This window comes from Carassius auratus, chromosome 39 (genome assembly GCF_003368295.1).
Source record: "Carassius auratus strain Wakin chromosome 39, ASM336829v1, whole genome shotgun sequence".
NCBI lineage: Eukaryota > Metazoa > Chordata > Actinopteri > Cypriniformes > Cyprinidae > Carassius > Carassius auratus.
In genome coordinates, this window is record NC_039281.1 from 1,233,947 (window position 1) to 1,306,035 (window position 72,089).

Below are 72,089 nucleotides of genomic sequence, written 5' to 3' on the forward strand. Positions count from 1 at the left end.
ACTGCCCGCATATAGAAGTATTTGTTTTATTAAAATGATAATAATAAAAAAAATTGTGGGTATAGGGTTTGATATAATTACTTGTCAGTTGAAGTCCATCATTTGTTTTGTGGTGACATTAAGGATTATGAATTTGGTAAGGTTTTGGTTTTATTATTAGCCATGTTAGCACACATGCTTATTAGTCAAAACACAGAGCTGTGGTGCTCATGCGGAGAATGCAGTTCCAGTCCAGCTTGTGACTTTTTCCTGATCCCATTTCATCGATCTCTAATTTCCTTTCCTATCTCGGTTATCTTTTTATTAAACATACAGACCAAAGTTTTTTTTTTTTTTTTTTTTGCCAATTTGCAGTTTTACTGTTGTGCAAGGGAACTGGTAGTGCATCATTGATTTAATCACCTCTCTTTCATCCTTATTTAAAACCATGTCATTATTATAAATGGTTTCCAACTGCTTTGGAGTCCCAACTGTACCAGCATTGATTAAGCGTAAGCATAAGCCGAAATAGCTTTGAATTAAATGATGGCAAAATGGTTAGAATTGTCAAACTGCCCTGGCACCTTCAGCAGTGGCATTTCATTGGGTTTGCTCTTAATCCTCCTGCAGTTCCCTTGATACCTGGAGAAATTAAATGCACTTAATTTGCCTGTTAGGTGCAGATGTAGACTACAGCTGTTGGCATGAGGGTCTGGCAGAATACTTAATTTGAAACCTTTGCTCACAGGACCTTAATAGTAAGTGCTGTGAAAAGCATGAACTGAGATACAAGCACTGAAAAACAGTATTACTAAAATTATTATTATTATTATTATTATTATTATTATTATTTATATTATGTATTATTTGTAAATTAGCATAAAAGGATGTAAATATAAAGTACTTATTTATTTATTAGGAAACAGGAATTATTTTATCACATTATATGACATTTAATTCATACAGGTGTTTATTTCTTTTAATTTTGATGATTATAACTAACAACTAAGGAAAATCCCAAATTCAGTATCTCAGACAATTAGAATATTACTTAAGACCAATACAAAAGAGAGGATTTTTAGAAATCTTGAAAATCTTGAAAAGTATGAACATAAAAAGTATGAGCGTGCACAGCACTCAATCCTTAGTTGGGGCTCCTTTTGCCTGAATTACTGCAGCAACGCGGCGTGGCATGGAGTCGATCAGTCTGTGGCACTGCTCAGGTGTAATGAGAGCCCAGGTTGCTCTGATAATGGCCTTCAGCTCTTCTGCATTCTTGGGTCTGGCATATCGCATCTTCCTCTTCACAATACATCATAGATTTTCTATGGAGTTAAGGTCAGGCGAGTTTGCTGGCCAATTAAGAACAGGGATACCATGGTCCTTAAACCAGGTACTGGTAGCTTTGGCACTGTGTGCAGGTGCCAAGTACTGTTGAAAAATGAAATCTGCATCTCGGTAAAGTTGGTCAGCAGCAAGAAGGATGAAGTGCTCTAAAACTTCCTGGTATTCTTCCTGAGTCTTAAAGACAGTTCCATGTTGGCACCTTCTGGCATATCCAAACAAAACCACACCAGAAAATAAAATGTTATTAGTATTGGTATTAGTATAAATTAGTATTGCATTTGAAGCAGTCTAATCAGCAATGAATAACAATATGCTATTTAGCATAGCCTCAGAGATTGTTTATCTCCGGGTTATCTCCAGGGGAGCACTTTAAGAATGCTCAGTAATTTCATATTTAAAAACCTGTTAGAAACCTGCTTGATGCTCACAACAGGCAGCCCGCACAAAGATGATGCATCTAAATAAGGGCTGTCCTATAAAACAGTCATTATTGAATCTAGGCTCCATTAGTAAAAAAAATAAATAAAATAAAATAAATAACCTAGTAATAATTTTAAAAAATAATGCCAAATAACATGTTTTAAAGTCCCATTTTGTTGAGCAGAGCAAACCTGATGTTACGCAAGAAGAAAATAAAAGAGCACAGACTGTAGAGCAAGATAATATACAAAGCTCTCTAAGTTTCAAATAAAGTTTTTTTGTTTGATCGGGGCACAATGTTTACGCATTGATTTGCATCCAAGTTGCACTGACATGACACATGTGCATGTTTTCTGATGGTAGATGAAAGTTTGGTTGGAAATAGGTGTGTAGGACACCCAGTCGTTTACAGTCTGTGTGCTTCATTAATATGCATCCACTCTGTTCACAAACAAACTCTTCCTTTTTTCCTACGTACTTTTCCCTTCTTTCCCAGCCTAACAAGGTAGTTATTTTATCACACTTTCAGCTTTCAAATGTAGTTACCACCACTGAAAGATGAAGTGCCAAATGCGCCAGAGAAGGCAATTCTGAGGATGAGTCTGTCAGTGTCTAGGGGATCAAAGCAATTTGCAAAAAGCACACACATCAAACATCCCGGTACAATGTGTTACCTAGCAACCCCAGACCGGGAGTCTTAAAGCAGATGGGTGGAAAAAAAATTAATCCATGTAGTCTTTTCTTCAGTTACCTAACTTTATAAAAATCAATAATCAAGTGGAATACACATCAAATGAAGGCAGACCTTGCCCTCCCCAATGCTGTTCTTCAGGCAATCCTTCATGCAGATTGCCAGGTTGCTTCTCACCTACACACACTCGGATTCTCACTGGAAATGAAGCCACGCTGGGAATGAAGCAGTTGTCAGTGCCTCGAGTGGCCCGTTTCCAGCAGATGGCTCTGTCAAGGCTAAGTTAGCCAATGGAGTGTGATGCGACTCAAAAGTGGGTCCTTTTTGTCACTAAGGGGGTGATTCCAGTGGGGTACCAGCCCTGTCATATTGCAGGCAATTAGTCGTGTACTTTCCTGCCCAGAGAAGAGCCCCGTGTTTGTCCTCATGTTCAGACAGGCAAACTGGGGTAATCCACTTAACATTTTCTCCGTTTCAGCGAGATCAGTATCGTCAGTAACAGCGGGGCCTCATTTGGGGCAATGTGGTTTATTTTCAGGGAAGACCCTGCTGGAGGGAGGAAAGGAGAGGAGATGTTCCTCTGGCTCACAGGGACACTTAAGTCAGCCAGCAGGAAGATTGATGTGTCACTGTGTTTCTTGGCTGTCTGTCTTACGCAGCAGAAACAGGTGTAAATTAAGAGGCTGATGAATGCTTGCTCTAATGTCTTGGACTGCTCCACTCCTCGACTCCCGACAGCTCGTCTCAAACAATTCTAATACAAGGCCACCGGATATCAGCACTTGCAAAGAGAAGAATTTAAGACTAACGCTTTTAAAATCAATGAAAGTAAGAGATCTGGCTATCCAAAGGCATAAAACATTGAGCTAGTGGTGCGGTTCAAAAGACCTAAATCGGCAAAGATGAATAATTACTCGCATCTGGGTAAAAGAAATGGGTTTCACTAACACAAACAGAATAAAGCAGATGTGTATTTGGACCTTAAACACTCAAAGGAAAAAGTTTCATCGGAAAATAGAAAGTGATTTGGGGGTAAATAAGGCTCACAAATAAAAACGTATAATCTTTGCATATTACAGCATTTCAAATAATAAATAAATAATAACAATAATGAGAACAAGGCTGAGGAAAATTTGGTTAGTTATGAAAGTAATGTTACAAAACACAAAATCAGTAGTCCTATATGGAAGTTAATTTTTCCTCTTTTTTTATGAGTTTTCTTGAAACACAACTTCATTCTCGAAATGTAATGATTTAATTCTCAGCATTTTATTTTGACATTTTTTCTTCAAATTTAATGAGTTTAATCTTGCATTATAATTACTTTAATCTCTAGATGGTTTTATTTTTTTTTATTGTTTGGCCCTGATCCTCTTCTGTAGTCCTAAAAATAGACACTAAAATAAATAATTTTGCTCTTATTTTTATTTTTTCACTTGTATTATTATTATTATTATTATTATTTTTGTGCAATGTTTCCTTTGCAGGTTTTATTCACCCTGCAAATTTTCTTAATGGAGGGACTAATAAATAATAATAATAATAATAATAATAATAATAATAATAATAATAATAATAATAATAATAATAATAATAATAATAATAGTATAGTATTGCAATATTATAAATTGTGTGGCAGTATTAACTGTGTGGGGTACCTTAACTTAATTTTCATAATGTAAGAAAACACAAAATAAAAAAAGCCAAATAAAAAAAATTCTACTTTTTTTCCCCCCTCTGATGGCTCAATATATGACCTAGGGATGCTTGTGAATATTTTCTAAATAGCATAATATTATCTGAACAGAATGCTAGACATAATAAAGTTACCTATACAGAATATCTAGACATAATACAATTGTGCATTAAGGCTACAGATTCAAAGAAATAACATTTCTGTGTGTGTATGCACGCTAATTAAGGCCTTGCAAAGCACTGACATGAATCCACATCGCAAAAATATGGGGGGGGGGGGGTGGCTGGACAATAAAAACCGAATGCGTCAGTGAGGGAAATATTACGTAGATGTAAAACAGAGGGAGACCTTACAATATACAGAAGGCAAACAGGGCAATTTTAGGAAAGGAAAAAAAAAGTTTTTTCAAGATGTAAAGATTAGGAAAATCTTTCTTTTCCATTGGAAATAAGAGTCAACACCCTGAACTGAGCTGAAATGGGACCTGAGAACCAATGTTTGAGAGACAGATGAGCTTATAAGAACACTCTGAAGCATTCTTACAATGGCAGCTGTTATTTTGAATACAGAGAGCAAAAAGGAATACTTCAACAATCTGTCATCAGCTAGACTGATGAGGGTATCTCTCCAAAGGCTTGTTAGTGGAAAAAAAAACATTGAGGGGCAGGAATCTGGCTGCAGTCTTCCCTTTGAAACCAATTATTTTCTCCATCCTGGGCAGCACTTAAAGCTTACAATATGTCACCTTTTATTCAAAGTGTTGAATGAAGTGTCAGTGCCTGAGGTCAACCCCTCGTCCACTCGGATCAAGCTCACTTCAAAAGCTCATGAAATCGGCACTCGACCATTTAATACCAGATTAACAGGAACTGGTTGCGAGCAAATTCACCTCCCAAATGTTTTGAAGGTTAAAAACCTTATTAATGTACAGTTAATGGCTGCTTTAACTTGTTTTGTTATAGTGCTTGTCAATCCTACTGATTGTTACATAGAGAGGAAACTTTTCAGAATGGAGTCATGCAAGGTGAAACTGCATAATAATGTCCTGTTTCGAAGCAAAACACGACTCTGTTGAAGTCCTCAGTCACGTTTAGAGAAGGAGGTAAACAAGCTAACATTCTCTTTAAAGTTCCTGAACTGAATATCACAAAGTCTCCTCAAAAGGCCTCTATGTCTTTGTGTTTTATTGGCAGGTCAACTAAAACAATACTCATCTGTTCCGCACGACTGTCTACTGCCAGATCAAAGCAAAATGTGTCTTCTGCAAGACCACAAACAAATGAGAAATGGCTCTTTGTGGAAACATGCAGGACTATCATGTGAGGCTAACTGTCATACATGCATTATTCAACGGCAAGTAAACAAGAGAAAGGAGAGCGAGTCGTGTTTTGGCTCTCTACCAACTGTCTCATTAGCCTCACTCTGTCCTGGAAAAACAAACACTTCACTAGGCTCACTGAAACACAGCCAAGTCTCACGTGGATCTGTTACATTCAGTCGCAAAGACAGCTCCTCCAGTCAAACAACAGAAATCTCGTACTTGCCTCACACAAGATTCACCGCAGAGGCCTACACCTCGAGCACCAGGGGCCAGTGATCTTCTCCGCATGGAGTGACAGCATATTCAGATTTACTGAGTGCCCCGTCTGACACCAACCCGCCTGAGTCTGCTAATGAAGGCTCGGAGAAGTGTCTGGTAAGTAGACTCAGGTGTGTTGGCACTAAATTGTGCCAGAGAAACAAGAGCATGCTTGACTGCTTCAGTTGAATCTAAAAGATCTGCACTAAGTAAAACCTGCAAGCGCTCGGTCATCTGTAAAGTATGTGCAATAATTGTATAATATCATCTAGGTTAGGGTTGAATGAATTTGTCCTAAGCAGTAAATTGAAAGAAGTCAAAACATTAATAAATAAATGATAAATAATAATAATAATATAACAAAAATAGATATAGGAGAGACTGCTGCCGAACACTGCTAAGAGACGCACAGACTAGTGATTCACGCATGCTTAATCTCTCTCTCTCTCTCTCTCTCTCTCTCATTACTGCATTATTAACTACAGTATGCTATCAATGGCTCAAGCTTCTGTTACTAGGTCTAAAATGACATTTTGGAATTAGCAACGGAGGCGTGGTGCGAGATGAGTAAGAAATTAATCCTACATGCAAGAAATTATTCATGGCCGCATCATCACCTCGGGTGTGCATTATTTTCTAATAATTTAATGGCCCGTCATCAAATTATTCCATACATAAATATTACAGCTGTAGATTTTGCAATCAGTATATTCCTCTCTCTCTCTCTCTCTCTCTCTCTCACATACACACACACACACACACACACACACACACACACACACACACAGACACACTATCTATTGAATCTATATTGAATCTATTGAATTTTGCTTTATGATTGAATTTTGCTTCATGATTTGATTTATTGATTTATGCTGCATTTATTTAATCAAAAAACAGTAAAAATAATAATACTGTGAAAAATTTGTACTTACTTTAAATATCTTTCATTTAAAGGCCGACATTATTCAAAGATCATTCAGTCCTCATCAGTAGTGACATTAAAACACATTTCAGGCTTAAAATTAAGAGATAAGTAATAAAGTTGAATTATGGATTATAATTTCATTCAATTTAAAGTCATTAAATCTTGAGCGAAATTTCAGTAAAAATGTTAATAAATTTGTACTATACTTAGTACAAAATAAATATATTTTAAATATATTACTTTTTCCCTAGGGAGTCTGTAGGGATTTTTCAATGCGCTTTTTTGTATGCCAGGTGAAAATGTCTGTCTGATCACTTACAAAAGTAATATCACACCTCTCAACAAAGCTGCATGATTTACAGTATTATTTATGTCCATATAATAAACAGTGTACTGTACACATTTGAGCTGAAGTTATAGTTTTATACGTTTGTCAAATCCCTAACCTTAATTAGTAATTGTGATTTTTAAAAATTGGTTTTCATTATTATTATTATTTACAGTCTATTTCTCCTTTTAATGAAAGTGGAGGGTAATTGGACATCCACATGACACGATTCCCAGTGTTCAACAGCTCTGATGGCAGGTGAATGCGTAAAGGTTCATAATCAGTTTTGACATAGAAGATTCTGGACACATCCGCTCTCATGGTGCCTTCAAGTAGCTGCACAGATGCACATTATAAAAGCAGATCAGGCAGTACTGAACAGGGTGAGATTAGGTGAATTCTGCTGCGTGACACCCTGACACCAATCACAAACATCTCTTCTGAGGTTAATAATCAATGAACCTCATACAACTGTGATGTATCCACCACACATGGTTATTTCGGAGTCTAGAAAGAAATAGTATGGCCGAACAGAATTGATTCAATCTTTGAATTGCTTTGCATTATTATTATTTTTTTTTTCTTGGATTCATAGCATCTGGCTACACAGTAGAAGTTCAGTGTTTTTATTGTTACTAAAAAGTGCATGTTAAAAATTATTGGTGTAAAAATATTGAGTTGATTAAAAGGTGAAGAGCGCAGTCATTACAATATTAAAACAACCTACAACCTTCTCAAGTTTAAAAATGTCATGGCCCAGTTTATGACAGGACCCCTTTCTGACCAAGACAGTTGACAAAGGTATGCTACATTTTTATTGCATCCTGGTGGACTAACATAAGCAAACTTTCCAATGCCATCAGATAAAAGATGCAATGACAGCAACCAGACATCTCTTAGAGAGCAAAAAGATGATCTCTGGTACCAATACTGGGAAGGATAGGACGTCTCAATAGTCAAAATGCAGGTTTTGCCCTTCTTCACCCACCTAGAGACTTAAGGTTTTGGCTTGTGACCGCCAATAAATTCCTTAGGACCTCCAGGGCCAAATCTGCATATAGGAACCTTTGGTGCTCCAGGAGATCAGCATCTTACAGCGCTTAGAGTTCACAGCTGTTGAAACGGATTCCTGCTTCTTTCTCCACTGCATTGCTACCAGCACAACCGGTCAAACAAGTCTCCGCCACCAGACTGCTCACTTGACCACAGAGAATGTAAATATTCTGCATCCAAACATCTTCTGTTTTTATATTATGACTATATGATTTTGAAAAATAATATCTTGATTTATTTGTTTGATGCATAATAGGGTTCTTCACCTTATTAGTTTCAGTTTCAGCAACTCTACCATAGAAACACCCAATTGAATCACATCACTTTTTATGCATCTTATGCACTTAATTTCTTATTTATTTATGGTATTCATTTGGTAGTTGTTGATCTTTTGTTAAAACAATGTATTTTAGTACACTTCTGTCATCCTTGTGTTGATAATACAGTAAGAGGTTCTACAAGTTATATCGTACTCATAACCGGACCTTAAGTGACACGTGATCCAAAAAACATAACGTCATTGGTGACGGGAGTACCCATCACTATATTATTTCATGAGGTTGGCGAATGCAAATTCGCTACATATTCTACCCCCCTTTCTGCTAATTTCTTAAGTGTTTCTGTACTAATGCTGATCGACACTGCTGTGTAATTATTTGAATGAGTTTGTCACTGATCTGTTATTATAGTGTCAGTTACTTCAGATAAACACACCCCTCAACTACACATAAAAGCAAAACAAACTCTGATTCATTGCTTTACATATTCTCTTCCTGATTGTCTATTCCTGTATAAGTAGATGATTCATGGCAAAAATTAGCTGTGGATCAGACTTTATGCAGTTAGTAAGAAATATGGCTATGCAAGACTGAGTCTGCGATGAATCATTGCTGATTATGAAAGTCTGCAGCCATCACTCACCTGTACCCCCTGTGGTAAAAATGAAACTCTTGATAAAGTCTGACAGTGTGTTTTCATTTCCTCTAACGTAAACAATGAGCATGCTTCTGATTGCTCAGTATGTGGGACTTGTAGATGTGTGTTTGTTTGTTCACAGAAGCATTTCCCTCACTTATCCTACTCAGTTTGTGCAATGAAAGGTCTGTGTGTTGACACTACACATATGACATATATGACATAGTTTTGAAGTGATGATGCCTGACAGCAGTGTTGATCAGATCCAGAAAGAGGAAATAATATTCCATCCAATGATCTATATCTGCATTGTGCTTTAATAAAGTCATGACCTTGCTGAGAGGGAGCCTGAGATTAGCTGATTTGTTCTTTCTTATTTAAAGATGATGTTTTTTGTTGTTGTTGTTTTATGTAAGCATTAATCCATCCCTTTAGTATCTTCTACTTTTCTAGAAAGGCTATTCAGTGGATGTTGGAATGAGGCTGCAGGCAGAGGTATAAGCTACTTGAGTAATTGTACTTCATTACTATACTTTTCTCCTAATAATTTCCTTTAAACCTTCAAAATACAAAGCACATTTTTCACAGGTCATCATGACTTCAGTCAAGTCAATAAAATTACATTCATGACTGAACTTGTATAGATTTAGTTGGCATGCATTTATACAGTGTAAAACATTTGTAGGTTGATTTAATTTCTAGGTTTAAGCATTCTGACACTATGAAAACATGCTTGTTTTGACTGAGTAATCTTTAACAAATCTCAAAGTGAATATTCAGATTCTTAGAAATAATGTGTTGGCTCAACAACAACAACAACATAAATAAATAACTGTTTGCATCAATGTTTTTGCATTATGACAACCTTTAATTAAATTATGTTCAACCAAAAAACCATATTGAGCTAGAGGAACAATTTAGGTTGATAGCATAATAGTAACCACAAAAAAGTAAACACTTAAATTGAGTTGTATATATATATATATATATATATATATATATATATATATATATATATATATATATATATATATATATATATTCTTCTCCAGTCATATGTAAAATACTGGGGACTAGTTATTAGATGTTATAGAAGTTATTACTAAGTTATAACAACACAATACGTTTAATATTAAGTTAATGCAGTTATCAACATTATTGTCAACAGAACTCATCAAAACTTAAAATGTAATAAATTCACATTTTTAACTTGCAACCATGCAAGTATTAAAGTTGATTTAGGGTTAAATTTTGTGATACCAAAATTCCGTTGTAGCATTTAAATCCATCTTTGCAATGTTTTGTTTATTCTCTTTGTTTGTTTTATTAGTAATGTATTTATTTGTCCATCCATCTGTTGCCCAAATCGATTCTACTATAAAAGGTTGGTTGAAAAATATTATAATATTATGAAATAGCAATGTAATATATGCTGCTTATGATATTGTTCATCAGAATACAGAATCAGAAGTTTGAATGGCCATCGATGGAGAAAACCGAACAGAGACTTTAGAAGTGGGAGTCATTGGAATTTCATCTGATGGCTCTAAAGACAGAAATTTACCTCTTCACATTTAAATATGAACAAGAATGATCTGATCTGAAAGGAGAATAATATATTTGAAAGTTGAGGAAGAAAGAGACCAAGGGAGAGAGATTATCTGTGAGTGTTTCTCTGATGTGAATTGACCTCTTAAGATGGGGAGATCGAGTCAGCGAGAACGGATGCAACAATAACATCCCAGTTCTTCCTCTCTCAGCATGCAAACAAGATTTGACTTTTGTAAGCCAAAAAACAAACCAAGATTGATCGATTTGATTCTAGGAAATGCGCAGAAGGATGATGTGCCTGCTGGAAGGCCGAGATCAAACCCAGATGGACCCGTGCGGCCTGTATAAGGGTATCAGTCCCAGCTGCACGCTGCACACTTCTTCACTCCACAGGCAGCATGATGGGGACTTATCTCTCTCCCCCCCTGCCTGCGCTGTTTACGGGCATGCCAGAGCTGTGTGTCCTGCTCTAATAGTGCTGCCCACTCTCTCACAATTAGCCATGATCATCACCATGCTGCTCAAAGGAGATTAACTCAGCCTTCACTTGTTTGGGGTTAACAGTGCTGCCATCTCACTCCGAGGCGAGTCATGGCAGGAGGAGACACAATATTGCCATCTGTTGGACGCATGCCGGAGCTCCTGGAGTAGTGTTGGGGAAAGAGGTAGAAAGATAAAAGGAAGGAATATGGAAAACGATTTGTGCACATCGGCTACACTTGACACTCGATCAAATCTCGACTAATTTCATGTTGTGTTGTAAACCCAGTGTAGATCGCTGATTTGGGAGAAATTGCGCTAAATTCACAAGAAGTAATAGATCAAGACATAATGCCATTATGCGGGCTTATTAATTGGGTTGTACAGACATTACTTGGTTATCTTCCAAGAGCATGTTCTCAGTATTCGTGAGCAAAGCTTTCATTTTAGGATGACATGTAAATTATTGCATACATATTGTGACGAGTCCGCTGCCTCCTCCCTGATTGTCACCGGCACCCCGTCCTAAATCGCCGCCCTTCACCAGGCTCCCGACTGGAGTGGGTGTGTGAGGAGGGGCGCTCGACGAGTCAGGGCTGGCGGCGTGTGATGGGGCACACCTGAAGGGAATGGAGCCTCATCACCTCCGCTGTTTAAAAGCCCAACGCGTCTCTCCTCGAGAGACCGGTCTCTTCCCCGTGCATGCACGCTGGTGTCCTCGTGGGTCCAGGAAGAGTGCGTTGAGGGACTCCCGCGCCACAAGAGACGTGAGCTGCCGGACCCGCGATCCGGAGGAAAACCGCACCCGTTTACACGGCCGACGGGCCAGGATGCCGGGCCGGCCATCCCCTACCAGCGCCGCGGCCAACGAGAGAGATGCGGCCGCTAGAGGAAGCCGCCGCCCCTCGCGCCCCGGACCGAGGAGGGGAGCGCGTGCGGCCGCCGGACTCCGCCCCTTACCTGGGCCCTTCCTCCATGAACACTGCCCGACCCACACGAACCCTGCAGCACGACGAGGACACCAGAATTCCTGTTGTTTTGGACACTTTCCCCCTTTGGCCACGTTTATTCCCTGTGTTATTTTATGATTTCTGTTAATAAAAGCCTCTCCGAGGCCTGACGCCAGGCCCACTGTGTCTGTCTTGTGCTCCTCCCGTGACAATATATACTATAATATGTGAGATGTAGTGTCATAAATGCATAAGGCTAATGATAATTAACAAATAAGGCGTTTTCAAACCCCTAGAGGAATTCAATGAAATAATATTTGTATATATATTACTAAGTGGAAATAGAAAATAATAAATGAAAAATGTCAAAATTAACAGAATTCTACACTTTAAACTCCAAAATCATTAATTCAATGTGTCGCTTAGTTGTTCAAAGTAAATCCTACACCAATATTTTCCTTTTATTTATTGTATTTTTTAAATGTTATTATTAGTAGTATAATATTTATAATTTAATGCTGGTTAGGAAAAAAATGCTTTAAAAAGGTATAGAAAAAATAAATAATTTCCAGATTATATTTTACACATATTTCAAATATTTTTATTATAATACACTTTATTTGAAGGTGTCCTTGCTACAGTATGGTTATCGAAGTACTGAATAATATTAATTGACAACAATATTAATTACTTATTTAATTTACTTAAAGAAATACATGTAACAAGGACACTAAAATAAAATGTATATATTTTATTTTACACATTATAATTGTGTCTTTATAAATGTGTTTGTCACAAGATGGTTGTCATACTGTATTTCATGGTATGTGGAATGTTTGAAAGCCTCTTAACCAAGTATAAGTAAAGTAATCCATTTGTCTTATACACTCAATGTTATGATGACATTCTATTACATTATACCTGTTTTTTTTTGTCATTCCTATTCATATGCAATGAACGTCGCAACAGACATTGGAGCGTAAATGCATTTGGAATGCATAAATCATCAGCTTGACATTTGAATGCTTCTGAGCAAGCCATATTAATGGAATAACTTCAGAATACAAATTACTTCGATGCTTTATGATGTATTGAAGAGCAAAATTGGGCGTTTTAGCTAAGGACAGGCACAAAAATAAAACAAATCTGATAGATGTTTCTGTATTTCTTATAGAGCGTTTCTTTGTTCAAGTAACCTGCACATTTCTGGTACCATTAATCGGGAGATTGCACTAAATCTGGGAGGTTCTGTGCAGTCCTTCAGGTTTGGGAAGGACCATGGTGCCACATTTCTCTCTCTGTGAGTACATGCAGCCACTCTGCTGTAAATAACACATTCATCGCTCTGCTGCTCCCTCCTCCTGCCAACCCTCTGCAGATATACTGTGACGTTCTGTGTGATTAGGAGCTCTTAAGGCAGACCGACCTGCCGTGACTTCAAAATTAGTGAGTCGGATTCTAGAAGCTTCATTTGGATTTCCATCCACTTAACATTTCTGCTCCTCAGTCCTCACATTCACAAAATTCGCAATTCAGAAAGCATCTGTTACTACTCTGCACCAAAAGCATCTGTGTGTGTATTTTCCATGCAGTTACATTGAATGGGGACTGAGGCTTTCAAGCTTCAAAAAGGAATTCAAAGCACCATTAAATTCTTGTAACAGTGGTCCACAGGACTTGTGGGCTGTATAATAGTCATATAATAGCTTTCTGACAAACAAACTGAAATCGACTCATTGTCTACTGAAAGATGAACATCAGACCAGTTTTGTAAACCCAATCAACTGATCAATCTTTTCAATGAATTGCTTGATCTGGTTCACACAACCAGCTTGAATGATTCATTCAGGAATAAGACTCAAACTGTTCTCAGGTTCAGCTCATCAATTCAGTAATCAAGTGGCAACAGCACAAAAATGAAAATTTGCTGAAAATGTAGGCGTACTCAATCATCAATGATGTAGATGTGTTTGTTTCTTTATCTGAACAGATTTTGAGAAATTTAGCATTACATCACTTGCTCTCCAATGACTCCTCTGCAGTGAATGAGTGCTTGCAGAATGTGAGACCAAAAAGCTGATTCTTTGATAATAAAATCTTTATGTTTAATTTTACATTTTGTGAAAATCCATTGCATTTTTTTTTTTTTTTTTTTACTTCAACCAATTGCTTCTAAAAAGTCCTTTATCCACAATATTGTTTACAAGCAAAAACAATCCAAATCAGTTCTAATTATGAATTATGGACTTGTATATTTGGCCAGAAGTGATGTTAAAGTACACAAGATGTTATTTGATGGAATGAAGTCTCGTGGATTATTGTGATGCTTTAATCAGCTGTCTCATTCTTACGGCACCCATATTTATATGCACACACTGCATATATATTTGTGCTTGGAAAACCACTGGATTTCAGCAAAGCGAAGCTAAGATTATTTAGCATTAGCAGTGAATTGGTCCTAGAGAAAGAGAGATACCAAAGCATACTTCCAGTTCTAGTTGATTAGATTTATGATAACCAGATCTTAAGTGTTCTGATGCTTATTGCTTTTCTGTAGTAAGTTATTAAATTCAAAACAAGATGTGAAATGCATTATTTATTTGATTTAATATGGCTTATGCCAGGGAGAGAGGTTGTTATTATGCTTACCCATGCCCTTACACATCAAAGCCCTTCAAGCTGATAGTTTTCATGCACCGCTCTAAATGATGCATTGGAAATGATCATCAGGGGGAAATGAAATAGACTGATAAGCTGGATGTATTGGGTTAGTCGCATTAACCTGTGAGGGTTATATTACCCTCGGCTCCATGGTACGTCTAGCTTATGCTATTGTGATGCTATCACCTACGAGGATTAAATGTTGAAGAAATTCCAAGTGATAAACACAAGGCTTCATTTCCTTAAAATTAGATGTAATACATTTATCAATGCAGCACATATTTAAAAACGTCCACACCATTTCCCTCCAAGTGTTGCTTTATTTGGAGCTGTAATACCCTGCCCCGAGGAACAAGATTGAGTAAAACTTGTTTTACAGTTAGAGAGAGAGAAAAAAAGAGTGTGAAATTTGTTTTTCTTCATAACCGTGCTGCAGTTTCCCTTATGCTCTGTTAGTCTGACACCTTGAAGCAGTGCAGGTGCTTTAGACTTCCACAGAAACACTTGCTGCTCTTACTTTCCATGTAACTACAAACAAGTGTTTAATATTGTGAAGGCTGTGGTTCCACAGGAGAAGAACGCTTGCTCTTCAGGTCCGCCTGGGACCACCATGGGTGAGGAGATGTTAGGTGAGCGTGATTTCACCAAGTACAACATGTCAATACTGCCATCAATATCCAATCAACCAATCAGAATTGAGAGACAACTTTTCAGGAAATGTCAATTTTAGGCTTACAATCAGGATTAGGTGCTTATACACCCTTGTTAATCAACTATCATTTCCCTCTGATTTTAGGAAAAAAATTATGGGTAATGTTGGGTTTAGGGGTAGGGATTGGGTTAAGTCTATATTTTTGGACAGTAATGTTGATCCAGTTTCATCAGAAGATGTTGATCCAGATACATGTATTACTTGGCAAAATCATGGCGTTTCTTGAGCTGTAGAAATATCAGCTTGAATTGTTGTTTTTAGAAACTTCAGGGCAAATATTTTTGTATCTATAAGCTTATGTATAACCATCTTTTGCAGGGCGGCAGTGGCTCAGTGGTTCATGTAGGTTGTCTACAAACCGGAAGGTTGGTGGTTCGAGCCCCAGCTCCACCTGACCAAGTGTCGAGGTGTCCTTGAGCAAGACACCTAACCCCAGCTGCTCCCGACGAGCTGGATGGCGCCTTGAATGGCAGACACCGCAGTCGGTGTGTGAATGAGTGAATGGATGGGTGAATGTGAGGCAAATTGTAAAGCGCTTTGGATGGCCATGTGGTCTGTTGAAAGCGCTATATAAATGCAGTCCATTTACCATTTAAAAAAAAAAAAAAAAAAAAAAAACACGGGAAGTCGTGGCCTAATGGTTAGAGGGTTGGACTCCCAATCGAAGGGTTGTGAGTTCTAGTCTCGGGCCGGACGGAATTGTGGGTGGGGGTAGTGCATGAACAGCTCTCTCTCCACCTTCAATACCACGACTTAGGTGCCCTTGAGCAAGGCATCGAACCCCCAACTGCTCCCCGGGCGCCGCAGCATAAATGGCTGCCCACTGCTCCGGGTGTGTGCTCACAGTGTGTGTGTGTGTGTGTTCACTGCTCTGTGTGTGTGCATTTCGGATGGGTTAAATGCAGAGCACAAATTCTGAGTATGGGTCACCATACTTGGCTGAATGTCACTTCACACTTCACACTTTTGCTTGAAGGTCTAATATGCTGAGTAAGAGTTTGAATCATATATTTGTTTACATGCATTACATGACATTGTCTGTGTATATACTGTGCTAAAATCAGTCTATATAAAATCAAACGGAAGATTTCTTACATTTCATAATCTCAAACTTAACTTGAATTTATTTTTCCTTCTGGCTAAAACCTCCTAATTTTCTGTTGCAGATCACATATCATACTCTTAGGACTTGTCCAAGATGACCGACGATTTGTGCTTATTTTTCAGAAATACACCTTTACACCTTTGGTTTTCAAATCTGTTTATCTGTTGGCTGTACCTGCTCAAAACCAATTGAAGTTGCTTTTTCTGGTCTGTAATATTTCTAAAAGCCTTGATCCAGCCCCCAAACACAGGTAGACCTGATAAATCACTCTCAATTTTCAGCCCAGGCTTATTTTATTTGCAAAATAAAATGTGTGTCATTTTGAAATATGCCTCTGATTCCCTTAACCTCAGTTCTAGCCTTGCTGACTAACTAAACTCTTGCTGATAACTGAATTGACAAGAAACAGTTGATTTGTATCTTTTCTTGATGCACTTATCGTCACAACCCAATATATGCAGTCCTGCTGTTTTAATTAGAACTCCAGCCATGAAACATTATATATATAAAAAAAAAGAATTACAGTGTCTTTCTATCTAGCTTTCCATACACAATCTGGGTTTAAAAAGTATAATAAACTCTTTCTCTTAGCCTCACGGAAGGTTGTAAATATGTGCCATTAACTTGAATGATAAATAGCCAGAAGGAGTGAAAACTGTACTCCCTAATTCCAGATGAGTAGCTCAGGTCCTAAAATCACTGTAGGCAATTTGCTTCTTAGTTTTTGCAAAGGTTGTAAGAGGATTGTTTGATTCAGATAGGATTTAAATGGCAAAATACTTCTCTGAAACATGAATTTCCCTGACCCTTTTCAGGGCAAACTATTCTCATTCTTTGCTTTTCCTTTGTACACTGAGCCATCATTCTTGAAAGACCCAGCCAGGGTCTGATCAGAGAATGAAGCACAGGTCAGAGGAGAAGTCATGCGAGGTGACACCGCACTTCCACTGGGAGCCCGTCACAGTAATGCTGATGGTAATTATGCGCATATTCCACCTGTCAATCATGCCTCGACAGAAAAGTAAAGGTTGAAAGCGATGCTGTCCAGCCGGCTGAAATTTACCGCAGGTCAACAGAGGAGATCAACTTCAAACCACACGCTTGTTTGCGCTCACTCGTTAGACGGCGATAACAACAATTCACAACTGCTATAGCAACAACCAAAACAAGAAAGCAAATAAGACAGATGAATACAGCTTTGTGTCTCCTTAGAGACCTTCTCATTTACCGTGTCATGTGTAATGTGCGCTACAAAGACTGTGGTTTCAACAAGTTTCCAACTGAAATGTGGCTTCTTTTATCATGGCAGAATACAGTGAGATTGAGATGCTTCAGAACATCACAAGGACAGGGTTTGAGAAGTGTCTTGTAGAAGCGCACAGCATGAACGATAGACTCCCATGATAGTGTTTAACAAAAGAGTGTCAATTCCCTCATCACTAAGAGGATGTTGAGCTCAGGCACAGAGAGACAAGGCCACTTAACAGATTGTTATCATGATGCTGAAACTAGCAGCTACTTGCAGATGCATCATGCCAATTCACACTTAGATTTCAGAACCAAAGGGGCTTTTTAATGGTACATGCAGCAAAAATTGCTGTTGCATCATTATAGTACATTGAGATTTCAACTCAGGTTCACTTCACTGTTAAACAAACTCTAAATTGACCTTTTCAACTGATGTCACAAAGGCTAATGGTAATGTTAACAGTAACCAAATAGCAATTTAGGCTCATGGTCTCGCTTCATTCTGTGTGTAATTGCACCACTTTTCATTAGCCAATCAACTGAATAAAATCAAGTTCCACCATTTTTTTTTTCTCATTGAATGTCCTGTTTCACTTTGCCTCGCATTTTATGTCACATTACACAGTAAAAGGGTTTGTGAACAGGAAATTCACATTAATTAAGATAAATGAGTTTTAAACTATTAAATCATTAAAATTGGGAAAAGATTTCATGAGGAGCAGCATAGTGTTCTAGAAGCAATGGGACCTCAAACCAAAGAAGGCACAGTCTCCCTTAGATTTTAAACAGAACCTGGGAACAAACAGAAATAGGCTATTTGATAACTGTACACAAGCATCAGAAATGTAATGTGGTGCCAAGCTTGGCTCAAGTAGGAAGCTTTGCAGAGGCATTTCAAATAACAAATCACACAAATCATGTCTGGATTAAATAAAGGAATAAATTTGTCTTACACACACTTAACATTCAGTTATAATCTCCTTATTTTTATTGATGTCATGTCTCTATTCATAATTTTGTTTTATTAATAATGTTTGAAGTTGAAGGGCCCTATTTTAATGATCTAAATGCAAAGTGTAAAGTGCAGGCCGCAGGTGCACTCAGGACATGTCCAAATCCACTTTTGATATTTCAGCTCCGCACAAAAAAAAAAAAAAGTCTGATTCACTCAGCTTTATTTGATTTATTCCCCCACCATCTCAGTTACAGTTAAATACAAATTAATTTTGTCCAGGTGTGTTATAGGCACTAAAAAACTTTAGTTTTAGCAAACTGAGTTTTGTGTTGAAAAAAATTAAGAGTGCTGTGCCACCTGTTTGTTGACCTTGCCTGACCACCCCTATGAAAATATCCTGGATCCAGCACTGAATAAATAAATATTAAAATAATACTAATATCAATAGAGAAATATGAAATTCGTTTACAAAATATGAATGTATAAATTAATGTTCAGTGTGTGCTACACATCACACTCACAAATGTTAAATATATGATAGACTGTTGTCTTGTGTTAATGATATTTTTCTTCTTTTTTGTATTAAAATTGTTACAAACACTTCAAAAAAAATATGATTCTAAAGTATTACTGTTATTGTTTTACCTGCTGCTAGACATTTTCTCAAAACAAACAAAGCTATTAGACTTTTTGTTCTGGCAGCCGCTTGTTGATTGTGGCACACAGCCGAGTGAGCAGACAGGAAATAAAGCGGCACTGATTGTCATGACAACAGCAAAGTTTACTGCAGAGCATTTCGTTTCGGAGGGTCAGAGCAGCATGTTTTAGTACTGCTTTTATGCACCATTTCATTTTAACACAGAATCTGGAGCCCCTCAGAGCAGCCATGGAACAGCTATGTAAAACTGCCTTGTAAAATGCTTTTAGAATAGGTAATTTCATTTATTATTTGACAGGGATGACTAATACCAATTAGCTTTACTTTACAATTACCATGTAGCTAGAGAAAGTCATCCAACTTTAAATGTGCCTCAGGCGCTCAAACAAAGCTTGTAAGGCAGAATTGTGACTTGATTTTGGTGGAAAATGGAGCTGGAGCAAAGCACGGTGATAAAATTGTAAAATGTTTTTGCTGTTTTTTAGTTATTGGCTGTCAAGTTTAACACTGCATACAAAAGTATTTGGTTCGAAATTATAGTGAGTGTTTACATGTTTACAACTAAATGTTACATTTGTGCCACATTGCAATCATATTCAGACTTGAATCTTTAAAGATTTGAAGCTTTAGGGCATTATATACCACAAAATGCACCCTAATAACATAATTATTAGGTTGACAGCGAAGCATTATAAAATTACTGACTCCTTCAGCTGTCTGAAGCCCCGTTGCTTTTCACAGAGCTCCTTGCTCTTTAGATGTGCAAATTGATTTTATGATCATCTGTGAGGGAAGATAGTAAGAGTTTAATGAATTGCTCGTTATTCTGTGCTTTTCCAAGAGTCGCGCGGCTCTGAATGCAACTCAGGCTGAAAGGAAAATGCTAATGCATGTTTCTTGTAGCAGCACCTTATAAATATTCTGTAAATAAAGCATCTCCACAAAAAAAAAAAAAAAAAGCTTGCAGCTTCAATTGCGCCAACACTGCTTGTGGTTTTGGTTGACATACAGCAGACATCAGAGAAGCTTCAGTCATCAGCTGCAGCCATCCTGCCAGATTCGGAGGCAGAGTGCCGGGGGTGTTCTTCAAGAACGTATTCCTGGATCTCTGCCTGAGCTGAAGACACCAGGATAGTCAGTGTGTGACTTTCCTGCAGTCCAACTTCTCAGGGACTGCCAGAGATCTGATAGAAATGAATGTGCATGGCACTGGAGCTCTCCTCATCTTTATGCAAAGCCAAGTTTAGGACAGGATTATTATTAAACCAAGTTTGCAGTGTTGGGCAAGTCACTCAAAAGCAGGCGGTCGGTGTGTGTGTGTGTGTGTGTGTGTGTGTGTGTGTGTTGTGGTCAGAGGGTGAATCGAACAACCCAGCAGCATAAGGTCCCTGTGGAAGACAACTCGCTGGTTAAAGCAGACTCACATATAAGATGCATCATAAAGGATAATGCTAATGCATTTCTATATTCATGAGCATTTTCCAAAAAAAAAAAACTAAAACTAATTGCAACTCAGCTACAAACTAATTAATTAAAGATGAACATATGTAAGATAAGGTAAGGTACATTACATTAATAGAAGTCGGATGATTAATTAAGTAACAATTATCAACACCGTGTCCAATACAGTATAAAAATACTGCAGATTAAGCCAAGAACATCACAGGCTATTATGATTAAAGGCTGTTATACACCACACGACTTTGTCACAGATTTTTGCTCTGATTTACAGTCATGTCGACATTAGTTTCATGAAATTCAGAGTCAGTCTGCAAATTTTGGACAGTCGGGGATTCAACAGTTTTGCAGAAAATCACATAGTATATGATGAACAAAGGAGAGATGATGAACATAGAGACCCTAAAGGGATAGTTCAATCAAACATGAAAATTACCCCATGATTTACTTACCCTCAATAATTTCTATGTGCATATTACTTTCTTCTTTCAAACAAATGTAATCAGTTATAATCAAAATCTCCAGGCTTTTCTTCCAAGTGTTATAATGGCAGTGAGAGGTGATTGAGATTTTGAAGCTCAAAAAAGTGCATCCATCCACTATAAAAAGTGCTCCCCACAGTTCCACTGTGGCCTTCTGTAGTGAATCAATGCATCTGTGTAAGAAAAATATCCATATTTAAAACTTTACAAAACATAATCTCTAGCTTCCCCCAACTGTCGTAAAATGATATATTGAATTTAACATGGGTAAAAATGCAGCTGTGAGTAGCACAGTTAACAGAAAAATTTAATAAATAATAAAAACACCTAGGGTTCTGCATTCTGCATAAACAATTATTATGACAACATAAGTGAAAGAGAAAATTATATTTCTTAATTGCAAAAATCCCTCATTAGAATATTGAAAAAAACACACTTAAGAGAATCCAGTTAACTATTGCAATTACAGCAGAAAACACACTTTTTAAGGTGCACAATCTCTACTTCCAACATTGCCAACACGAGTTTCACAATTTGAGTTGAATTACTGAAATAAATGAACTTTTCCGCGAAATTCTAATTTATTGAAATGCACCTGTAAATATTCACAACAGAGTAAAAAAAATAAATAATAGTTTTTACAAAATCCTTGTCTGTTCCTGAAAGTGCTAATGAACTTATAAATGGAGATTATACATATTATTACCTCAAGAAATAATGGTTAATATCATTACTGTCTGCAGACAATTAAACCTATCATTAAATAGTGTCAACTGTAAAACGTGTTAACTATTTGTCTTTTTTGTTACCAAAGTCATTATTAACACTAAATATATGCTCAACTAAACAACATTAATATTTGAATCACAGAGAGGGCTCATTAGCCAATATTCAGTGGGTTTTTGGAAGATCACTGAAAAAAACAATAAATATTTCAACATAGGTCACTGATCCTCCAGAGGCCAGCTCTGGCAAAAGAAATAAGCAATCTTTGTCAAATCTTCCTCCGTATCATTGATGAGAACGGGGGCATGATATTGCATCTCTTTAAAGAAGTGGAGATGGTGTGATTAAGAGCCAAGAGCAAAGTCTAGGGGGGCATTTGGGTTGTGCTACAGCTGGATTTTATCAGAAGACAAGGAATATCGATAAGGATAAATGGGCACATGGCAATGTAGTACCAGAATGTTTGAGCTATAATCAAAGTGAAGGTGAGTATAATGGCTCATTGCCATGTTTCCAATTGCCTTTCAAGTGCAGAGGAAGGTCGCCTAGAATAATCCCCCCAACATTGTTGCATTCAGTCTTGATAATCTCCTATCGGTCTAATGGATCCTAGGTATGTTTACCAAGTGGTAAAACCTCACAAAGTCATTTTACACTCTTTCTCTCCTCTGTCACAATAATAGAACTGGAATTGGCTTTTTGATCAATGACATCAGTGGTTAACTTGATATGTTTGATAAGGACGGCCACCTTGAGCCTTGATTGCATATGTAATGTGGTGTGTGTATCAGTGTGTTTGTGTCACTAGGTCATAAGCTCCTGTCTGGATAAAGAGCATATACTTTCCTATTCAACTACAGTGACCCTAAAATGCTTGAATTAAATAATTCATCTGTAAGACATCTAATATTAGACTTCGACCATAGTATGGCATAAAAAAACACTACACTAGTGGCAACGAAAGTAAAAGTAGTCTCAAGAGCCTTTAAAGTGTCAGTGATACATGAGCTAAAGTAGAGGGAAACAAGCTAATTTGTTTTTTGAGGGTCTGACCGCAGGACAGTCGAGGTTGTGCAAAAGCGGCAGATCAGTGCAGCAAAGAGATGCAAGGAGTCCCACTGCTGCGATGCGGTGAGAAGTGTTTATTTTATTTCCCTGTGGTCTTTTCCAGGGCATTGATGGTTGAATAAATAGGAATGGACAAGGCTGTAGTCTTAACCAGAATGCAGCCCCAAGCGTAACGTGGGAGACGGCTTCGCTGATATTGGCTGGCTCTGCTTTTGCTGATGCACAGTAGTAAAAGCTTTGTTACAGCTGCAAGTGTGATGCTCTCACAGACTCATCAAATGAGCCTACTGCATAAGAAGGGAAACATGCCTCATATTGAATATATACAGTATGCCTACACAAACTGCTATGCACATTCAATAGTGAAGACGCTTCTTTTTTAAACAGTTTGACAAAAAATAACTATTTGAGTAAAATATTGATTTACAGATTAATTTCAGAATGGCTTAGTATATGGTTTGTCCACATTTTGCTTTAATAATGGAAGCACTCAAGTCACATGAACTCCACAGGCTTGTGTAAAACTTGATTAACTTGAGAATAATTCAAAAAGCATTTTGTCCTAGTGGAAGCAAACACTTGTAAACGTTCAGATAATTGATGTCACAGATTTACTAACTCCAGTCCATCAATTAAAGCTGCAATATGCGATTTTTGTAATTGACCACAACAGGGCGCATTTCCAACAATAACAAAGGCACAGCTTGATGACGCTATGAAGCAGGTGACGATGGGAGATGTCGTTTTTAATGCGTTTTCACCATAGCAATGTATCTAAATTGGATAAACGAATCATGATCACGGATGACATAATTTATTCGTTTTTGTATTACCTGTATATCTGATTGCGCTATTTTATGTAATACCCCTCTCTACCGGGTCCTCTCTGACGCTCCTTGCACTCGCTCCGAGTGGAGCTCGAACCCGGGTCTTCAACATGGGAGGCGGACGCACTTACAAGGAGGCTAAATGGCTATGTGTTTATGGTTAATGCCGTGTTGTTTAACGTGCTCAAACCAATTGTTCTAAAAGTAAATTTGAACGAACATTTGCAAGTAATGACTAAATATATTTTTAACAACACATATCCGATTGTATTTAATTGTACTGCCATAATATCGGTCACCACACGTGATAAAAATCCTTACCTTAGTACAAAGAGCAATATAACTTTGTTTATAAGTGCTATTATTGAAAATGAAACAGTCCATTTGCCACGTTATGTTATTTTCTCACAGGTAACGTTATTGCTAAAAAAAATGCTACAGTGACAGAATGTACAGGCATGTGGTGTAATTCATATCATATCTTCAATTTATCCTGGTTTTATTCCTCCGTTTGTCACACAGTCTGTGTGTATCCGAATATAGACGCTTACGTTTTACTGGCACTTCAATACTCGCCAAAGAGTAATCGTGATCCATAACAACGACAATCAAACAATACGCGCGGCTATAACATAACCACCACTTCCGCATTTGACCATGTGATATTCCGGTGTGGTGGAACAAAGTATAGAGCGTACATTGCGTCACTGAGAGGCGACATTTCTTTTCCAGGACGGCCAGTTATTTAAAATCGGAATTTCTCTGAAATAAAAAATCTTTGGAGACTTTTGAGATATTGTAAGTACACAACTGGAGGAAATATATCACACTGTTCAAGTTATTTTCGGAAATTTTATTACAAAATTCCTCCATATTGGAGCTTTAACATCTTGTGAAGTGAAAAGCTGTGAAAAAAAGGTCATGTTGTCTGTATCAGGAGAGAAATATGCACAGATCAAGCACAGTTTATGAGAAAACATTCCAAATCAAATCTTTCTATAAACAAATATGCTGGTGGATTTTAATGTGAGAGGACCATCAGGGATTCTTTTTTTCACTGGAGGAAATGTTATGTATCACTCGTAAAAAATGGTTTGAAAGTTAAAACATTGTAATGATCTGTTAAGTTCCTTACAAATATTAAGCTTTGCACTTGAAATTAATTGATGGGCTGGAGTCATGTCAGTTAAGTGAGGATTATTGTGATGATTTTAAAATCAGTTGTTTGGACACACATTCTGACGGCACCCATTCACTGCATAGGATCCAGTACTGAGCAAGTAATGTAATGCTAAATTTACCCAAAGTCATTCTGTAAAAAACAAACCCATGATCATTTTGGATGTCCTGAGGGTGAGTACATTTTCAGCAAATTTTTGTTTTGGTGTAAAATATTCCTTTAAATCTTGCTATGTAAAAAAATGTGTTCCTGTTTTTTTTTTTTTTTTTTTTTTTTTTTTTTTTTTTTTTTTTATGTGATCTCCTATAAACAGGCACAAACGTGAACATGCATTAAGGGAGATAGCCGTGCTCTCCTATAGAGAAAAACACACTTCATTTCTCATTTGTGAAAGCTGAATCAATGTTACCATTGTGCCTAAAGGCGCAAGCTGCCAGAAGATCTCCTCTTGAGTACTTCAACATTCTGTGATCCCCTCTCTAAATCCATCCACTTCAAGCTGTTTTTGTGTATCTGATCACATTAAATGGTTCTAAGTCCACTGCTTCAGCAAAGGAGCTTTGAAAAAAGCTGCTGTCTCCTGGATTATGAAGTGCAGAATTCCAGTCTTGATGGTCAGGGATATAGGGAAAGGCACAATAACATCATAAAAAAAGCTCAGAATAAGGCGAGGAAGAGGTTTTGTGTGTGCAACAGCAAATGAGGAAGTGGGGATAACTCTTAAAATTTGTGAATATGTGTAATATTTTAGACGGAGACTTATATTCAGTTTCAAGAAGCATTTAAACCCCTAAGAACAGAATAGCTTCTGCAAAAAAACACACCACCTGGACGAGTCCTGACCCATTGAGATGTTTTGGCATGATCTCAAGAGAACTATTCACACCAGACATCCCAAAATGATTGCTTAACTGAATCAATTTTGCAAAGAACGATGGTGCAAAAAATGGTTCCTTCTGACCATTGTGTAAGTCTGAACCTGCAGTTGTAAGAAATGTTCAGGGCAGGTTATTACTGCCAAAAGTGTCACATTCAACCAATTATTAAATCCAAATTTCAAATGTATTGTGATGCTTATGTAGTGTATAAAAACATGATATTTAAGCATTTTGTGTATGTCTGTTATTTTGACACAGTACTTTTGTGTCAAGATCAGACCAGTCTCTGCAGAAATTCCACAAACCTTTTCCTGCAATTATATCCCTTGGGAATTCTTTCTTTAAATATGAATTTCGTTGTATTTTTTCCTCTTTAAATTATAGGACAGTATATATTTAGAGTGAAGGGAGAGAGAAAGAGAATGGGACTGCGATACATCTGAGTACAGACTTAAATCTGGTCTCCTTGTAGAGTTCCCAAGTATGTACTGTATGTTACCCATTGTGTGTATTTTTAACACTGTTTCCTCATTGTGTGCAGCATTACATGTTATTCTCTACTTTCTAGGGCCTTACTGTCTTTTCCATGTGAAAATGTTTGCATCAGGATTCCCTAAATTCTAGAAGAAATGGAGATTGAGGCAGTAACAATGGGAACAGTATAACAATGCCTGACACTAGATCCTCAAAGGCCTGGACACAAAAGCAGGAACAAAACCTAAGAAGATAGACGAGCAAACTCATTAGCTTAGCAGTCCCCAGTCGAAGAACATAATATGGTGAGCAATTCTCTGCTCGCCAGTTGCCTGATAGCACTTATTTGTCGTACTTCAAAGCCACAGCTGTCTCCAGAAGTCGATTTCAGTGCCCTGCTGGCTGTGTGGGGAATGAGTTGAGAAATAGGTTGTTTAACATACTCCTTCTACTGCAAATCATGAATTGTGGCTCAACTCGTCTAAACAAGTGCTGGAGCGCATTGCCCCGCTCAATTGTGAGGAAAGGCTGAAATGAAAGATTATGCATGGATAGGTGTGTAGGTTTCTATGCTCTCCAGGGGTTTTTTTTGTTTGTTTGTTTGTTTTGTTTTGCCTGGAAGGGGATGAATACTGACTGGGAATTCTATATACGGCATCCTGAACCCTAGAGAGCGATGGGTGAAAGATCTGTTCATCATCTTTTCAGAATGACAAATGACAGCAAGACATGAAACTTTATCATCTCACTTGTTTCAAAATTGGCTTTGATTGGTTTTGGGGAACGTTGTCATAGATAAGCCCAATACACTTTTACTTAAAAAAAAAAAAAAAAAGAAAAGGAAGAAAGAAAGAAAGAAAACTGAGCAACAAAAACCTATCACTAAACAATGACTTAAGCTTGCATGCTTTCTGCAGAAAACATAGTCTTTGTAGTGCAAATTATGCCCTTGTTCACAAATTTCCTTTTGACTAATCACAGTAGAACAGACTGTCCCCTTACTTTACCCCAGTGCACATTTGCTAGTTCAGGACCATGCAGAGGGTGTCTAATCTATAGATGAAAATTGGTAAATATATTACTTATTACTGGACTTATAAATGCTGCTTGCGTTCGTTGTACACTCAAATGCGTCTCTTTGTTGTCTCATTAACGCTTTTCTCCTCCTCTTCTCTATCAGAAATCGGTTGATTTAAAATGCAATAGTGAAAACATAGCGTCACTGAGTGTTTACTTCCGACAGATAAACTCATAGATTCTGCTTTAACACTTCTGGCAGCTATGATCTTGAATCACATAGTTAAACTGCCCCCTGGTGGTACTTCCAGGGTTGAGAGGAGCTACCGATAATTTCATAAACCAATGCAAAGTCGTTTTTTGTTACGGTAATTTTTCCCCAGGGGGAAAAAAAGCAGTTTGTTATTAGCATGGTAATAGCATTCACAAAGAACTAACACTATCTCTCCAGGAGTCCTGAGTTTGCATTCATTATGCAGCCTTGTTTCTGAACACAGAGTCGAAGTTCCAATCACAGAGAGCAGATGTCTTAAGTAGCTCCACATTGGCAACCGCGGTCTGCCTAAACCCTTGGGATGCTCGTCTTGATGTGTCCCAAGTTCATATCAAGTGCTCAAATCACGCGCTGCTGTTTGACTGATGGAAGTGTATATATTTTGCAGTTTACTGCCATCCTTAGTCTCTAGATATTTGGCAGCTGCGTGGAATATTTACTTATATTTATAGTGAAAGATAATGGGACGCCAGGCAGTTGTTTACAATCACAGTACTGCAGAGCCAATTCACTTGAGTATAGACGCTATGTATTTGATCGAGAGCGCAAGAGAGGGAGGGAGGGAGAGAGAGCAAACTGGTTATGCACAGGTAGACAGTGTCCATTTATTAATTGTATTTGCTGCCCCTCCCTATAGTTATCTTTTTTTTCATAAGCATGTTATGTAACATAATTGTGGACTAACATTAATAGCAGCCAATTGTGTTCATAGCCAGCCAACTATATTGAGTTTACATAACTGACCAGATTAGTTAAGTACTGCACAGTAATTATACAAAATTATGTTTAAAAAAACACCCTTTCATGCTGCCGCTAATGTTGCCAAATATTAATTAAACAGGCGAAAAAGTCTTCAATACGGACCTTACACTGAAATTATATTTCTGAAAATCTTTTCACATTTTTCTGTTTCGTGTCACGTGTTTAGCTGCAGTTTCAGCTTTGCAACAACTGCGAAGATTGGAGAAGAGAGAATAAATTATTCGTTGTTGTACTGAAAATATGGTCTTTGTCGCCACGTAGCGGCGATAACAGTAAACTGCTGGTTTGGTCCTGCAAAGAGGATATTTTAACGCATTTCCCTTACAAAACACACACACAAAATGTAATAATACAGGAAAATATAATGCGATACATTAAAGAACACATTTCTATATATGGAGAACTACTTATACTTCATATGCATGCAAAAATATATAGCAATTAAGAATGAATATTCATATACTTTTATCTCTTTATTGTTTGTAGATAACTTGCATATAATATTAAATTTCATATACATGTAATGGTGAGTGTATATATAAATACATGCATGCATACATAAATGTATTTATTTATCTATATAATAAATGAAAAGTGTCAATACTTTATGCATTGCTCAATATATTTTAATATATTAACACAATATATTCTGTATATTTTCAATATCATATAATTTAATATATTGATTTCTTCTGCTAATAAATAAGAAAGTATATATTGTTTTGCAGAATTTATTCCACATTCAGAAGTAGTTGTTTGAATTTATTTTCTACTCTGGATTTATCGGTTTCATACAAATGTCATATATCCAAATCACAACATCAACTCCATTAAACTGCTTGGTTATAATTTTGGTAAATGAAATACACTAAACGTTAATGTTTTAAAGTTTTTTTCTCTCTATTGGCCTTGACTCAAGAAGTTTCAAGCACTGAAGGATGGACCACAAACAAGATCATACAGCAAAACAAAGCCAGAAATCTTCTTCTGATTTGTTTTTGGATCTTGGGGAAATAGAAAGGACCTTAAAGAAATCAAGTTGGAAAGGCTTGGAGAATAAGTTTTAAAACTAGTTACTCTCTCAGTTGAAAGCTTTAAGAGAAGATCAGAAGTTGTCATTGGTGTTCTGTGAGGAGGAAGAGATCATAGAATTAAGAATGAAAGCTACATCTGGATGCATTGAGAGAGATCAGTACTTAAGCTACAGCCTGAGGCTGTAAATCAAGCACTACACAAAGTCAAAATAATGAGAAATAACACACTAAAACAGCAAAGGAAAAATATAAAAGTGAGTGAAGTCAATTTCAAAGCCCAAAGTTCATTTAAAATGCATTTGTGGAGAGCAACTCCAGTATAGCTTTTGTCAAATAACAGACTGAGAGGTGATTGTTGTCATTTCCTGTTCTCAGATATTGCACTTCTATCAGAGGGTTTCAGGACTTATCTTCCAAATCCTGAACAACAAGTTTATTGCAGGAACGACTGAGCGGTAAGTAAATGTTTATTTTCAAACTGTGGGATTGAGTCTAGTTCTGTAAACATTTTACTCAAAGAAGAATACATTACAGTTTCCTTCATTTTTCTTCTATAAATGGATATATGCAAAAGATGTCAGATATGCTCACAATAATGTTTTCAAAACAATGTAAAAATAGATCTCATCTAAGGAACAGTTTGCATGACTTTTGTTTAGGTCAATTCATTATTTTACAACTTAAAATGGTGCCAAATCTGATGTTATTGTAATAGTTGCTTTTTCAGATTAATTAACTGTAAGGTCATTTTTAATCTAATTTAAATTAAGACTTGAAAATAGTTCTTATGTTATGGAGTTCAAAGTGCTAAAATGCATAAATAAACAAACAAATTAAAAATTAAACAATGTGATTTGTAATAATGAAAAATCTCTATAATATGAACAATTATATACATGTATATTGACGCAATATATTCTTGCATAAATTGTATATTTATAAGTATTAACATTATAAAGGTTTTCATATTTTTTACATACTACTGTTAGTTAAAGGGTTAGTTCACCCAAAAAATTTAATTAGCCCATAAATTAATCACCCTCAAGTCATCCTTGGTGTATATAACTTTCTTCTTACAGACGAGTTATATTAAAAATAGTTTTTGATCTTTCAAGGTGATTAATGCCAATCAGCGGGTATTGCAGTGCTTCAGTCCAAAATAAGTTAAATAAAAAGTGCCCATCCATTAAAAAAAAGTGTCTCACACAGCTCCAGGGGTGTGAACAAAAGCCTCCTGTAGCGAATTGCTGTGTTTTTGTTTTGTTTTTGTTTCGATTCGCAACAGGAGGCCTTTGTTCACCCATCCAAACCCCCAACACCCATAACCCCAATCCTCCACATTTTGGGGTAAACCAACCCTTTAATAGATATTTTAGCCACTAATTACATGCTTAGATTATGAAGGTTTTACCTGTAATTTAAGAATATATAAACAAGCACAGTATTATTTTGCACTATTGTTATAAAATGAAGACATAAAAAACAGCATGAATGAATGTAACCTTATTTCTCTCTCTTTCTCTCTGTATATATATATATATATATATATATATATATATATATATATATATATATATGTGTGTGTGTGTGTGTGTGTGTGTGTGTGTGTGTGTGTGTGTGTGTGTGTGTGTTAAAAAGAAACCTTTCTACTCACTCTAAAAACACCAGAAGAATGATGTCCAGGGTTCCTGCTCATCTCTGTGAACATGCCATAGTCCTGCAGGAAGGCATGAGGACTGCAGATGTGGCCAGAGAAATAAGCAGCAATGTCTGTAAAGTAAGATGCCTAAGACAGTGCTACAGGCAGACAGGAAGGACAGCTGATCATCCTTGCAGCCACATGTCCACCTAGACAAGTTCAATTTGCAAGTGTTTTGATAAAAATTGGAGTAACATCTCACACAAGAACTGCCACATCTGGTGCAGTCTGTAAGGACGAGATGAGTGGACAGACAAGATACTCACTGCTACTTTTGAAATGGTCCACCACATATACCATACAGTATATATACTCTAAAGTATATATACTTAAAGCCCTGAAATGAGTAGTGCGCTCCGCTAAACACATCTCCAGAACATCTCTCCCCTCTCTGCAAGACATCCACATCAGGAGATGTAAATCTAGGGCTGTAAAGATCCTTAAAGACCCCACCCCCCCCCCCCTTGAAATCCACTGTTTCATCTGCTACAGTCAGGCAGACACTACCGTCTGAAGGCAAAAACAGAGCGGCTCAGGAGGAGTTTCTTCCCTCACGCTATCAGACTACTAAATAATGGGCATTGAACACACTACACTTTAGAAACTCTGGTTGTGTAGGGTTACCCAATAACTCTTTGCACACTGCACTTTTTCGTGACAACCTAACTATGCAATTCATTTGCACGTTGTTTACATCTCTGCACATCATCTGTATAGCAGTTCTTGTAGCATTGTTACACGGTTTCTGTGTAGTAGTTTAATATATTGTGTATATTTCATTATTTGTATTTAATTATCTTTTTATTTCTCCTTATTTTTTCGGATATTTCATTATTTGTAATTTCTCTAAAAAGAGTATGCCAACCACTGCTTGTTGTATGTCATATAACTTGTATGTGACAAATAAAATCTTGAATCTTGAATATATAATATGTATGTGTGATTCAAAAAAATAATAATAATAAAATAAAAAAATAAATAAATAAATAAAAAAAACTCTTTACCACCATGAATGGACCTCATCAATAAAAACGCAGTGCAGCTTAACGGAGAGTCAACTATGAAATGCTAAATGTCTTTGTGAGACTTTTGGTGCCCAGTGTTTAGCTGTTGTATTTCGTAGATCGCTGTCCGCGGTGCTGAAATTCTTACTTCTGCTGATCGTCACTCGATCTTAACGAATTGGCGAATAGACCTACTCCTGAATAACCTAAACAATGTTATACTAGTATAAAACAGCAGATGGCACAAGAAGCATAGAAACAGGAGTTGTGTTTAACGGCTGATGTCATAGGTGTGAGAGCTACATCACATCAAAAAATCAACGATCCCCAAGATGTATTTTAACGTGTGAAATCTCATTTTACTTGATCAAAACATATGTAGCACAACACGAAAAGATGTATCCTAGAGAATTCGTACGACATAAAGAATTACTGATAATGGAACGTTTCAAAATCACCAGCTGGGACTGATCTTCACAAGACTACAAACATGTTTGGACAAAATCAATTGGTCATTCGATTGCCTTTCAGAGGCAGATGTCACGATGCGCCCACTTCAGCCAGATGGACAGCGGACACGACACTCATCACTCTGCAGTAAATCCCAAGGAGATATGCACGAGCAAGCCTCATGTACACTATCCCTTTAACAGCATTTCGTCGTGAATTTACTATACAATCCACGGTTCGACAGTCAGCTTGATTTTAACATTCAGTTCGATGCTAAGCCCCTGAAAAAGAAGACTTGATCCCCACACTTGTGTTTGGTCATGGTATTAGAAAGACATATGTTTGTAGTTTCTCAACATTAGACAATACTGTCTATATGATCTGTTTTCCTCTAAAGATAGATGATCGAATAATACCTGACAGTACAGTATAAAGCAGATGTGCAATTTAAGCGCACGTGTCCCATCTCCTGACGATCTCAAGTTACCTTTTTTTTTTTATTATTGGCTAAAGATGCAGCGTTAGTCTAGTGTGTCACAGGCCATTACAGCCAGGATCTGACACCCCATGATCAATACCATGGGCTTACGTCGATCGTCTCATCCTCTCGTCCTCATTGGCTGAGCGCATCCAGAGGAAGGCCCACCTCAAGATCGTAGTGTAAAATTTCCTTCCACGATATTTCAATCTACCACGCAACTGAAGCGTAAGGACGAAGAAGTTGCTTTAAAAGGTACGTTTTAATTTTCATTACACGTCTACGAGGGTGAAACGCAGTTTAAATTAGCATGAACCGAGATCGTGTGAAAATACTAATGCTGTGCTCGTAAGAACACACACACACAAAAATAACCGTACACATCGATGGAAACGAGTATGTGCGTGTTTGTGTGGTAATTAAAACATTGCATGTTGAATTTTGTATGCAACCTGATGATAAACCACGCAATTGTTTTATTTTATCCGTGTCGTGTCCAGCACTTCTTTAGTGTGAGGACAGTGGAGAGTTGACACCATATTGTAAAGGAGAAGTGCAAGATTTATCTTCTGTTTGCGTTTAAATGAAACACTGTCAGTAATCTGTCGACACACATTGTTCTTCATTTTAGCAATGCCTTCGTTCTATAAAATGTTTTTAATCACAAAAAATGCATGTGTCAATGTTAATTTACACAAGCCTTAAAATATGTCTCCCAGGAACCCATATAGATGCTCAGTATAAAATAAACCGTTTGAGTAATAATTAATGAGTTTGTGAACATCTCGAGGACACCTCCTGCTGTTAAAGCTGAAAAACAACGTCAGCTGATGGTGTGAATGTTCCCATCTCATTGTGTGTGCTTGAATGGGCGTTTTATCTTCGGGGAAATTAGACTCCTATTTTGTACGATTGACAGCCTGCTATTAACACGCACACTTGATCTCAATTCTAAATTAACCCATATTTGCATATACAGTACAACATAAACCCTGTTTCATCATTGTGTCCTGCTACATAACTTCCTCTCTTGGATGCAGAGGGGTCAAGATGGATGTTTTTATGAAGGGGTTTTCTAAAGCTAAAGAAGGTATGGCAGTGGCCGCAGAGAAAACCAAGGAAGGCGTTGCGTCGGCTGCAGAGAAGACTAAGGAAGGCATGATGTTTGTGGGTAAGACATGGAGCATATAATGCTCTTTTTTTTAATGCATGCATATCACGAATCAAGCATGAGCTCAGTGGGAGTGGGAGGGACCATGAAGCTCAGAGCCTGAGGGCCAGGAGGGGGTTGCTATCTCTTTCACTGCCACTTCTCAGAGCATCGCTATAGGTTCAGGCACTATTGTGTGATTTTGTGATTGGCTGGGATATTGGGTGGGGTTTACCAGGCCTCTTACGTCTACCACGTCCTATTGATTTTTTTTTTCTTAAATGGCCACATAGAGCCACGTTTATTGTATATATTGTGGGTATATTTGGACACTAAGTCTCTAATCCTCTAAGGACCTTTAGAATTGTTTTAAAACAACATTAAACACAATTTATAATAATAGAATGATTATTATAAATGCAGTTTTGGCCTAGTATTAATAAAGACTAAATAATAAAAAATTCTTTCATATAATAAATTATTTGTGGAATGTGCACTACAAATAAATTTGGAATTTAATTTTAATATTTTGAATAATCAAACATATTAATAATTTATTTTCGTTTAGTACATTGGCAATATAAAAGTTAATTTTTAAATTGTATTTAAACATGTCTTTTAGACAGAACACTCAACTTTCTAAAACAAAATTAATGGGTAGTTGTGCATTAAAATATATAGCTTTATTTTTTAATTTTTTTGAGCAGGTGGTCCTTTGCAAGCATAATATGATTATCATATTTGGGATCCTTAGTATCAAACATTTACATGGGAAAATGTACACTTTTGCTTATTACCTTATGTTAATTTTTTACCTAAAATCTTTGATGTTGAAAATAATAAAAGTTCATATTATTTGCCAGTCTTTTAAAAACAAATGCTAAACCCCTGGGTTACTCTGTAATAAGTATATAATGATATTACTTATAGGAGTTTCTATTAAAAAAATATAGAAATATATGAAATTATTGGAACCAATTTTTTTTTAGAAATAGCCTACGTACTAAAAACGTTTATTATCATTTTTTTTATTTTTTATGAAATATTTATTTTCAAATATAGAACATTTAATAGTGATCTGTCTACCGTTATAGAAGTAAAAAAAAAAAAAAAAAAAGGTTGCCAAGAAAATATTTTTATATCAAGGGTCCTTGGGATGGAAAGTTATCAAAATATTTCAGCCCCCCACTCACTGTACAGTTTTCCAGTCCATGTGGTTTGTTGTGCACACTAGATCACTCATCTTTTCAATATTTCTCACAGGGGAATGCTTTTGTATTGAAATATGATCATAGTTGACCTATTGCAATATATTTTGCATTGACAGTCCAGTTTGCATACTCATTTCAGCGGTTGTCATCACTCTCCAACACACGGCCTCCCGAAATGCCTCTTAAATCATCAATGGATTTTAAATCTGGAAAATTAAAACCACTCATGATACTGGACTGATACTGATTCTGATATAACATAAACTGTACAGAGAAAATCCATTTCATGTAACCTGATCCTATAAGGGGATTCTTAATGTACATGCTAAGTTAAGAGTGAAATAACACCGTGTGAGATGGTTGACTTCTGGAGCTGATCCAGCATCTCTCTGATCTCCTATCAGGTTGGAAACAAGCCTTGCGGGCCACATGTCACACAATTCCATGAGCTCATAGGCCTCTATATGCACAGCGTCTGAGACAAAAAGCTATCAATATAAAAACAGACAAGAGTGGCAGTCCAAATAATTTCATTGTATAGAATATAATGCTGAAAGAAAGGAAATGTGTCTCTCCGAGTATGTCTCAAAAATATTCGACATCGCTTCATCTTGTTGATGTTTGCTTTGATCAGTAAGATGAGAAATAGATATCGTCTGTTGACCTGCTGTAATTGGAGACTGAGAGGGCATTTGTGTCTGCCAAAAACACTCATTCATACTCCTCTGTTAGTTTTGATGTTAGGATGAATGAATAATTGAATCCCTTCAAATAAAAACCTGACATCTGTGCCACCAGCGTCCCAGAGAGAAACAATTAGCCCAGATATCTCAAGCCCATCTACGGTTGCTTTGCGAGCACATAGTAGATCGTCCTGCACGGTTGCTGTCATTTCCTTTGCACTAAACACAAGGTTGCACTTACGCCGGACAACCGTGGTGATCTGGGACACCATGCTTGAAAGGCCTTGCGGGAGTGTGTGTTAGTGCAGGGAGGGGTGATGGGTAGCTCATAGGTTCTTGTTCTACCTTGGACAGCAGCTGCACGATCTCACACTCCCTCATGCACATGCGCCACCAACCCATCTGAGAATAGATTGAAGAAGAAGTGGCTGCTTCTAATATCACACTGACTCGTTTTGTCCCACTGCTATTATGCTTTTTTAATTTCCTGTCCATAACACATTTATTTCCTGAGTGGTTTCATATCCTCATATTGAGCTGTATATCCCCTGCGGTGTGTTTAGTGGTTATTGGTTATTGGTTATAATGCTCCAACACGGTTTGTGCTCCATACATGATACCTCAAATTGTGTGGCTTGCTGGAAATAGATGTGATATTACGTGTCTAAAATGTAATAATAATAATAATAATAATAATATGTATACAATACAATATATATATATATATATATATATATATATATACACACACACGTACATACATAATTTTTTTTTTTTTTTTACTACTACTGTATTACTACTTTATATTATGTTTTTTGTTTTTTTTTTACATAAGTTTGGGCTCATTAAGCTTTGAAGCTCAAATAGCATGAATTATTATAACAGTTGAAAACAGCTGATTAATATGTTTGTAGAAATCTCTGCATTGTTCATTTTCCTTAGATGAATAGAAAGTTAAAAAGAACAGCATTATTTGAAATATAAATATTTCCTAACAATGTAAATGGTCTTTTCTTTTACCAATTGTTACCGTTGCTGTGTTTACTTTAATAAAAAAAAATGTATATACTGTATATTCTGCATTCCAACCACTGATATATATATATATATATATATATATATATATATATATATATATATATATATATATATATATATATATATATATATATATATATATATATATATATATTATAGATCAGTGATTCCAACCCCATTCATGTATGTGTGTGTGTGTGTGTGTAGGAATGGGTTTGAAATGCTTTAGCATGGCTAATTTGTCACTAAAAGAAACATCTATAATTTTACTATCTATTTCTGAAATGTGGTTGATATAAGCTTCTAGAGGTTAGGTTTTTTTCATTATATTGTTATTAAAATAAAATAACAACATAACGGGGAAGAAAAAACTTCTTGAAGCTTCACTTGTAGCAACCACAGTTTAGAAAAATTATAGACACAAGTGATAATTTAGTCCTGATAAAGCACTTATAATCTGCCCTTTTTATCTAAAATGATATATCTGTTACACTATACATTCATGAACAAGTCTTTCCCATTTTAAGAAGCAAATTTGTTATAATGACTCAAGTACTGTAGATGAAACACATCAGCTCTAATGAGTCATGGGCGAGTGACTCTAGTTAAAACATCTTTTTTGCTCAAGAGTAATTTCTCTTCTTCTCTCTCTTTTAAGAATCATACTCAGACTGAGACACAGAGTGCTATCTGCCATTACAGTATGGCAACTCTCTCCCTGGGAAGTGTTTCTGAGCTGTAGTTCACTCAAGCAGGGCGGTTAAGGTGACAGGTCTGAGATACAGCTTCTATTAGCTCTAAAGATTTCTCAGTGAACCTTTTAATGAAGCTGCTCTGCGAGTTCCAGGATTGTATTTCACATTGTCTTTCTACTTATTACCTGTCTGTATCATGTACCTACTTTCAGCCTTGTCGCAGTTCCTTCAGATGGCTAATTGAATGTGTGTTTCTGTATTTTTATGGGCTGTGAAAATGATTTTACAATATTATTTTGTGTGCTTGCAGGCAACAAGACCAAAGACAGTGTTGCAACAGGTAAGGTGATTCTGCAAATTGTTTTTTAGTCTTTAGACTTGTAAATAATGAATACGTCTCATTTAATGTGTACAAAGGGCATGGCTTACAGCCAGTAAGTGGAACCAAGACAAATAGTTCTGTGCCCATTGCCTAGGTGATATTTCACAAAGTTATTTATCTAGGACAGATACAAATCTAGAAAAGTCACAGTGTTTTTCAGTGTTTTCAGGCCTCTTACTTAAGCCAGGGTAATTTTAGTTTCATTTACTAAAACATAAAATGAAAAATAAAAAAAATCTGAAAAAAAGCATAATTTCTAATTTTATTTTAGTTGAACTTTAAGTACTAAAATAATAATCAGAAATATAGGCAAATTTAAAACAAAAACCCCCAATTAAAATAGAATAAGAATTCCCAATTAATGCTTAATAGGTATGTTCTTGTAAATAATTTTAAGCAGTTATATTATACATTATATTAATATAAAACACATGTTCAACAACCAATTTCAAGAATAAAATTTGTAAAATAATAATTAAAATAATAATCTGTGATTCAGATTTTTTAAATGAAACAGTTTTAAAAATCCATAAAAATATGATTATATTATTCAATTATATAATAATATAATATGTGTTTCTTTTTCATAAACCGTAGTGCATTCACAGCAAATCTATGAACAAGGTTTAAACATAAATACATTTATGACAGTATTTAATAAAACATGGCCATTTGTTGATGTGATCAAATGCAGGCCAGTTGATTTTTTTTTATTTTTTTATTGCTTTTATTCAATAAAATAAAATCCAGTAACATTTAACTAGTTACATTGACATGGTCGCAGTGTAGGACAATAGCCTCAGACAATTTCTTTTTTTTTTTCTTATGTTGCCAAATAAATATAGATTTTTTGACTTAGAGTGATGTGATTTTTGTTGAAAAAGGTTGTGTCTGTGTTTAATAACGTGGTATGTTTTATCACTGGTCAGTGGCTGAGAAGACAAAGGAGCAGGCCTCTCATCTGGGAGGAGCTGTGATGTCTGGAGCTGGAAACATCGCTGCTGCCACCGGCCTGATGAAGAAGGACGACTTCCCCAGTGACTTGAATGTATGCTCTTTTAAATAACATTATATATCATTGTTATTACATGTTATTATGTACTATTCCATGTTCAGTCCTTCAAAAAAGTCCATTGTAAAAATGTACAGTTGTTACCTTTTATATAGCTATTTTTATTTAGGTAGGAGCTCTTTCTACCTGATCAAACCCTTAAAGGAGAAGTTCACTTTCAGAATTAAAATGTACTCACCCCCCTCCCCATGTCATCCAAGATGTTCATGTTTTTCTTTCTTAAGTCGAAAAAGAAATTATGTTTTTTGAGGAAAACATCCCTGGATTCTTCTCCATATAGTGGACTTCAATGGTCCCCAATGGACTGAAGGTAAAACAATGCAGTTCCAGTGCAGATTCAAAGGGCTCTATACAGTCCCAGCCGGAATAAAGGTCTTATCTAGCAAAACAATCTATCATAAAAAAAAAAAAAAATCTTGCTCTAGCTCTGCTTGTGCATGTGCATCTTCACGTATTACATTATCACGTCGGAAATGTTAGCTCTTTGTCTGTGTACTTCAATTCAAAAAGGTCGGGTTGGGAGAAAACTCCATCCCATTTTCTCCTCCAACTTCAAAATCGTCAGACAACATTGTTTTACCTTTTTTTGTAAAGGGCGTTTGACTTTCTTTGCATGTTTGCTTTGTAACCACTTCTGACCTACATCACTTGTGACCTTTTCAACGTGACTAAAAAACACTGGGTTAAAAACAACCCAATTTGGGTTGTTATTAACCCAAGGGCTGGATAAATATAGGACAGAGCCCATATTGGGTTAATTTTACCCAGCAAATGAGGTTGTTTATTTAACCCAGCATAAGAGGTTGATTTAACCTAGATAAAGTTTATAAATTTTTACTATATTACTAGCTTATTTTTTACATCATACATTAAATAATGTTTACAGATTAATTTAAATCATCTAAACTTTTCTAAAATAATCCACACAACCACTGGTTTGCATGTTAACTTCCTTTATTTTCCTTTAATTATAATTTACAGCATTGTTTATATCGTTTTTAATAGGCTATACATATTGCCCATATTTAAAATCGTTTACGTGCTATTAACCAGTCTATGTTGTTCTTTTTTCACCATAACTACGCTGCGTCGCGCTGGTTCTCTAGCCCAAGAGTCGTGTTCGGCGGGGAACTGTTCGCGCCTGAGGCTGCCCCCCTGCATTTCTCTCATAGCCAAAAAATACTGCGATTGCCTTCATAATCTGCCCCAAAACAAACAGTAAACAGCTCTGAGGAAATATTTGTATTCTGTATCTTTATGAATAAAATAGTTTATTTTATGCAAAGCATCAGGCTTTTCCATAACACGAAAAGACCGCAACACTCGTTAAAGGTGATTAATACAGCGCGCCTGTATGTTGCTCTGCATAAAATTGAACGATATTCAGCACAGTAATGATTTTATAGCTAAAATAAAATGTATACAAACCTGTATTTTACCGACGAATGCGTCAATTCGATGGCGCTAAGAACTGCTCTCTCCAGAAGAGAAGCAAATCCCCGCGATAAATAACTCAAGTCTGACCCAGGATCTGAGTAATACAAAAACTATCCAAACATTGGGTTGTTACATTTGACCCAGGAGCTGGGTAACACACTACCCAAACACTGAAAAATAACCCCAAAGAATTACCCAAAAGACTCAACCCAGCATTTGGGTTAAAAAAATAACCCCGGGTTTTTTAGAGTGTATGTAATGCGTGGAGACGAGCGTGTTTATAAAGCATATACATTTGTATTATTTTTTTTTAGAAATGACCATGATCATTTTGCTAGATAAGACCCTTTTTCCTTGGCTGAGATTGTGTAAAGCCCTTTGAAGCTGCACTGAAACTGGATTTTTAACCTTCAATCCGTTGGTCCCCATTGAAGTCCATTATATGAGAAAAAAAAAAAAATCCTAGAATGTTTTCTTCTAAAACCTTAATTCCTGTTTGACTGAAGACAGAAAGACATCTTGGATGACACTGGGGTGAGTACATTTTCAGGAAATGTTTATTCTGGAAGTGAACTTATCCTTTAAAATAGGAGGAATATCGTGTCTTACTTTGTGTTTCTGTCCTGCTGAGCCCCCTTGCCTTCCCTTCCCTTCCCCCTCCCCTCTCTCTCTCTCTCTCTCTGTCTCTCGACCTTGCCCAAGGTCGCTTAGCACTTTGCACAGTACTTAAAAATGCACTAAAGGAGGAGAAGTCTGCCAGTCTCCAAACTTAGGCATATCTGCTTAAGTTTAAACAAACTGTTGATTTCCGAGCGCTCTGGGTTTTCTCCAGTTGTGGTATTTGTGACATATTTACATGTGTGGTCTTCCACGGATATTCCCCTCCAGGCTTAAAAATTAGTCTTATCCTTTGTGGTGACTCAGTAATCTCATAAATCACTTAAAAGGAAAATCAGCATAAGAACCTTGCAGCACATGCGCTTGTGGTGTTTAGTTATGTGTGTGTGTGTGTGTGTGTGTATGAAGCTTGCTGGAGCTGAAGAATAAAAACACAATGCCACTGTCATCGATTTTAAAGCTCTAGTGCTTTGGTTAATCCATCATCATCCAAATGATTTGGAGTACAGCTATTGTCATATGAAAAAAGTGTGATGACTGGTTTAAGTGTGTAGTTTAGCGGTTTTGAAACATGTGAAAGTGTGCGGGTGGTCAGTGCAAACTGGGTTGCTGGACTGGACTGTGCCATTTGTGTGTTTGTTTGTGTACTAGACAAGAACATAGCATGTAGTCTGATTCTGGGTCGTTCTCAGGAAACATTCTCAGTGTCACTTGTCAAAAAAAATATGATGGCCCTTACATAAGTCTGAAAGATTGACTTGATATTTGTTTAAGTGGTAAATGTCACAGGATAATAGACATAATCACGATTAGATATAGAAATAAATAACTAATCTGAATTTTAGATGTGTCTATAATGGTAAAATATGATTTTCTGAGCATTCAGCAGTAAACTCTTTCAAATGAAGGTATAAAAAAGGTTTTAGTATGAATGGCACTGTTTCATCTGAGCTTGATTGATATGAAGTGTTTGACAGGCTGAGTTATGATATTGGTGGAATATGACCTAATTGACTGTGATGACTCAGGTTTAAAATAAACCTCCCAGTGACCTAGAACTGTAAAGAACATCTAACTACCGGTACTGTATGTAGGTAATGAGAGTCTCTCTCTCTCTCTCTCTCTCTCTCTCTCTCTTTCTCTCTCTCTCGCTCTCTCTCTGGCAAGGCATAAAATGGAGTTTGATGAAACATTTATTAGGTACATATGAAGTTGTAGCATGCATACTAAAGCACATCAGCAGATGCATCAATGATATATTGTACTTACCGGAAACGGCACACGAGACAAGTGCTTATATTTAGCCTCTGCCTGTGATAGTGCTTTAAAAAGAAACCATCATGCTAATATAATCCTTGTCAATATTTTGAAGTGTCTATGCATGACCAGATCTTTTGTTGTTGTTGGATTTTGAAGACATGATATGCTTTCATGTGTGTGTTCACAGCCTGAGTTTGGTCAGGAAGCCACCGAGGAGCCAATGGGAGAAAGTCTCATGGACCCTGAGGGACAGGCATACGACAACTCTCAGCAGGTTAGACCGTCAGCACTCACAGGAGCACACAAATCTACCTGACGCACACATCAGACATGGTCACAAGTCCAAGTCATCCCTTTCGAAATAGTTTTCTATATGCTGCAGTGTCGTTTTATACACCATTAAAGTTCTATTAATTGTTACTGATCATTCAATTAAAATTAATGTCATGAATGTGATATAAGTCGGCAAGGGAAGGGCTTCTTACACAAGCTACTGTTTATTTATTTATTTATTTATTTATTTATTTATTTATTTATTCTAAAATTCATACGTTAAGTAAGGATGCGTTAAATCCATTTAGAATGTGACAATGAAATATATATTTCATTTTCAAATATTTTAAGTAGTTGTTTGTTTGATCAAACAGATATAGTCTTAGTGAGCATAAGAGGCTTCTTTCTATACAAATTATTTTCAAATTTCTCTCTCTTTCTCTCTTTGTTAGGTTCAATATTTCTTTTTTTTTGTTTTAACAATGTTGCAATATTCTGAGAAAATATTAACGCAGGCCTACAAGGAAATACAAGTTTTACTGACTACAACACTATTGCCTAAATTTCATAAATGGAAATAGTTTCAAACAAAGTCACAGCTGAGCCGCCTCACATCTCCAAACAAACACAGTGGTATTTTGTTTATGAATGAACGTGATTTTTAAATCAATTATCCATTCATAAAGCCAGTCACTTGCCTTCATTCCTGAATGAATTAGTCATTGGAATAAATCAACTGAATAAATGATTCAGAGATAAACGCAATGATTTGCCGCCACCTACTGGCAGTTTCACCTTCATTTTTAAAGGATGTTTTCTGTTAATTTGTTTCATATTTCTGTATTCAAAATTGTTATATTTAAAACATTAACCTCAACATGAATTTATGAATTTAATTGCTATCATGCCATCTCTGAGCCTCACTGATGGGTAACTTATTCTTATTCTGCTTGATTTTATTCTGTTGTTTTAATTAGAAATTTTAAAAGCTTATAATTTATTTATTTATTTATTTATTTTGACAAATGATGCCATACTTTTAATAAAGATAGAAAAAAACGATTTTTATTTTTATTTTTTCAGATTTTTTCAAATGCCAATATACTGTATATCACTTTAAGGAGTCAAATACCATATCGTAGTGGGATGGCTAATATTTGATCAGACCTTTTGATTATTGATTAGATGGTGAAATCTTTTACAAGAATTATAGAAAAATAACACATTTTGATACAAGAATATAAATGTTTAACAATATTTGAGAAATTGTATTTGAAAATTACCAGTGTGACTCCATTGACTTCAATGGATTTAATTTAAATTATTTTAACACGACTGCTCAAATGAGTCTAAATTAATGAAACCTACATATTCAAAACCTCATTACTATGAAATGTTTAATGTAAATGTTAAGTGTAAGTGAAATGTCAAGAGGTCTTTCATGATGCTACATATGCTGAGGTGTGAATTTGATAGGTGCTTGATATATAATAAATGGTGCTTTAAAAAAGTTCTTGAAAGTCCTTGAATCTGGTGTCCATGAAAGAGTGGGAACCCTGGATACTGACTTTTAAGATGTAGGGTATCTTCAGATGACAGATCTTCAGACTTTGCTTACATAGCTCCAACGTGATGTGTAATTATATTCATTAAAATAAATCAGACGATTGTGAACTTTTTGTAAGCATCAGCTGCCACCTGCTGGGGAAAATGAGTTACTGCGACAGCCCTCAAACAGAATCGATACAATAGTAAAAAAACATCATGATGGGATGTTCTGTAGTTAACCATCAAATTCTGATGAAACCGACTTTATGTGTGGGATCCCATTGTATCTTGTTAGAAAGATATATATTTATGTATTTGGCTTAAATTGATGACAATAATACAACATAATATAGCTTTTTTTAGAAATGGATGTTTGAAATAAAATGAAATAAAGTGTGATTTAAGCTAAAAATAATGCATTTAGGAAGATCTTATCGTGGGAAAAAGAAAGAATTTAATATTTATTTTAAACTTAAAAGGTTGTGGAACCATGTAAATTTAAAGTGTGTGTGTGTGTGTGCTCTTGTTTTTGTGACATATCAGGACACAACTCTGTATGACAAGGGTATGACACAGGTATTACAAGGAGAGGGTGACTTATGAGGACATAACCCATGTCCCCATTTTTCAAAACGCTTATAAATCATACAGATTTTTTTTTTTTTTTTTTTTTTTTTTTTTTGAGAAAGTAAAAATGCACAAAGTTTCCTGTGAGGGTTAGAGTTAGGTGTAGGGTTGGTGAACGGCCATAGAATATACAGTTTGTACAGTATAAAAACCATTACGCCTATGGGATGTCCCAACTTTAAAAAAACAAAAAACAAACGTGTGTTTGTGTGTGTAAACATATATTTTTGTATTTTTATTACTTATGATATATGAAACTTATTTTCTGGACAGTGTCAGTTTACTGAAGATATTTAACATTTGTAATTTTTTGGTAAAATATATGTACATTTTACAGAAGACAATTTTTTTCTGTTTCTGCTCACAGGACAACCAGGATTATGAGCCAGAGGCGTAAACATCACATTCAAAGTCCAAGTCCAGCCAGCAGCACAAAAAGTTTATACAAATAACAAGTACAAGTCCTAAACACAATAAACCCTGGTGCAAAAATAAATAAATAAAACAAAAATAGAAAAACAAAAATATATATTCCAGTTAATCCTTCTGAGACATGTTCTTCCTATCAGATATATACTTTTATTATGATCTATTGTAAATGTCATGTTCTGACGGTAACGTGTTGGATGTAGCTCTATGCTGACTGCCGGAGGGTGCTCTGTCTCGTTTCCTTGCCTCCCTCCCAATGAAACGAGACCTGCCCTTTCCATTGTGACTCTTTGTACTTGTGTACCTGCATTTCTATATGTGTAATAGATGTTTCAGATCTTCCAATGGCATATTGGGGGTCAAAATATCTTCGGGTAAATATGATATTATATATAGCTGTGTGCAATGCCTGTTTGTGGGATTTTACTTTCATTTTTTAATTTAATATTGAAGCAAGCTATTTCTTTGATGTTTTTGAAGTACGAGTTTTATACGTTGTAACTTTATAGTTGCTTGTGATATCATTCCAGTGGATTCTTTGTTCGAATTGGGCAATTTGTATCTGTGTGTACGTATGCGTTTGTGTACTGGAGATTTTAAAGTTATTGTAAATGGTGTCTTGAAATGTTCATGGACGTGAGGTCAATATGTGCTTTACAATGCTGGAAATGTCAGTATTAAGGTTTCTGTGTCATTCAAGACAAGTGAGTCCTCTGTAAATAAAGAAAACAAACAAACAAACAAAATTCCATGTGTAGTCCCCTTTTTCTTTTCTCTTCCCAAAATCTATGTCTGTATACAGTATGCAACACTATTATGCACTAGATTCACAGCAACACTCAGAAATCACACATAAGCATGTAAGAACATCTTGGCATTCAATAACAAAATGTGTTATCTACCACTTAGTTTGCTGTTTTATTACAGATTTATCATTATTCCATCTTTTGGCTTCCAGAAACTAACAGAGGGAGTGATGTCCTCCCTCCTGCCCTCTCCCCTGTCTCGTATCAACAGGATGTCTGGCTTGTGTCTCCAGAACAGAACACAGTGCTCTACAAACATGCTGAGCCTAGCAGAATGAGTGCGGTGCCGTGGCTCAATAGCTGGCATACCTGCATAAGCCGGGCACCATTGATGGATTAGCATGTGTAATCACAGGGGAATGTGGTGCCCTCTGGCAGCAGAGGGTATTTAAGGGCCCCCGGCTGACAGTGTCCCACTTACGCCGAGCCGGTAGGACTGAGTGTGTATGTGCTCAGTATCATGTCTTCTTTTACGAAGTCTCTGGAGGGGCTGAAGAACACTACACAGTCAGCCACTAAAGGCGTCACTGACAGTGCAGGTACTAATGGTTCCAGGCTGCTCATCTGGGCTGTCCTTTGTATATTTGGTAACAGTCATTTTTAGTTTATGAAAGAACAGCCGTCTACTTAGTATATGTTTTATTATTGTGCCACAGAGTGAATTTAGACCAACAAAATGTTTTCATTTAACATTAAATACATTTAATTATTGTTTTTAATTAATATGTTTTTTATTATTATTAGCTATACTCTTATCAGTTTGGTTTTAAAATGTTTTACAGAGATGTCTGTTTTTAAGATTTGATTTATTTTTAAAATTTCCATAAAATTATTTAAATGAGTAAATTATTAATATGAGTAGTGAGTGAGTAGTAGCAATTTTTTTATACTGATTTTATAGACCTTTATCAATTTATGTGAAAAAAAAAGAAAAAAAAAAGGCATGTTTGATTATGTTATTTCAGTTCAGGCAACACAAGATGCCGTGCACCAGGTGGCAGAGTCTTCCAAAGAAACCACCAGTGCAGGTGAGAGAAAGAGTCTGTCAAATACATCTGGATAAAGATGCACTTAAATGTGGATGTGTGTGATTTCACAGCTTTTCAGTGTATGCAAATCATCCACAATCGTACTGCATACTGAGAATATAGGCTACTCTGCATGATTTTGGCATGCCATTGTCTTAATGTCTTAAATCAAAATTTGATTTCATTGTTTTCCTTATATCTACCAGTTTATTTGTAAGTTGCATCATGAAGAATATGCAAATGCATCCCTAAAGGAACTCTCTGTCTCTGTCTCTGTGTATACAAACAGCTGCTGAGGAGGTGTCCAGACAAACACAGTCTGCTATAGGCACAGCTGCAGAGAAAGCATCAGACACCATTAAGGACTTTGGACACAAATTGAGTTCCAAATAAATGCTGCACTGCCTGAACAATCCGACATTCCTTGTTATCAGATTCAACTTAACCCATTGTGAACTGAGTCATAAAAACATGTATTAGCGACTTTGTAAACGTATCAGCTCGATTTCATCTGCCCTTCCAATGCAGATTATTTCTAAAGATTTACATTTAGTTGTTGGTCATCCTCCTACATTCCAAAGTCTGTTCAAAGATGCTTGTGTTTTGAAAATACACGATACATTCCGTTCAGCTGTTGCAGTGTCTGTTTATAGCCATCCTACGTGCTTTTCTATTCTAGTGAAATACAAAGTGAAGATATAGAGTGTGCAAGAACATAACCACTTTCTTAGTAAAGATCCCCTTAAATTCTTATTCTTATTCTTATTCTCAGCTCCCACGTCACTGGAAGGGGGGAGCGGGGGGGCAGCATTAAATTGCTATGGCAACATGACACAGATAGACCACAGTGAAAGAACTTTCATTCCGAAGTGCCTTAGGGCAGATCCTGCTATTCAGTATTCCTGTGGATGTCAAGAGATGATGCTTTTGATTACAAACAATAACCCTTTAAATAACATGCCACATGATGGCTGCTACTCAGATACATGTGCATCCTGTTTCAAATGTGTTGCACAGCTTAAAATCAGTCTTTAACTATTCCGTGTGTAGTTACAGAAAGAATTAAAGAGAGGATCATTTAAAAAATAATAATTTAAGTATAGCTGACATTTTCATTATGGATGCATTAGCCCTATAGATTAATTTTCTATATATTTCATGCATGGAAAGCTGCTGAGAATGAGCTTCTCTCACCCATAAAATCTATGTGTGGAATATTTCCTGCAAAGTTCAGGAGCAGATATGCTTTGTGTCAAGCACTTAATGTCAAACCTGCCATAAGAGCAGCTGCTGAGCCCATTATACCTTACGACATGTGCTGTCTAAGGTGTTGAACAGATTCCAGGCAGCTAAGAATAATCTATAAAATGTAATGTTTATTTCGCAATTATGGCATATGCATTTTTGAAAAATCATCATACGATGTCAGAATGTGTAGGTATCTATTAAAGCTTATTATATAGATACAAATATCCTGAACTCTTATTAATGTAAGACTTTCGAATAGGATAAAATAATGATTATCTGATAGGTATCACCATACTTCTCCAGTTGAGTGATTACATTAAGAGTTGCAAACATTATTTATTTTTGTAGTTTTCTGCAATGTTGTGTTTAAATATGCAAATGAGGCATCTAACTAAATATGGACTAATTTGCATACAAGTCTAGAATAAAAATCTGAACATTTGATTAAGTCAGGATCAAAAAATAAAATGTTTTAACAAAATTAGAAAATACAGGAAGTAAACATAAAATCAGGAAAATTATATGCGCAAACCCAAGATTTCTGGCTCAGTGCAGGAGAAAAATCTCTGTTTGAATGTTTTCTTTCCACTAGTCTAAAAAACAAAAAACAAACAAAAAAAAAAAAAAAAAAAACACGATGCATGAAGAAAAAAAACGAAAAAAAAGCATGCTTATCGTGTCTTGCCTTAAATAAATGATTCTGTTTTACGCTGACGATAAAAGCAGTCAATATGCACCCATTAGTGTTCACGTCTATGGTAGATGCTAATGTCAAACTGTTTCATCCTGAGGAAAGGTTTCTCACTGCAACTTCATTTACAGCTGATCTCCAGGACTTTTGGCCCTCTCCACCGTATTCTCCACCTCCACATTCCCTTCATCTTTACATCCCTATCCACCTCCTCCTCCTCCCCCTCCTCCTCCTCTTCATCCGCCTGCAATGACAGACAGCATCCTCTTATTTTCAAAATACGGCATGTGTTGTCTGAACACTCCTCCACCATTACCATGAACACAGTCACCCCCCCCCCCCCCCCCATGCATGTACATGGCTGGTTGCTAGGCAACAAATATTCTGTGGGAGCGTGCATTTGGCAAAAGCCCTCAATTTTCATGGTGAGAACATGTGATAGAATACAGAACATACTCCAGAATATACACATTTCATGGTGAGGTGCTATGGGACAGTGTGCAAGCACATGCATGAATCCAAAAAGCATGAAGTGAACTACTTGCCTGCAGTTCTCAAAAATTCATACAGAATATTAAATAGAAGTTTTTTAGTTTTTTTTTACATAATTGCAGCAGTATAGTATATAAAAAACGGATGAAAATTTGAGTTCAACCAACAACTTGAGCTTTTTCTGTCTCATGTTGGACAATTATAATTTTATTATAATATAATATAATTATAATATAATTTTATATATGTATATATTCATTATTTGTATCAAATGTTCTGTTCCAGAGATCACAAAGACACTGGTGCACCCATTTAGTTATTTTTATTTTATTACATTTTTTTGGACACATGGATTTTAATAGCCATCATTTGCTTCTGATTAAAAATCTACAGATAGTTTGTCATTTCATAACCACTCACTGCCAGGTTGAGTCTGGTTTCCAGGGAAACTAAAAATCAGAAGCTTTCGGTCCTCTCAGCCACAGTGAAATCCAAGGACCACCATCCACTAAGATTCTTCTGGAAAACAGACCATCTAGTGCCTGCCTCTTGTCATTACCAGCACTTAAAAGAGGAGCTTGGTGTGTGAATACATGCTCTGGCTGTGAAATCTTTGGAAATATGGATACAGCGTTTGATCTGTCGTGCAGTTGAGGTATGTGTCGTTGGGGTGTTTTTCAATACCGGTCTCACTGTGTGCCATCGTAGATTTGTTTTTAGAGGATACTGTTAATAAAGCAAGTTTTTTGTTGTTGTTTGTGTGTGTGTGTGCGTGTGTGTGTGTGTGTGTGTGTGTGTGGAAGAACTGGATCAGACAGCTGCTATGACAAAATTGGATCTCACTTTTTGAGGAAAAAGAGGAATACGTTTTTTGGCAATCGATACTGTTCTTCCTATAAATACTGTAAGACTGACGTTTGTTTATTTTTTTAATTTTTTTTGTTAAATACTTCAAGAACAGAATTTATATATATATATATAAAAAAAATCAGTGTCTGAGATCATCACAAAACAGTCTGATTTGAGCTGAATTTTACCTATAGTAATGTTTTCCAAAATGATTGTTTTTGTATGTGTTCCATCATTAATGCATGTCAGGTGTTCTTTTTTTTATTATTAGAACCTAAATTAATGCACTGATCCATTTATGTGAATGTTTTCCAGCAGAACCATCAGTGGTGTGAGACCGTGAAGCTCAGACGTTTCACTGCCCCTCTCCTGGATCAACACAAACTCATCTCTGAACCCATGGAGGGTCCTGTTCTGACAGAAAGTGAAGTTTGGAAAGTTGGCTCGGGTACCAGCACAAGTATAAACACCGATGATAGAAGTATTGACTGTATGCCCCTTATGAACGACAACAGAACTGATGAAAACCTGTCAAAAGCATCTGAAAACCCAGGGATCACAGTCCAAGAGGAGATTTGTTGCAGCATCGAGGAGCAACCCGACCAAGAGGTTACCTCAGATCAACTCAAGTCAGTAATTCAACATGAACTGCGATTAGAAGAAGATTTATCTTCCTCTCTAACAGCAGATGAGAGAGATGAGCCACCTGCGGCAGCGTGCAAACCAAACAGGTGTGTTAACCAAGCAGAGGATCCAGCAGATAAGATGTGCTTGGCATCTGGCCAACATAACCTTGACCAGGAGATTACAATACTGGTGACCAACCATGACTGTACTTTAGAGGATGAGGAGGATGAGGAGTTTGGGGAGCTGAAGATTTCCAGCTGCCCTGCTGAACCTGAGACTGTCTCTTCAGTTGAGGGTGGAGGAGCAACTGAGGAAGAGAGTCTCGATGGTTCCATCGTCATGGTGAACGTAATTCAAGTCAGTCAAGTCCAGAAGACCAGCATGATAAGCCACGAATCAACTGAGCAGAATACCACCAATGACGAACCAAGATTGCCTGGAGATCCAGGGGATAGTAGCAATGAGGCAAACTCTGGAAGCAAAGGTTCAAGCACCCCACAGACAATAGACGCAAGTAGCACAAGCGCTAATACAGTGGCCTTGGTGGAAGTTTGCAGTCCGAAAGATCAATCCACAAAGCGTGAAGATGTAGAAGTAAAACTAAAGAAAACTGAATCGATTGAAACCAAGGATGCTGGAAGGCCTTTGCAAGAGACGCTCTCCTTGACCCGGTCGCCTGGACGCATACAGCACATGCAAACCCAGGTTAGCCTGGAGGTGATGTACCAGTCGGTTGCCACCAGCCCCATGACTCCTCCCGAGGGGTCCACAACATTCCTTTTTCCAAGCAGTTTTGGAAAACTCGCCAACAAGTGTAGTACAGAGGCGGCACAGACCAAAGATGCCGAGTTGCAGGTGGGCATGCAGGTGGAATTTCGTTCAGTCGCCACGGCTCCTATGACCCCCATCGTTTTGACCCCACCTGAGGTAATTCCTGAGCCGGAGCCACGGATCGGGGTGACACAAGAAGTGCCAGAGCCTGTGCAGGAGGTGAGCTGGGATGAAAAGGGAATGACTTGGGAGGTGTACGGTGCGGTGGTGGAGGTGGCCGTGCTGGGCTCAGCCATCCAGAAGCACCTGGAGAAACAGGTAAAGAAACAGAAGAAACAGCCTTTGACCTTACCCTCTCCAATAGATGCTCTGCCAGCAAACCCAGCCGAAACATCAATGATGATGCCTTCCAGTCCTCCCCCCACATCAGACCTTGGTGAAAGCAGCTTGACCAAAGAACAAAGTGAGGAAAAAATGGTGAAGAGCGGCAGGGGTCGACAGAATCATTTTCGCCAGTGGTTCAGGAACATCTGGCGACCAAGTTGTTGTTCAAGACCACGTCAAGATGCGGAAAACTAAAGAAGGCACGGTAGTCTAAACCAACTTAATATTTTAAATGAGACAATCTTTCCAAGTTTTGTACACGTTGGTAGTGCAAAGGATTGGGTTTTGTTCAATGATACGCCCCTTTAACAGTCTTAAGACATTTGAAATGACTTGTATTGACACTGCGCCACAAGAAGCCCTATATGGATAATCATAATTTTTGGTTTGGTTTGATACACTATGAACAAATTAATTTCCTAATTTATCCTTGCTCTTGACTTTAAAATGGCTCCTACCAGCTTTGAGTGTGTTTTTGCTTGCTTCTGTGCTACCCTGAGTTGTTGTGGTCAGTGAGGATCACTTTTAAAGTGCCCTTTTACAAAATTTTACACTAATAAATAATTTTACCTTTAAAATGTATACATTTCAAACATGTATATGAATTCATCATGTACATTTAAGGAACGGTAGACTACATTTATATAGTGTTTCAGGCAACAAGTAATAGTTGACGTCTCTGATTTTTCAACAGTGAAATTTTTGGTGTTGTTTGAGTTTCAGATTCTTCTTTTTCTATTGGTTTTTGTATAACTTCGTATTTAAATGGGTTTGTCTTGTATTTGCAGTTCAGTTCAGCACACCCATAATGAACACACCTTCAAGCCTTACATTCCCTGTGATGTTTTGTGACTGTTGTGAGAACTGTAAAGTGAATAGTTTTGAAATTAAATCATGTCTAAGGGAAAAATAAAACTTAATCTGTGAATCATTTTGATACATTTTGTGACTAATTTTACTTTATTTGAGTAAAATACTAAAAAAAGTGTGTGTGTGTGTATATATATATATATATATATATATATATATATATATATATATATATATATATATATATAATTATTATTATTCACAGAACATGCTAACAAATTATTGCACTTAGAACGTATAACAACATATACCAACATATAACCATATATAGACAGCTTATGAAATATATACACCCTGGTCACCAATTTGCCTTTGAGTTTTATTTACTTGATTTGATTTGACTCAGACCTAAATTTAGCAGACTGGTGCCAGGTAATATTTGGCAGGATACACAAGCAGTTTTACTTTAGTTTCTGTTGCAGTTCATGTTTTGTTCAGAGACAGAAAATGATAATTTAATTTTTAAGAGAGTTCCATTTTTCTGCATAACAAAACATTGTAATCAAGGAATAGGAATTACATATTAGGGATTACAACAACAAAAAAAGACTACAAATACTGTTTGAATTACTGCTTGTTTTTAGTGCACTTATAATTTTTCATACATTTTAAAGTGCATTGATGATAACAGATAACATTAAAGGCCTTGTTCAGATTTAGACTTTGTCCAAATTTGATCAATTGTGAAACTAAGACTTGTCTGCTTTTTTGGCAGGACCACATACAAATAAAAAAATGGCAAATAGGTGGAGGTCAGAGGCTGAATGTTAGAGATCAGTTGTGTCTATGGAAGGGTTTGCAAAAGTGAGACTGGGGCTGTCTGCTCCTCTCCTCTTTTCTCGCTGTGCCAGTGCGGCACCCAGAGGCTCAATGTATGGAGATTCACTCGTTTCATCCTCCTCCTCTTCCTCCTGAATTACCTACCGCACAACAGAAAAAGTAAGTACTCAAAACATACCCAGCTAAAGATGTGTCCCCAGCATTTATAGAAAAATGTGTCTTTTTGCCCTATAAGTGGCACTGGAAATACAGGTGCTGGTCATATAATTAGAATATCATCAAAAAGTTGATTTATTTCATTAATTCCATTCAAAAAAGTGAAACTTGTATATTATATTCATTCATTACACACAGACTGATAATTTTTTTCCCAACAATATCTTTATTTATTTTCAAACAAACAGACATTTACATATAACCATTAGGACTCAAACCTCTTGTCCCAAACCCCGCAGAACCCTGTCCATCAAACTGACCAAGACATAACATCACAACATAAATAATTAAATAAATATAAGTAACTAAAGACAAAGAAAATTGAAATACACAATAAAGTAATAAACAAACTCTACATAAGTAAAAAAAAAAATTTGAGAAATTACAAAATCTACCGTGCACAACCGCTCTCACCAGTGTGCACTACACATGAATCAGAAATAAAAAATCAGACAGTACACCTTTTCTTCAAGTGATCTGCATGAGGCCACTTATGGGTCGTCCCCAGATATCTCCACCAAACAAGACAGGTCTTTATTAGCAAGGAAATTATTAAAGGGGCCCCAGATATTATCAAAAATTGGTTGCTTTACCCTTATTGCATACGTGATCTTTTCTAAGGGCCAGACTGATCAATTTAAAATGTTTATTTCTTTTAATTTTGTTTTTTTTATGATTATAACTGACAACTAAGGAAATCCCAAATTCAGTATCTCAGAAAATTTGAATATCACTAAAGACCAGTACAAAGAAAGGATTTTTAGAAATCTTGAAAATCTTGAAAAGTATGAACATGAAAAGTATGAGCATGTACAGCACTCAATACTTAGTTGGGGCTCCTTTTGCCTGAATTACTGCAGCAATGCGGCGTGGCATGGAGTCGATCAGTCTGTGGCACGGCTCAGGTGTAATGAGAGCCCAGGTTGCTCTGATAGTGGCCTTCAGCTCTTCTGCATTCTTGGGTCTGGCATATCGCATCTTCCTCTTCACAATACCCCATAGATTTTCTATGGGGTTAAGGTCAGGCGAGTTTGCTGGCCAATTAAGAACAGGGTTACCATGGTCCTTAAACCAGGTACTGGTAGCTTTGGTAATGTGTGCAGTTGCCAAGTCCTGTTGGAAAATGAAATCTGCAACTCCATAAAGTTGGTCAGCAGTAGGAAGCATGAAGTGCTCTAAAACTTCCTGGGGAAGTTGTGGCCTAGTGGTTAGAGAGTTTGACTCCTAACCCTAGGGTTGTGGGTTTAAGTCTCGGGCCGGCAATACCACAACTGAGGTGCCCTTGAGCAAGGCACTGAACCCCCAACTGCTCCCCGGGTGACACAGCATAAATGGCTGCCCACTGCTCTGGGTGTGTGTTCACAGTCTGTGTGTGTGTGCGCACTTGGATGGGTTAAATGCAGAGCCAGATTCTTAGAATGGGTCACCATACTTGGCTGTATGTCACGTCACATGACGTCACTTTCACTTTTGTGCAGTTGCCAAGTCCTGTTGGGAAATGAAATCTGCATCTCCATAAAGTTGCTGTCTGTTGTTCAAGAGTGGAAGCACTCCAGCTGCAGTCCACTCTTTGTGAATCTCCCCCACATTTTTGAATGGGTTTTGTTTCACAATCCTCTCTAGGGTGCGATTATCCCTATTGCTCGTACACTTTTTTCTACCACATCTTTTCCTTCCCTACGCCTCTCCATTAATGTGCTTGGACACAGAGCTCTGTGAACAGCCAGCCACTTTTGCAATGACCTTTTGTGTCTTGCCTTCCTTGTGCAAAGTGTCAATGGTCGTATTATGGACAACTGTCAAGTCAGCCGTCTTCCCCATGATTGTGTATCCTACAAAACTAGACTGAGAGACCATTTAAAGGCCTTTGCAGGTGTTTTGAGTTAATTAGCTGATTATAGTGTGGCACCAGGTGTATTCAATAATGAACCTTTTCACAATATTCTAATTTTCTGAGATACTGAATTTGGGATTTTCCTTAGATGTCAGTTTTAATCATCAAAATTAAAAGAAATAAACATTTGAAATATATCAGACTGTGTGTAATGAATGAATATAATATAAAAGTTTCACTTTTTGAATGGAATTAGTGAAATAAATCAACTTGTTGATGATATTCTAATTATATGACCAGCACCTGTATGCTTGAAATCCTGTGGACTTCAGAAGTCTGGCATCACATTGAAAATCTGTGATTCAAAGAAAATTGTGAACTTTTATGGTATTAAATTTGTGTTTAAGTAAAATTGAATAAGAAACATTTGAGCTCTGTCACTCAGATCAGTGCCAATGTGATCAGAGACAATGTGTCAATGTCTCAGAAGCAAAAAGGTGACACGAAAAATAGTAAGAAATTCTCCAATTCATGTTTTTTATTATTTAATTGATTTATTTTTATTCATTGTTTCAATTATTGTTGACTTGTGTTGACTTTCACTTGTGGCCTCAGACTTTTGCTCCACACTGTATATTATCTTTATTTTAATAATACATTTACCATCATTGGCATAGTGTCTTTCTCTGCCATGGTCATATCAATGCTGTAGTCCAAGGAATTAAGGCTAAAACAGAACAGACACACAACATACACATAATCAGAATCTCACAAAGCAGCTCTTCTGTATGAAGACTCAAAGGACATTACGGGAAAAAACAAGTTACCAGTAGAGACATTTTGGACCAATAACGTAGCTTGAAATAAAATCAAACACATGCTTCAATTAGCATGTAGTGTAGCTTAGTGTGATTCTGAGAAACATGGGATCACCAACATCACAAAATATTACTAAAACTACTGCTAGTGAAACTTATAATCTACCATTACCCACAGATCAGTGCAAACAGCTGCTATCTGTCAGTTTAAGGAGAACCACAGTATTGTTCCTGGATAAATGTCATATTGTAACTTAAATGGATTTTGTAGATGCAATTTTAGTTCACTGGTTTCCTTTGACAAGATAAAGATGTTTGCAAATACTTCCATTGTAGGCCAGTGGTTTCCATCTTTTACACTGAAGTCTGAGAGACCAGATAATTGCGATGCATTATGTAACTAATAGGGCTGTTGATTTGGTATTTAATAATAATTGATATCCATTTAGTATGATTATTAATAATAATAATAATGAAGTAAAGTGTCACATGCACCTTGATCTATATACTACAAATCAAATTTTTTCTGAAGCCACTGATTTTTTTTTTAATGAAATTAATATTGTTATTCAGCAAGAACATTTTTTATTGTGACAGTACAATAATATATTAAAAACTAATTAAAAAGTGACAATAAAAACATTATAATGCTACAAACGAGTTTTGTTTAAAATAAAAGCTGTTATTTTGAACTTTCTATTTCTTTCTATCAAATCAAATCTTTAAAAGGGGATCACAGTCCATAAAAAATATATTAATCAGCAACATATATTAATCTGTTTTCAACCCTAATTATAAGAAATGTTTCTTGAGCACCAAATCATCATGTAGGAATAATTTCTGAAAGAATTTTCAGCAGCAATTAGTTTTACGTTTTGCTGTCACATTAATAAATTACATTATAAAATAGAAAAAAAGTTATATTAAATTTCACAATATTACTGTTTTCACAAATAAGTATGAAATACTTATTTCAAACTCTTGAGTAAATTGGTCCCAAGCGGTAGACTATGCCATTTAAATAAAATAACTGCCCTAGTAATTAAATAAATGAGGTAATTTAGCACAATTTGAAAATAGAATGAGAGTCATCATCAATCGTCATCAATAGACTGAGTATTACAACAGTGTGAACGTCTTTTCTTAATATTTTGTTTTCCGATAGTGTTTATGGTACCTCTCTCTGTCTGCGCTGGAGCCATCTTCGTCAAAGCCCAGGTCTGTGGCTGTGTCAATATTCATATTCAGCACTGGGTTTGCTCTGCGGAATACATATCAAACAATCTCACACAACAGCCTGCTGCTGAATCCCTGTTCAAGATTATATAACGGGCCAGCATTTTAGGCAACCCGTGATGTCTGTCTTACCCTTCTTTGGTGTATTTGTTGGTTCCAGGAACAACAGGGCCGGTTTTCTGATTCTCGATGACCACTGTGGCTGCTGAATTCATGGCTTTGGCTGCCTTCAGTTTCCTCTTGTAGCTAAAGGGCAGAAAGAGACCAGCAGCGTTAACTTGTAAATCCAACACGGCCACAGACAGGATAAAGAAACTTGTGCATATGTGTGTGGGTGCGCAACAAGAAGAGCTATTTTAAATCTGTTGAATCTGGTTAGCAGATTTGTAATGTGTGTGACCCAGACTTAGAGGTTAGAGGGTCTTCCATATTGACATTGTATGGCTCCATGCCGGATGTTGGGAACAGGTCTGACATTCGGGTTCATGCAAGTTCACAGTAAAGTATATACAGCCTACATGACCTACAGTGCCTTCCCATCCAACTTCAGAGGCAGGTTTGCTAATTTTAACCTTTTAAATATTACAAATGATTTAAAAGTAGAATGGTTTAATACATAGACTGATTAGCTGTACCAAGAGTATCATTCAAACCAAACAGTAAGTGTTTCTTTAACATCATTGAAACTTAAATGGCTAATTCAGTAGATCTTACTTTCTTCTGATGCACACGAGTGAGGTGGTTGTTGCAACAAGAACAATCGCCAGTGCAGCCATCAAACCAATCATGATGAATACCTCTGTCTTAACATCTGTAAACTCGGTAACAGTTGTCGACTGTTAAGGAAATGAAAAACATGTTGATAAAAACTTCAGCCTTTCATGATTAACTTTTGGAGTATTGGGAGGGGAATTGTTTTTGTTGTTGCTGCTGTTGTTACTTACAATACCAGTAAAACCAAGCTGGGTTAGTTGGTATCCATGTTCCTTATAGACCTCCTCTGAATTCAGGACTGAAGTCACTGCATCATAGTCAAGAGCTGTGCCATTTGGGAACACAAAATAAGCCTCCAAAATGGTCATCTCTTCAGCTCTGCAAAGGACATAATAAATACTGCTGTCATCGTTTTATCATTTTTGTATTTTATTATTTTATTTCAGCTAGTTGCCAAGGAAACATTTCTGGTTTTCATTTTAAAGTCATTTTTTATTTTTAAAGACAGTTATTCATCTAATATTTTAGATTTATTCCTAATCCAATTGTCAAATAAACCATTGTACGTATATTACAGATATCGAGAAGCTTTTGTTACTCTTTAATTTTTGTCACTTTGGATAAAAGTATTTGTTATATGCATAAATGTAATGTAAATTTAAATGTTTTTTAATAAACATATATTTTTATATATCATTTTAGTTAACTATAACAACACTGAACATTCTTTAAAATGTCTTCTTTTATATTCTACAGAAGAAATAAAGTTATACATGTTTGGGAGAGTATATGAACATTTTTGGGTCCCTTGAGCAGTTAAAGAAATATTCAGTTTGTAAGTACACTGTAAAAAAATTATATGATCAGTAAGTCTTGGCAACTTATGTATTTTGGCCGTAACTCATCAAAACACATTGAGCAATTTCAACTTTTAATCAAGTTATGACTAAGATGTTTTTTTACTAAATATACTTGAGTTCAATTGCTGTCTTAAATTTGTATGTTCAAATGGGTGTTTTTTTTTTTTTTTTTGCAGTGCAGATAAAATTTAGCTGGTCTCTTGCCAAAATGTAGTTCTAAATTTTCTGTAAGTATGCCATAGAAAGGAAATGTTTGCTTAACAGAAGCACTGACAAGACAGAAAATTTAAAGGGAATTTTGAGTCACTTTGGGAGAGAAAATACAAACTGACTTGGATTTAGTCTGTGATGTACATGCCACCTGCTGGATTATACATATTATAACAGGAATAAAAATGAAAAAAAAAAATCTAGATATTCCAGACTTACATGTTGCATGTTACAGTTTTGTGAGATTCAATCTAGTTTACTTTATATGTAAATGTGTGGATGTGGGAGATTGGATCTTACCGCTGAGTAACCGTCTCACTAAACACATTGAAGAATTCAACCGTTGCTTTTGTGGCACTTATCAGAATCCTGTAAAAAATATCAAACACATGTATTCCCTTTGACCTGAATTTAAAAAAAAGCATGAAATAAATAATAATCATGAATCACATTCCAAGTGTCCTTTAAAAGAACACTTCTTCACACATCAGTAGATTCAAATCAACCTTAAAGTGCATCTCTTACGCTCTGATCTGAGGCAAATTCTCATTGACTTCAGACACAGATGCACTAAATCTGAGACTGACTCTGTAGGAGCTGTCAACTGTGAGTAGCTGCAAAACAATGCAATTAGAAAATGACTCAAATAAACAAGACTGAATGAATTAATAATAAATTGTAGGGGTGAAAATACCCTACTTCGACCACAGAGGTGGAACTGAGACCATCAGGGTTGGATGCCTTCACCTGCACCATGAACTTCCCTCTTTTATTATTTTCCATTGCCTTCCGGGACCTGGACATTATGAAGAGACATTCGCTGGTTTACTTCCAGTTTAGTTCCTTTTGTGTGTAACCAGCCACATCATCATTTTGACTGATGCACATTGAATAGTTTCTATTTTCCAATTCTGTTTTATCTTATTAACACAGCATTTCAGCCTTCAGCATGGACAGACAAATTATTGAATGTTGGAAACTTGCCGAATCGAACCACATTACGCCTACTCGTAATTTACAAAAAGGTTAAAAACTTTAATTTCTCACCGTATATGTGCAGTGAACCTTTCCTCAGCATCTTCCTGACTGGCAGAGTCTGCATAGAGAAACAGACTCTCTGTGGAATTCTCTTCACTGCTAACAAAGTCCACCTTGGTAACTTCAAATTTGGTTTTCCTGTTCTCTCCTGTGTCTCTGTCTATGGCCTTAAAGGTGTAAGAGGAAACAAACCCAGGGAAAATACTTTATTGAGACATTATATTGTAACATAAAAACTGACATACCAATGGATAAGTATTTATTACAGCACAAAAAGTGACATTTAAAGAGACCTCAAATTGTAAATAAGTGAAATATCACACTTACATAAACTCTGCCAACAGATGTGCCCACCTCAACTTTCTCAATGACTACAACTAGAGAAGCAGAAATAAGTAAAAAAAAAAAAAAAAAAAAAAAATTAACAATTATATTCATTTGCTTATATTGCAAGCATTTTTTTATTTATTTATTTTAATATAATTTTTGTTTACCATAGAAGTCCTGCAAGATGACGAACTCTGGGGCGTTGTCATTGATGTCCACAATATTAATAGTGACAACTCCTATAAGCAAGTGAACAATATTTTATGAATATGATTTTTTCTCAATGTGATACATTCAACTTAAAGGAACTATGCACCTAAAAATAACAATTCATCCTCACATTGTGCAAGTCCTGTATTTTTCTTCAGATTTAAATGTTCAAGTTTGAAATCACTTATACCTAATGGGTGTCACATAAACAGTTGTGTTTGACTATATGTTACCAGAAATGGAAAATAAATAGTAGAAAAAACTAAAAACAAAGTAATTGGAAAGGATAATATTAATTAAAAAAGGATAAATGAAAAACACCTGTTTTTCTCTATTCCCGAAATAAAGATATATGAATTGGAACATTTTTGGTATGAGCTATTCCTTTAACAACAGAACATACTAGCACTTTTTTAATGGACAATATGATGCAACAGAACGTACCTTCAGTACTGTCTCTCCTCTTCTCAGTTAAAACATCCACCACCTTGGCATGCATGAACATTTTATCACATTTCTCATAGTCAATGTCATAGACAGTATTAGTTATCACATCACCGTTGCTCTCAACTTTGAACCACTCTTCGGGACATGGACCTCTGACGCCATTGCATTGGCATTCAGTAGACTCAAGCTCATATTCTAGAAGGTGTTCAGTGTCCACATCTTTGCCATTGATTGTGCCCAGGGGCATTGACAAGGTACAGTTCTCTTTTACACTCAGGGTCATGTCGGATGGGAATTCAGGTGGAGTGTCATTCACATCAACCACAATTACTTTTACTGTTGTCTTAACCTTTTGCTGACCCAAGTCCGAGGCCTCCACTGTTAGATCGTACATCTTGCGGTCGCTTTCATAGTCCAGCTCAACAGCGGGATCCACCGTGATGTTGCCCCTGTAACCTTCACTGATGGCCTCACTAAATAATATGAAACTTCCAAAACTACCATCAGTAATACTGAAGAAGATACGATTATTAAAGTCTGATTGGTCGCCATCGTGAGCCCGCACAGAGCCAACAAATATGCCTATAGACAAAAAGTTGTTAGTTTTTACAAAATGCTCACATAAGTTAAAAAAAATAATTATGCAGTCCTGGAAATTTGCTGAACAATTACTTATTTATTTTTTTTTAAGTTACTTGCCTCCTTCACTTTCCTTTACTTTAAATTCATAGGGAGCAGGATCAAGGTACTGTGGAGAATTGTCATTTTCATCCTAGGAAAAAATAGAAAGAAAAAAGTAAGTTACTTAATTAAATAAATGAATTATACTTAAATATATTTCTTAAATATATTTTACAAATATATGCACATTTATATGTATACATACATTTCTGAAGACAATAAATGATCAATAAATTAATAGATCAATAATTCATCTCTAACTGTATAAATGCTGCACTCTCACCCCAATGTTAATGGTCACGTTGGCTGTGGAGGACAGGGATGGTGTGCCCATGTCTGAAGCGATCACCATCAACTTAATCACGCCATCTAGGGCAGGGTCCATAGCCTCACGGTCCAATCGACCATTGTTTTGAAGCACACCAGAGGCTTGGTCTATGGTAAAGTTACTACTGAACGGGCTTTTGTCAATGCGATACTGGATCATGCTGTTTGGTTTTTTTGGGTTGTCTCCATCTGTAGCCTTTCGGAAAAAAAAAAAAATTCCTTTAGAGACTTAGAGACTTAGAAACTTTTATCCAAAGCAACTCACATTAATTTCAAGGTATGCAGTTTTTTCTGTGTTCTCTGACAATCAAGTCCATGTCCTTGCTAGCAGAATGCAACTATCTACTAGTTACATGAGTAAAAGTGCCCTACAAAACATTCACACAATCTCTCTTCATCATTTTAGATATCTATGCGTTCTCAATCACTATTACATCCATAAATGTACCTGGACTTTAAGCTCTAATTTGTGGTTCTCTTGTACATAGGCCTCATAAAGTTCTCTGTTCATCACTGGTGTCTGATCATTAATATCCAGAATGTTGATCATCAAAACAGTGGTACCAATCTGGCCGTCTGAATCTATGGCCTGCAGGGTGGGTGAGTAGGAATTGGTGCCTTCCCTGTCAAGACGCTGTCCGTTTTTTACAACGATAGTTCCATTATCTGGATGAACATCAAAATACTCCCCCCTGAAGAACATTTAGGAAACGAAGAAAAGAACATCTTAAGTTTCCTTTTATGGCAAACTTTGCAATGAATAACTAACTGAGTAATTTTGTCCCAACTAAACGATAGCAGACTGAATATTCGACATACATGTTTTCTGGCATCAATTTGTAAGCGAGTCTGCCATGATCCAAGGCATCTTCATCTGTTGCCTGTCAAACCAGAACATTAGTGAGTGTCAAAACAATCAATCTTAGTCACCACGAAAAAGAAAAGTGCGTAAATAGAAGATGCGCTTACGGTTATGATGCCCACAACAGTTCCGTCATCACAGTGTTCGTCAATAGAAAATTCATAAACATCATCCTCAAACTTAGGAAAGTTGTCATTTATGTCATTGATGTTAATGGTGACAGAGGCCATAGAGGTGAAGTCTGCACTGACATCTTCAGCAATAATCTGGCGTGATAGAACAAAGTTTGAAAAACAGCATTTTATTACAACTTTGTCTAGTGCAAAGAAATTTCAAACAGGTTTTTTGAATGCTGATCTTGTGTAACAGGAAAACAAATAGCCTTGACCTAAATTCATGGCATTGGTTGAGGTTAATAATGTTTTTTTTTTTTCATTTTGGCTTCACCACCGCTCTCTCTCTCTCTCTCTCTCTCTCTCTCTCTCTCTATATATATATATATATATATGTGTAAACAATAGAAGTGAAATTCTATGCAATGAAAAATAAGCAAGTGAAGTGACAAAAAGGATCAAACGTCTATACGTGCTATACTGTAAACTATTTTCTTGCAATACTGCTTGACCAGTCAAATGAAGCATCTGAAACTGTCTTTAGGTAATTGTTGTTTTATGGCTGGCTACTATCATAAACACCACCCGGTTTAAAGTAATACAAGAAATAATACAAAAATATTAGAATAATAAAATCTTTCCTGGTTTCTAGGTTGGTGTTTTTAGCTAAATGGAGTTAAAAAAACACTCTCCCCTGTGTTTGTGACTTGCATGTTCTTCAATATCTGCAAACACTCTAAAAGTAGGCAAGGTCTTTTTCTCTAAGCTGGGATACAGTAATTCTGGCACTGGTCAAACTACTGGAGCCCGGTTATCTTATGTGGTAAATCTCCAGAGACACCCTCATATACAAACCTGAACAGACATTACTGTCTTCTTCTCATAATCAACAGCAGATGAATCTTTTATTATCACTTGCACAGAACCTTCTCCCACCCCAGTGCTGGGACTGACAGCGAACACATCCTTATCAGGTCCCTCAAGACGGAGATTGAACCTGCTGTTTAGCCCCTGGATCATATATAAAATAAGCATCACTATACAAAAAAAATAAAATAAAATCCTCAGAAGAAAACATGCAAATGTTGTAAATACAGACCTGGTCTGGATCTTTGACTCTTATATTCAGTTCATTTACTGACAGTCCTGCAGATGAATTCTCATCAACTTTGCCTATGAAGCTGTTTTTCTGTGTGCAGGTTTCAATGTCACCTTCACACTCATAAAATTCAGGGCCATTGTCATTCACATCTCCAATAGAAATGTGTAGTTCTCCTATTGTGCTTGCAATAACACCATCCACATTAAGATTTGTTTCACTTCCCTGAAGTACAGGAAAAAAAAAATCAGCAAAAATTTAAAACACTAATCAATTACCATTCAAAAAAATCATAGATTATGATAAGTACTACAAAGGTAAAAAGTATAAAGGGACATTGGTTTGCCGCCAGATATTGCTGCCGTAAAATTTTAATCAATCTGATATCATAAAAACAGGATACAATTAAATTTAGTAGTCAGTAACTCACCTTTATTTGTAACATTACCACAGCATTTTTATCCAGTAATTCTTCACGGTCAAATAGAGTTATGATAGATATTTCACCAGTCTCGTCATTGATTTGGAACAGGTCTGGTGCATCAGTACCTGGACAAAAAGTCATAATAGCCATGGTGGCTGCCACATTAAAGTCACATGACCAGCCAAATACTACTTACTATATCTTACTAATTGGTGACAGAGAATAGAGTATAACATTTGAGAGAATGTTTACATATGACATAAAAAAAATATACATAAATACAAAATATTAAGTCCAAGTGCATTTTTTAAATAAAATTTCCAATTGACTGACTTTCAATACTGTAGTGGATCTGATCATTGACCCCAGTGTCTGGATCTCTGGCTCTCACAGTAAAGATTGTTGTACCCTGGGAATGTACAAAGATATTCAAAGGTGAAAGAGCATTGTGTGTGTGTGTGTGTGTGTGTGGGTCAAGATGTTACTTTTTAAACAAGCTGTGCCCAAACAGAACCACAGTAGTAACATTGTTGAGTTTACAAAGTTACATTAAATGTCCTTCAAAATAAATTTGAAAAAAGATAAAAAGAATACACCACTCACCACAGCTGAATTCTCATCAACAGCAGCAAGGTTAGGTAAATTCAGAAATTGTGGGTCAAGATTTGGCATATCCTTAACTGTAATGAATGCAATTACTGATGAAGACTGAACCACGTTTTCTTGATCATTCAGTGGCCCACCACCATCCTGATGAAACCAATGAACACTTAGAAAATTACAGAGTAAACAGCTTGGATAAAAGTTTGTAGAGTTTTGTAAAAAAAAAAAAAAAAAAGAAAGAAATAAAATATTGCTATGTTTTTATGCATCTTTTTGAAATGTGCATCCCACACAGAAATTTTCCCTCATTCAAAGAAAACCCCATCACTTATCTGAATACAATTATTTCATAAATAAATACTTACAGATGCAATGATTCGTATCTGATAGAAAGGACTTTTGTCTGTGAAGCTCAGAGGTCCTTGCAGGATAACAATTCCAGCAGTCAGAGAGATTGAAAACAGGCTAGCCCCGTCATTTGGTGTCACCTAGGACAAACTTGCTGTGTTATGAATACAATTAAAGTGAGATGTGGGGGTGAAAATCCAATTTATGACTTAAAGGGAACATACATCATCAATTTTGTAGGACACAATAGAAGCTGTGCCAAAATCATTATCTGTGGCGTTTGCTCTAAACAGTGTACTGCCCACAGGTTCATTCTGTAGGAGGGAATAAAAAACATATAAATGTGAACAAACCGCTCAAACTATCCTGAAACAAATAAACAAATGCACATTGTCACTTCTTGAAGCTCTCCATGTGCTAAACACTTTAGATTGGGAGTAAAGTTAAATTGGAGCAGATTACAGAATTAACCAAGCTGATTCACACAGGATCAACACCATCACAGCTTGTGGATCTTAGCACCTCTTAAATGATTAGTTCACCCAAAAATAAACATTCTGTCATCATTTAGGCTACTCTTACTCATGTCATCCCAAATCTGTTTGTTTGACTTTCTTCTTCTTATTATTATATCTGCAACATTATCACTGAGTTAATCTGACTGGAGAACAGGATTTATTATGACTAAATCATGGATCAACCAGATCCAGTTCACAAAATAATTTATTAATTTACATATCAGACAGATAGGCTACAGTTCTAAAGTTCAAGACACTGACTCAATGATCCTGTTACTGAGATAATTCATAAAAAATGGTCACTATAAAGTTCTGACCAAAAACGCTTTCGGTTACTTGATGTAACATTGGTTCCCGGAGATCAGGAAATTAGCATTTTGTGTAAATTTTGGGCATTTTGGGAAATAGAAAAAAACAGAAGGGGCGGGGCTGACCGCTATATAAGTCGGCCCGTAGTACCATTAATCAGATCATTCGACTGAAGCGACTACAGCTTGTAATGCGGCAAGTGACATAACGCTCGTTCCCTTATATCAGGGAACCAAGGTTACGTCAAGTAACCAAAAGTGTTCCCTTTCAAACGTTCACTCTCGTTATGTGTATGGGAATGAATCCAATCACGCCTCACTATGAGCAACAATCACATGCTGCTCTGCGAGCCCAGTGTTAGTGAGCACTAATAAGGTCCCTAAGGGACTTGGACATTATCTTGCTCTGAGCTTAGCTGAGGGCTTGAGAAACTACAAGGGAGGTTAGACAGATATAATCTGTGCCTGCAGGGCAGGGACATCTAAGTTGTAGAATCTGGCAAAAGTGGAAAGTGATGACCAGCCGGCAGCCGCACAGATGTCACTGATAGATATGCTGCTGGACCACACCCATGAAGAGGTCATTCCCCTTGTGGAAATGGGCTCTCACACCAATAGGGCATTCCAATCCTTCAGATGCGTAAGCCAAAACTATAGTATAAACAATCCAGCGAGTCTTTGTAGCAGTAGACCCTTCTGGCAGCCTCCAAAGCAAACAAACAATTGTTCAGACTGCCTGAACAGTTTAGAACATTCCACATCCCTTAGAGCTATAAAAGGGCATAGCGTGTTTCGTGCCAATAGGGGTATTACTTGGGCTCTAAAAGGAGTAGAGAGCACTTTATGGGCATAGCCGTGTCTCGGTTTCAAAATGACCTTACAGTCATGAAGCCCAAACTTAAGACACGAAGCACTGACTGATAGCACTTGCAGGTCACCCACTCACTTAACCGACGCCAAAGCAAGGAGAGGGGCCATTTTATGTGAATAAGGGCCACAAGTCAACCTATCAGAGCGGATCAAAAGGGGGCCTTTTTAGGCCCCTCGGGACCATGGATAAGTTCCAACAAGGCACTTTCTGAGGGTTAGGAGGATTCATTCTCCTGCCCATTGAGTGGCCGGCCTCAAGAGAATGATTTGCTATGATGGCTGACACATACACTTTGAGCGTGGATGCTTATCCAGCAGCTCTTACAGAAAAGTCAGCACGTAGGACACATCACATGAAAACGGGTCCAATTGCCATGCAGGCCACCAATTGAGCCATCTCATAGACTGTGCTCTTGCCTCAAGAATGGTGTTACTTTCTCTTGCTGGGAACCTTTGGGCGGGGATGCCAAATCATGCCTTTCGTCTGCGAGAGAAGGTCCCTAGGGGCCATTGTTATGAGTTGCATCAGCTCTGGAAACCAAGTCTGGTTCCTCCAGAGTGGAGCTAGTAAGAGGAGGGAGCATTTGGTTTCCCTGACTTGCCTGATGACAAGAAAAATGTTGGGCAATGAAAGTTGTCTTCTGAGGTGATGAGGTCGACCTCTGCCTTGCCAAGAACCACCCAAATTAGCTGTACCATCTGAGCATGTAGCGAGGTGATGAACCAACCTGTATAAGGCATGAGACCTGAGGCCGCCTTGGTGATTGATATAGGACACCATTTTCATGCTGTCCGAACAGACAGACAGACAGACTCTTGATGGCCGGAAGGAAGGTCTTCAGGGCTAAAGAGACCACCAACATTTCCAGGTAGTTGATATGCAGGCATTGCTGCTGAGCTACCCAGGAGCCGAAATCTGGATTGCCCTCCAACAGTGCGCCCCACCCGGAATTGGACGTATCTGTTGTGATCACCTTCCTTCTGGAGGCCACGCCCATCCTCACTCCTGTTTAGAACAGGTGAGTGGTCTTCCAGGGACCCACGGTTTTGATACAGTGGTGGTTCACCCTGACCAGGAATCTTTTCAGACACCTTGCGTGGGTTGATGACCAACCAAAGGCAGTCTAAATGACAGTCAGTTCCTGTTCTGATCTGGATAGAACAAGCCAATCATTGAGGTAGTTCAATATGCAAATCTGCCTTAGAGGGGTAAGAGCCATGTCTATGCACTTTGTAAAAGTGTGCAGGGCCAGGGACAGTCCAAATGGAAGGACTGCATACTGATAGGCCAAATAATCTCAATGACAGGGGGGCTATGTGGATGTCAAAGTAAGCATCTTTCAAATACATGGTGAAAAACCAATCCTCGGGGCAAATATGCACAATAATCTCCTTGACCATCATCATCTTGACTGACCGGTGCATAAGCGAGCTGTTAAGCCTCTTAAGCGGGGCGATCTGCAAGTGAACTACAGCAAGTAGCCTCGTCAAATTGTTTCTAAAAAATGAAAGCGAGCTCCCAGGAATGGCTACCCAGGCAATATAATGAGAGACGAGAGGATTTATTTTCTCGAACAAGAGCTCGCCTTGAAAAAGTGGGAAGTCTGAGTTCATGTAAGTGTTTGTGCTTGTGAGAGGATAAGGAATTTTGCACTTTAACGTATGTGGGTCCATTATCATAGCAGTAAAATATTTGCACTAGCTTTGCAGGCTGAGCATTGGGCCAGCACACTTAGGGAGGAAGTGACACAGTGCCTGCGAAGGCACCAAAAACTGTTCAGTGAACCCATTTACAGCAGAGCCAAATAACCTTTTCAGTGAGACTGGTGAGTCGAGGAATACTATTTTCAGAGAATACATCTCTGTCTGCGTTAGTCAATGGTGGCACTCCAGCACCACCGCCACTATGCGCAGCTCCATGAAGTTCTCCTGGTGGTCTTGGCCAGACTGGTCCATGCCACAGAGAAGTTTGGCTTGAAACACTTAAAGGATCGTATGCAGCGCCGAGCCAGCCTGTCCAGCTGCAGCATATGCCGTGTTGGCGATGGTCGAGGTGGTCTTGCAGGGCTTTGATGGATGCGCTACATGGCCCTTTAAGCCGAGGGCAGATGGTTGGCACAGATGTGTGGCAATTGCTTCCTCTAGAGGGTGGAGTCTGGCATACCCTTTTTTTAGACAGCGCTGTCAACGGTAGTGAGAGTTGCTGCAGTCGAAGGGTTTACTCGCAGCTGAAGAGGGGCACTGGTCCTCACTTGTGAAGCACACCGGCGTGTGAGGATGCGTGGATGGCAGGAAGGGTGGGGCACGCGGGTGCTGAGCCGAAGTGACACCGCTCAAGCCCGCTGAGAGAGATCTGCTGCCCCACTGTTTCTTCCTCTTAGGAGAGGAGAAAGATGGGGGCCTGTTTATGAAACAAGGTGACCCGCGAGCGTAGACGAGAGAGGCTCATGCTCTCACAGAAAGAGCATGAGCCATCAACGAGGCAGGCAGCACACTCGCTGTCTCTGTCTTCATCGTGCAAGAGCTCCTTGCACGATCCACACTTGCGGCACGACATTTAAAACAACACGCACTAAAACAGACAGACAGACTCTTGATGGCCGGAAGGAAGGTCTTCAGGGCTAAAGAGACCACCAACATTTCCAGGCAGTTGATATGCAGGCATTGCTGCTGAGCTACCCAGGAGCCAAAATCTGGATTGCCCTCCAACAGTGCGTCCCACCCGGAATTGGACGTATCTGTTGTGATCACCTTCCTTCTGGAGGCCACGCCCATCCTCACTCCTGTTTGGAACAGGTGAGTGGTCTTCCAGGGACCCACGGTTTTGATACAGTGGTGGTTCACCCTGACCAGGAATCTTTTCAGACACCTTGCGTGGGTTGATGACCAACCAAAGGCAGTCTAAATGACAGTCAGTTCCTGTTCTGATCTGGATAGAACAAGCCAATCATTGAGGTAGTTCAATATGCAAATCTGCCTTAGAGGGGTAAGAGCCATGTCTATGCACTTTGTAAAAGTGTGCAGGGCCAGGGACAGTCCAAATGGAAGGACTGCATACTGATAGGCCAAAGAATCTCAATGACAGGGGGGCTATGTGGATGTCAAAGTAAGCATCTTTCAAATCCATGGTCAAAAACCAATCCTCGGGGCAAATATGCACAATAATCTCCTTGCCCATCATCATCTTGACTGACCGGTGCATAAGCAAGCTGTTAAGCCTCTTAAGCGGGGCGATCTGCAAGTGAACTACAGCAAGTAGCCTCGTCAAATTGTTTCTAAAAACGACATTTAAAACAACACGCACTGAAATTTGCCCTAGAAATTTGCTCTTATGCTCTTGATGCTGGATGCCTGCAGAGATCGCATTGTGTCGCTGCCTTTGCTTCTTCTACGGCGGTGAGCAGAGATGGAGCTTCTTCAACGGCTTCTTCTTGCAGTTGAGTCAGTGAAGAGATGATCCTCGTCACTGAAGGGAAATTGATCTGATGACTGGTGCTACAGGCCAACTTATATAGAAGTCAGCCCTGCCCCTTCTGGCGGGTCGAAGTGCTATTGGTTTGTGCAGCTACATAAACGTGAACAAATCAGGCTTCAGCAGAATGGAAAAATTAGTTTTTTCCATACACATAACGAGACTGAACGTTCAAAAGGGAACTGGAGAGCTAGGGAAGATGTTTCAGCGAATAACACATTTTACTTAGGCCTATATTGAAATACAGTACTCAAGTCATAATGGCTGCTTTTATGAAGCTACTTAATTAATCTTTTTATTTTCCCCTGGAACTTGGCAGCTCCAGTAGCTTTGCTATCTTCTTTCACTTCTCAGTGAAAATTACCTCACTCACGCCTGTGTTTTATGACTTACTTTTTCAGGCCCTCGTCTCGGTCTTGCTGCTTTTTTGGTGTCTTGCTGTTTTTGTGTGTGCGTGTCGCATCATGTGATCCTTTTACAGCCAGTAGAAGGGACTATTGTCAATCAGAAGGTTATTA

General features: G+C 37.2%; 3 protein-coding genes and 1 long non-coding RNA gene across 5 annotated transcripts in view; 3 read left to right on the forward strand and 1 right to left on the reverse strand.

The window, feature by feature from the left end:
• The first annotated feature begins 16,260 nt into the window (after positions 1-16,260).
• Positions 16,261-31,577, forward strand: LOC113057616 (uncharacterized). The gene is made up of 3 exons (XR_003277855.1): positions 16,261-17,370; positions 29,812-29,891; positions 31,075-31,577. It is a non-coding gene; the product is annotated as an uncharacterized LOC113057616 (long non-coding RNA).
• Positions 31,578-33,109: 1,532 nt separating this feature from the next.
• Positions 33,110-46,236, forward strand: LOC113057614 (beta-synuclein-like). The gene is made up of 6 exons (XM_026225044.1): positions 33,110-33,322; positions 34,108-34,238; positions 38,155-38,184; positions 39,156-39,274; positions 42,801-42,887; positions 45,429-46,236. Exons 2-6 carry the CDS (start codon positions 34,118-34,120, stop codon positions 45,456-45,458), a joined length of 387 nt encoding a protein of 128 aa, XP_026080829.1. The 5' UTR covers positions 33,110-33,322; positions 34,108-34,117; the 3' UTR covers positions 45,459-46,236.
• A 3,924-nt stretch (positions 46,237-50,160) lies between these two features.
• On the forward strand, positions 50,161-53,311 carry gprin1 (G protein regulated inducer of neurite outgrowth 1). Of its 2 annotated transcripts, none has more exons than XM_026225045.1 (2): positions 50,161-50,410; positions 50,920-53,311. In XM_026225045.1, exon 2 carries the CDS (start codon positions 51,004-51,006, stop codon positions 52,579-52,581), a length of 1,578 nt encoding a protein of 525 aa, XP_026080830.1. In that variant the 5' UTR covers positions 50,161-50,410; positions 50,920-51,003; the 3' UTR covers positions 52,582-53,311. The 2 variants fall into 2 exon arrangements, with proteins under 2 accessions (XP_026080830.1, XP_026080831.1); XM_026225046.1 differs by having other exon boundaries at positions 50,923-53,311.
• A 506-nt stretch (positions 53,312-53,817) lies between these two features.
• Positions 53,818-72,089, reverse strand: part of cdhr2 (cadherin related family member 2) — a 20,079-nt gene continuing 1,807 nt past the window's right edge. Inside the window, exons 7-31 of the mRNA XM_026225047.1 lie at positions 66,628-66,717; positions 66,421-66,543; positions 66,056-66,202; positions 65,786-65,861; positions 65,459-65,577; positions 65,029-65,253; positions 64,785-64,940; positions 63,924-64,082; positions 63,774-63,835; positions 63,403-63,646; positions 62,911-63,150; positions 62,646-62,718; positions 61,944-62,528; positions 61,457-61,528; positions 61,290-61,339; positions 60,972-61,129; positions 60,624-60,720; positions 60,450-60,538; positions 60,225-60,293; positions 59,085-59,232; positions 58,855-58,976; positions 58,273-58,386; positions 58,082-58,165; positions 56,750-56,813; positions 53,818-54,176 (exon numbers count right to left, since the gene is read on the reverse strand). Of these exons, the coding sequence (XP_026080832.1) occupies positions 54,024-54,176; positions 56,750-56,813; positions 58,082-58,165; positions 58,273-58,386; positions 58,855-58,976; positions 59,085-59,232; positions 60,225-60,293; positions 60,450-60,538; positions 60,624-60,720; positions 60,972-61,129; positions 61,290-61,339; positions 61,457-61,528; positions 61,944-62,528; positions 62,646-62,718; positions 62,911-63,150; positions 63,403-63,646; positions 63,774-63,835; positions 63,924-64,082; positions 64,785-64,940; positions 65,029-65,253; positions 65,459-65,577; positions 65,786-65,861; positions 66,056-66,202; positions 66,421-66,543; positions 66,628-66,717 (3,519 nt within the window). The 3' untranslated portion in view covers positions 53,818-54,023. The remainder of the gene's footprint in view (positions 54,177-56,749; positions 56,814-58,081; positions 58,166-58,272; positions 58,387-58,854; positions 58,977-59,084; positions 59,233-60,224; positions 60,294-60,449; positions 60,539-60,623; positions 60,721-60,971; positions 61,130-61,289; positions 61,340-61,456; positions 61,529-61,943; positions 62,529-62,645; positions 62,719-62,910; positions 63,151-63,402; positions 63,647-63,773; positions 63,836-63,923; positions 64,083-64,784; positions 64,941-65,028; positions 65,254-65,458; positions 65,578-65,785; positions 65,862-66,055; positions 66,203-66,420; positions 66,544-66,627; positions 66,718-72,089) is intronic.

What these genes read in the sequence shown, in the direction of transcription:
- LOC113057614 (XM_026225044.1), top strand. Translation starts at nt 34,118, where the DNA reads ATGGATGTTTTTATGAAGGGGTTTTCTAAAGCTAAAGAAGGTATGGCA. An exon ending in GGAAGGCATGATGTTTGTGG is followed by an intron (nt 34,239 to 38,154) that starts GTAAGACATGGA and finishes GTGTGCTTGCAG; the next exon opens with GCAACAAGACCAAAGACAGT. An exon ending in ACTTCCCCAGTGACTTGAAT is followed by an intron (nt 39,275 to 42,800) that starts GTATGCTCTTTT and finishes GTGTGTTCACAG; the next exon opens with CCTGAGTTTGGTCAGGAAGC.
- gprin1 (XM_026225045.1), top strand. Translation starts at nt 51,004, where the DNA reads ATGGAGGGTCCTGTTCTGACAGAAAGTGAAGTTTGGAAAGTTGGCTCG.